Source organism: Cervus canadensis, chromosome X, assembly GCF_019320065.1.
Source record: "Cervus canadensis isolate Bull #8, Minnesota chromosome X, ASM1932006v1, whole genome shotgun sequence".
Taxonomy (NCBI): Eukaryota; Metazoa; Chordata; class Mammalia; order Artiodactyla; family Cervidae; genus Cervus; species Cervus canadensis.
In genome coordinates, this window is record NC_057419.1 from 2,168,124 (window position 1) to 2,240,212 (window position 72,089).

The 72,089-nt window shown below is 40.2% G+C and overlaps 1 pseudogene; it reads left to right on the top strand.

Moving 5' to 3' along the window:
* Positions 1–21,910: 21,910 nt before the first annotated feature.
* LOC122434693 lies at positions 21,911–53,353 on the top strand (annotated as a pseudogene).
* Positions 53,354–72,089: the final 18,736 nt, after the last annotated feature.

Consider the following 72,089-nt stretch of genomic DNA (forward strand, 5'->3'; position numbering starts at 1 on the left):
ACCAGAATGGTCTAGTGATTTTCCCCACTTTCTTCAATTTAAGTCTGAATTTGGCAATCAGGAGTTCATGATCTGAGCCACAGTCAGCTCCCAGTCTTATTTTTGCTGATTGTATAGAGCTTCTCCATCTTTGACTGCAAAGGATATAATCAATCTGATTTCGGTATTGACCATCTTGTGGTGTCCATGTATAGAGTCTTCTCTTGTGTTGTTGGAAGAGAGTGTTTGCTATGACCAGTGCGTTCTCTTGGCAAAACTCTATTAGCCTTTGCCCTTCTTCATTCCGTACTCCAAGGCCAAATTTGCCTGTTACTCCAGGTGTTTCTTGACTTCCTACTTTTACATTCCAGTCCCCTATAATTAAAATGACATGTTTTCTGGGTGTTAGTTCTAAAAGGTCTTGTAGGAGACACAGGTTTGATCCCCAGATTGGGAAGATCCCCTGCAGAAGAAAATGGCAATCCACTCCAGTATTCTTGCTTGTGGTATCCTGTGAATAGTGGAGCCTGGTGGGCTACAATCCATGGGGTTTCAAAAGAGTTGGGCACAACTTAGTGACTAAACAACAAGGTATTTTGTTCATTTTTAAATTGGGGTGTTCATTTTCTTATTGTCGAGTTTTAAGAGTTCTTTTCATATTTTGGATAACAATCCATTATAGTGATGTCTTTGCAAATATTTTCTCCCATTTTTTGGTATGTCTTTCAGAGGTCAGGAGCTTTTAGTTTTAATAAAGTTCAGTTATTAATCATTTCTTTCATGGTCATACCTTTGGTGTTTTATCTAGAAAGTCTTTGGCATACCCAAGGTCAATTAGATTTTTTCCTATGGTATCTTCCAGAAGTTTTGTAGATGTTCATTTGTTTAACATCTAGATCTATGATCCATTTTGATTCTATTTTTGTGAAGAGTGTAAGCTTTGTGCTCAGATTAATTTTTTTTTTGGCATGATTATCCAGTTGTACCAGTACCATTTGTTAAAGAGATTCTCTTTGAACCTTTGTATTGCCCTTGCTTCTTTGTCAGGCAGCAGTTTATTTCTGGGCTTTATTCTGCTCCATTGATCTATTTGCCTATTCTTTCATCAGTGCCACACTGTCTTAATTACTGTACCTTTAGAGTAACTTTTGAGGTCAGGTAATGTCAGTCCTCCAACTTTGCTCTTCTCCTGAAGTATTGTGTTGACTATTGTAGATGTTTTGCCTCTCCATATAATTTTTCCTATGATTTTACTTTTATTTTTTGTTCCAGTCTTATTGATATATAATTGACATACAGTACTGAATAAGTTTATGTACAGCATATTGACCTAACTTATACACACCAAGAACTGATTATCACAATAAGTTTAGTGAACATGCATCATTTCATATAGATGCAAAATTTAAGAATTAGAAAATAAAATATTTTCCTGAGTGAGGAGATCTTTTAGAATTTACTCTCGTAACAAATATAACTTAATAAATATAATTAATCTACTGCTATTAATTATATTTATCATGTTATACATTACATTTCTAGTATTTATAACTGGGAATTTGCACCTTTTGACTGTCTCTGTACAATACCCCTACCCCCACCTCTAGTAATTATAAATCTGATGTCTTATTCTATAATTGTTTGTTTGGCTGTTTTGAAGTATAATTGATACAGCACTATGTTGGTTCCTGTTACACATCATAGTGATTCAGTGTTTCTATACTTTCTGAAATGATCACCATGGTAGGTCTATTTATGCTAAATCACCATATATAGATATTACATAGTTATTAACTATATTCCTGTATATATTTATACAGGAATTTTATTTTATTTTTTTTATACTCATGACATTTATTTTGTAACTGGAAGTTTGTACCTCTTAATCATTATATCCTATTTATTTCCTCCCCTCACCTTCATCTTTTCTGACAATCATCTGTTTGTTCTCTGTATCTGTAACACTGTTTCTGTTTTGTTGTGCATATTAATTTGTTGTGTTTTTTAGATTTAACATATAAGTGAAATCATGCAGTATTTATATTTGTCTGTCTAACTTATTGTACTGATTAATACCCTCCAGTTATATCCATGTTTTTGCAAATGATAAGATTTCATTCTTTCTTTATGACTGAGTAATATTCCATTGTATGGAAAAATATATATATATAAAACTTGGTGTTTATCCACTTATCTATTTATGGTCACTTTGGATTCTCCAATATCTTGTAAATAAAATTGCAATGACCATAAGGATACATAAATCTTTTCAAACTACTCTTTTTGTTTTCTTGGGATAAATCTTTAGGAGTGGGATTGCTGGATCATATGGTAGTTCTATTTTTAATCTTTTGACAAATCTCCTTACTGTTTTTCATGGTGGCCACACCAATTCAATTTGCACACCCAAGCACAGCAGCACATGAAGATTCCCTTTTCTCCACATTCTCATCAACACTTGCTATTTGTTGTATTTTTAGTAACAGCCATTTGGAGAAGTTGAAGGTGACATCTTACTGTGGTTTTGATTTGCATTTCCATGATGATTAATGATGTTGAGTATCTTTTCATGTGTCTTTTGGTTGTATTTGTGTCTTTGGGAAAATATGTATTCAAGAGGTCTGCCCATTTTTAAATCATTTTTAAAATTTTGGATGCGTTCTTTGTATATTTTGGATATTAACCCTTTATCAGATATATTAACCATTCAGTATGTGACTTTTTATGTTTTTGTTGACAGTTTTCTTCACTGTGAAAAAGCTTTTTAGTTTGATATAGTCCAATTTGTTTATTTTTACTTTTGTTTTCTTTGTCTGAAGAGACATTTCCAAAATATATTGCTAAGACTAATGTTGATGAGCTCACTGCTCATGTTTTCTTCTAGAATTTTATGGCTACAGGTGTTACATTTGTCTTTAATACATTTGGAATTTATTTTTGTACATAGTGTGAGAGAGTAGCCCATTTTGATTCTTTTGCATATAGCGGTCCATTTCCCCCAACACTTTTTATTGAAGAGGCTGTCTCTTTCCTATTGTATATTCTTGCCTCCTTTGTCATAGTTTCATTGATCATATAAGCATGGGTTAATTTCTGGGTTCTCTATTCTCTTTCATTGATCTATGAGGCTGTTTTGGTGTCAGTACCATACTGTTTTGATTACTACAGCTTTATAGTATAATTTTAAATCAAGTCTCATGATACCTCCAGCTTCATTTTTCTTTCTTAAGATTGTTTGGTATACTCTGGGTGTTTTGTGTTTCCATAAATATTTTAGAATTATTTGTTCTAGTTCTGTGAAAAATGTCTCTGGTGTTTTGATAGACACTGCATTGAATTTTTAGATTGTCTTGGGTAGTATGGTGACTCTAACAATATTAATTACCCTAATCCATTAACATGTTATAGCTTTCCATCTGTTTGTGTCATCTTCAATTTCTTGGTGTCTTATAGTTTTCCTAGTATAGGTCTTTCACCTCCTTAGTTATTTTATTTCTAGGTATTTTATTCTTTTTCATGTAATTGTAATGGAATTGTTTTCTTACTTCTTTCTGATACTTTTTGTTAATGTATAAAAACTAAATAGATTTCTGTAATGATTTTGTATTCAACAACTTTACTGGATACAAAATTCATTGATGAATTATAGTAGTTTTTTTGGTGGCTTCTTTAGGATTTTCTATGTATGATGTCAAGTCAGTTTAGTCAGTTCTGTCACTCAGTCATGTCTGACTCTTTGTGACCCCATGGACTGCAGCACACCAGGCTTCCCTGTCCATCACCAACTCCCAGAGCTTGCTCAAATTCATGTCCATTGAGTCAGTGATGCTATCCAACCATCTCATCCTCTGTTGTCCCCTTCTCCTCCTGCCTTCAATCTTTTCCAACATCAGGGTGTTTTCAAATGAGTCAGTTCTTCACATTAGGTGGCCAAAGTATTGGAGCTTCAGCTTCAGAATCAGGCCTTCTAATGAATATTCAGGACTGATTCCTTTAGGATTGACTGGTTTGATCTCCTTGCTGTCTGAGGGATTCTCAAGAGTCTTCTCTGACACCACAGTTCAAAAGCATCAATTCTTCAGTGCTCAGCTTTCTTTATAGTCCAACTCTCACATCCATACATGACTATTGGAAAAATCATAGCTTTGACTAGATGGACCTTTGTTGGCAACGTAATATCTCTGCTTTTTAATATGCTGTCTAGGTTGGTCATAGCTTTTCTTCTAAAGAGCAAGCATCTTTTAATTTCATGACTGCCATCACCATCTGCAGTGATTTTGGAGGCCAAGAAAATAAAGTCTGTCAGTGTTTCCATTGCTTCCCCATCTATTTGCCATGAAGTGCTGGGGCCGGAAACCATGATCTTTGTTTTTTGAATGTTGAGTTTTAAGCCAGCTTTTTCTCTCTCCTCTTTCACTTTCATCAAGGGACTCTTCAATTTCTCTTCGCTTTCTGCCATAAGGGTGGTGTCATCTGCATATCTGGGGTTGTTGATATTTCTCCTGGCACTTGCTAACAAATGACAGTTTTGATTCTTCCTTTCCAATTTAGATGCTATCTTTTTATTTATTTTTGTTTGATTCTGGACTATTTTGGGGTAGTTGTTTTAATACTGATTTAATTTCATTACTAGTAATTGATCTGTTCATATTTTTCATTTCTCCCTAAGTTGAGTCTTGGGAGATTGTACATTTCTAGGAATTTGTTAATTTATTCTAGGTTGTCCATTTTATTGGTGTGTGATTTTTCATAGTGATCTCTTATGATTCTTTGTATTTATGTGAGATCCGTTTTACTTTGTCCTTTTTTATTTCTGATTTTATTGATTTTGTCTCTCTCTTTTTTTGATGTGTCTGTGTAGAGGTTTATTAATTTTATTTATAAATTCAAAGCATCAGCTCTTAGTTTCATTGATCTTTTCTATTTTTATTCTCTCTGTCAATTGTTTCTGCTCTAATCTTTATGATTTCTTTCCTTATACTAATTTGAGTTTTGTTTGTCTTTTTCCTAGTTATTTTAGATTTAATATTAAGTTGTTTATTTGAGGACTTTTTTGTTTGTTTCCTGAAGATAAGACTGTATCTCTATAAACTTCTCTTTTAGAATTGTTTGTTCTGCATCCCATAGATTTTGGATCATTGTATTTTCATTTTCTCTTGTCTCCAGAATTTTTTTTTTCTATTTCAGTAAGTGTCTTTCTTTTTGGTTGGAGATATTCAATAAAGTATAAAGTAGAAAGGCAAACACTTAAAATTTTGACTACTTACTTAAACATCTAAGGAAGACAGAGATGACTTTGGATTTCTATCTTTTTTTCTTTCTTTCCTTTGTTTTCAAGGCCCCTAATTCCATAAAGTGTCTTTCCAAGTAAGCATGCTGCAATCTTTCACAGATAATCTAGAATGAAAAGATGTTTGAAGCAGACCTGATATTATGGGTCATGAAATAAATCCCCTCCTCACCCCTTTCACATCCCAAGTAAAACAGAAACTCAATCCCATTACTCAAATTTAAACAGCTGAGTGGTTAAAAGCCAAATATTTTGACTGAGTAGCTTTTGAGTTTTATTTTTGGTCTTTTGTTTTGCTTTGTTTTTATGATTTATAGCTTAATTTTATTTTTTTTTAAATTTTTTTATTAGTTGGAGGCTAATTACTTCACAACATTTCAGTGGGTTTTGTCATACATTGATATGAATCAGCCATAGATTTACACTTATTCCCCATCCCGATCGCCCCTCCCACCTCCCTCTCCACCCGATTCCTCTGGGTCTTCCCAGTGTACCAGGCCCGAGCACTTGTCTCATGCATCCCACCTGGGCTGGTGATCTGTTTCACCATAGATAGTATACATGCTGTTCTTTTGAAACATCCCACCCTCACCTTCTCCCACAGAGTTCAAAAGTCTGTTCTGTATTTCTGTGTCTCTTTTTCTGTTTTGCATATAGGGTTATCGTTACCATCTTTCTAAATTCCATATATATGTGTTAGTATGCTGTAATGTTCTTTATCTTTCTGGCTTACTTCACTCTGTATAAGGGGCTCCAGTTTCATCCATCTCATTAGGACTGGTTCAAATGAATTCTTTTTGACGGCTGAGTAATATTCCATGGTGTATATGTACCACAGCTTCCTTATCCATTCATCTGCTGATGGGCATCTAGGTTGCTTCCATGTCCTGGCTGATTTATAGCTTAATTTTAAATGATCTTTACAAAGGACACCTACGGGGTGGCTGAGAAGGAATAAATCTTGGGATCAGATGCATTTTTTAAAATCATTAGGAAATGTTTCCTGAGCCCCCCACTTTTTAAAACTATTTTATATTGAAGTATATCCAATTAACAATGTTGTGATAGTTTCAGATGGACAGCAAAGGGACTCAGTCATACATATATATGTCTCCATTCTCCCCTAAACTCCTCTCCCATCCAGGTTGCCACATTGCTTTAAGCAGAGTTCCCTGTGTTATACAGTAGGCCCTTGTTGGTTATCCACTCTAGACATAGCAGAGTGTACATGTAAGATGGTAACAATGACTCTATATGTGAGACAGCAAAAGAGACACAGATGTGTGGAACAGTCTTTTGGACTCTGTGGGAGAAGGTGAGGGTGGGATTTGAGAGAATAGCATTGAAACATGTATATTATCATATGTGAAACAGATCGCTAGTCCAGGTTCGATGCATGAGGCAGGGTGCTCAGGGCTGGTGCACTGGGATGACCCTGAGGGATGGGATGGGGAGGGATGTGGGAGGGGTTTCAGGATGGTGGGATATATGTACACCCATGGCTGATTCATGTCGATGTATGGCAAAAACCACCACAATATAGTAAAGTATTTAGCCACCAATTAAAATAAATAAATAAATAAAAACAAAAAACCAAATTCTTATCTCTTTCCCCCATTCTCCTCCCTGTCAAACATAAGTAAACATAAGTTCATCCTCTAAGTCTGTGAGTCTGTTTCATAAATCAGTTAATTTGTATATTTTCTTTTTAGAGTCTGCATATAAGTGATATCATACTGTATTTCTCCTTCTCTGTCTGACTTACTTCACTCAGCATGTCAATCTCTAGGTCCATCCATGTTGCTGCAAATGGCATTAATTCATTCTTTTACTCTCTAAGTAATATTCCATTATAGATATGTACCACATCTTATTTATCCATTCCTCTGTAGATGGAAATTTAGGATGCTTCCATGTCTTGGGTATTATTGTCTCTAGATATTTTTAAAATTCCTCTTTCATTTTTCAGTGATCTATTGGTTGCTTAGTAGCATATTGACTTGCTTGCAGAAGTCTCTGTTTTTAATATTTTTTTCTTGTAATTAATTGCTGGTCTCATACCAGAATAGTTGGAAAAGATGTTTGATATGATATCAATTTTCTTTAATTTACCAAGACTTATTTTGTGACCCAGCATGTGAGCTATCCTGGAGAATGTCCCGTGAGCACTTGAAAAGAATGTGTATTCTTCTTTTGGATACAATGTCCTATATATGCCTATTAAAATCATTTGGTCTAATCTGTTTTTTAAGACCAGTGTTTCTTTTTTTTTCTATTTATTTTTATTAGTTGGAGGCTAATTACTTTACAATATTGTAGTGGTTTTTGCCATACATTGACATGAATCAGCCATGGATTTACATGTATTCCCCATCCCAATCCCCCCTCCTGCCTCCCTCCCCACCCCATCCCTCTGGGTCTTCCTAGTGCACCAGCCCCGAGCACTTGTCTCATGCATCCAACCTAGACCAGTGTTTCTTTACTGATCGTCTGTCTGGTTGATCTGTCCATTGAGGTAATTGGGGAGTTAAGTTATCCTACTATTATTGTATTAATGTAAATTTCTCCCCTTTATATCGTTTATTTTTTTATTAATTAATTTAAATTGGAGGCTAATTACTTTACTATATTGTGGTGGTTTTTGCCATACATCGACATGAATCAGCCATGGGTGTACATGTATCCCATCATCCTGAAACCCCTCCCACCTCCCTCCCCACCCCATACCTCTGGGTTGTCCCAGAGCACCAGCTTTGAGTGCCCTGCTTCATGTATTGAATTTGCACTGGTCATCTATTTTATTATGGTAATATACATGTTTCAATGCTATTCTCTCATATCACCCCACCCTTGCCTTCCCCCACATAGTCCAAAAGTCTGTTCTTTGCATCTGTGTCTCTTTTTCTGTCTTGCATATAGGGTCGTTTCTGTCTTTCTAAATCCCATATATATATGTTAATATACTGTATTGGTGTTTCTCTTTCTGGCTTACTTCACTCTGTGGCTCCAGTTTTATCCACCTCATTAGAACTGACTCAAATGTGTTTTCTAATAGCTGAGTAATATTCCATTGTGTATATGTACCACAACTTTCTTTCCATTCTGCCGACGGACATCTAGGTTGCTTCCATGTCCTGGCTATTGTAAACAGTGTGGCAATGAACAGTGAGGGTACATGTATCTCTTTCAATTTTGGTTTCCTCAGTGTGTATGCCTAGCAGTGGGATTGCTGGGTCATATGGCAGTTCTATTTCCAATTTTTTACCCTTTATATCTTTTAATATATGTTTTTTGTGTTCAGGTGCAGATATGTTGGATGCACTATATTTATAATTGTTATATCTTCTTGGATTGATACTTTGATTATTATATAATATGCTTCTCTGTCTCTTGTTAAAGTCTTTGTTTTAAAGTTTATTTTGTCTGATATAAGTATTGCCACCTCTGCTTTCTTTTCATGTTTTTTTTGCAATGGAATATATTTTCTACTTACATTTAAAGTAATTGTTTATCAGTATGTACTTATTGCAATTTTATTAGCTGAAGGTATCAATTATGTCCATCTGGTCTAATGTGTCATTTAAGGCTTGTGCTTCCTTATTAATTTTCTGTTTTGATGATCTGTCCATTCATGTAAATGGGGTGTTAAAGTTCCCTACTATTATTGTGTTACTGTCAATTTGTTGTGAAGCTGGTTTGGTGGTGCAAAATTCTCTTAACTTTTGCTTGACTGTAAGGTTTTGATTTGTCCATTAATTTTGAATGAGATCCTTGCCAGGTAGAGTAATCTTGGTTGTAGATTTTTCCCTTTAAGTACTTTAAATATATCCTCCCATTCCCTTCTGGTCTGCAGAGTTTATGCTGAAAGGTCAACTGTTAAGCTTATGGGGATTCCCTTGTATGTTATTTGTTTCTTTTCTCTTGCTGCTTTAGTCTTCAATTGTGTTTGATCTTTGTTTGTTTGATTAGTATGTGTCTCAGCACATTTCTCCTTGGGTTCATCCTGTATGGGACTCTCTGTGCTTCTTGGACTTGACTGACTATTTTCTTTACAATGTTAGAGAAGTTTTAGACTAGAGTCTCTTTAAAAATTTTCTCAGACCTTTTCTTTTTCTCTTCTTCTGTGAACTCTATAGTTTGAATGTTGGTGCATTTAATATTGTCCCAGAGGTCTCTGAGATTATCCTCAATTCTTTTTTCCTTTATTGTGCTTTTCATCAGTTATTTTCACCATTGTATCTTCCAGCTCACTTATCCATTCTTCTGCCTCAGTTATTCTGCTATTGATTCCTCCTAGAGTATTTTTAATTTTAGTTAATTGTGTTGCTCATCTCTGCTTATTTATTCTTTATTTCTTTTAGGTCCTTGTTAACTGTGTTAATTGATTCTTGCATTTTCTTCATTCTATTTTCAAGGTTTTGGATCATCTTTACTATCAGATTACTCTGAATTCTTTTTCAGGTAGTTTGTCTATTTCCTCTTTGTTTATTTGGTCTTATGAGTTTCTACTTTATTCCTTCATTTACATAATATTTCTGTCTTTTCATTTTTTCTGACTTATTGTGTTTGAAGTCTCCTTTACCCAGTCTTTGTGGTAGTATTCCTTCTTCCTTTTGGTTTCTGTCCTCAGTGGGTAAGGTTGGTCCAGTGGTTTGTGTAGGCTTCATGTTGGGAGGAACTTGTACCTGCATTCTGGTGGGAGGAGCTGAGTTTTTCCCCCTTTGATGTGTAGGTCTGTGTGAGCTGGTATGTTTTTTGGTATCTGTGGAAAGCCTGTCTGCTGATGATTAGGTTTGTGTTTTTGTCTTGCTTGTCGTTTGGGTGATCCATCTTACACTGGGTGCTGCCAGCTTTTTGGTAATGCCAGGTCTTGTATGCAGTTGGAGGCCTTCCTGGGAGTTCTCACTAACTAATACTCCCTGGGCTTAGGAATTCTCTGGCAGTCTAGGATCCTGGATTCAGCTCCCATTCCAAAGACTCAGGCCCAATCTCTGGCTGAGGAACTGAGATTTTACAATCTGTTTGTTATGGCATTACAGGGGATTAAAACAAACACTCAAAAACAAAGAAGAAAACAAAACAAGAAACAAAAGACCACCCCCAACAAATGGTAAATACAAAATCAGACAAATAATAAGAAAAACAAAGGAACACATACACACACACACACACTTTCACACACTCAAACAAAACCAAAACGGTCCAAAGGAAAGAAAGTACAAGACTGTTACCTGGTGAGCAAAGGAAACCACAAATGATACCGACCAGTTAAAAACAAAACTAACTAAAACATAAATTGGAAAACAAAACCAAAGCAGAGTGCTGACAGAGGAATACAGTGAAGAAAACAAAACAAAGTAACAAATATGGTGAAAAAAAGAAAGAAAAGGAAGAAAAGAAAAAACGGAAAAGCAAAGTTAAATAGACGTATATAAAAGAGATCAATATTTATTAATGAATAACTAAAGCAAGAAATTAAAAAGCAGAGACATTACTTTGCCAACAAAGGTCCTTCTAGTCAAGGCTATGGTTTTTCCAGTGGTCACATATGGATGTGAGAGTTGGACTGTGAAGAAAGCTGAGCGCCGAAGAATTGATGCTTTTGAATTGTGGTGTTGGAGAAGACCCTTGAGAGTCCCTTGGACTGCAAGGACATCCAACCAGTCCATCCTAAAGGAGATTAGTCCTGGGTGTTCATTGGAAGGACTGATGCTGAAGCTGAAACTCCAAATACTTTGGCCACCTCATGCGAAGAGTTGACTCATTGGAAAAGACCCTGATGCTGGGAGGGATTGGGGGCAGGAGGAGAAGGGGACGACAGAGGATGAGATGGCTGGATGGCATCACCGACTCGATGGACATGAGTTTGAGCAAACTCCGGGAGTTGGTGATGGACAGGGAGGCCTGGCATGCTGCGATTCATGGGGTCACAAAGAGTCAGACACGACTGAGCGACTGAACTGAACTGAACTGAACTGAAAGCAAGAAAAGAACAATAAGAAATACAAACAAAAAAAAAAAAAACCAAAAATTAAACATAATTTAAAAAAAGAAAAAAAAAGCCCCACAGAACCACAAAAAGTCAACAGAGAAGTAGAGTGTATAAAGGAAATAGTGTGATTAAAAAAAGTTTTCAAAAGCTTACAGTTAACAGTAATAATAAAATCAATAACCATAGAAAGAGAGGAAAAAGAAGAAAAAAATATCCAGAACCCACTACAGAACAAATCAAAATATAGTAATAATGATAAATATTTTTCTTAGACCTCAACTGTCAGCATAATTTCCTTTGCTGTGAGTCACAGTCCACTTCTACCTCCCTAGGAAGCCCTCCAACACTGGACTGGTCTCTGGACATGTTGTGGGGGTCACTCAGACTCTAATCTGGCCCTACTTCATAATCTTGCAACCAGTGTCCACAGCTGCCAGAGCTAGTGCATTTTCTTTTGTGGGAACTCTCACTGTCCTTTTATGAATTCCATAGACACACAGTCTGCCTAGTTGATTGTGTGGATTTGATCTACAGCTTGTATAGCTGGTGGGAAGGTTTCTGATCTTCTTCCTTAGCCACACTGCCCCTGGGGTTCAATTATGATTTTATCCCCACCTCTGCATGTTGTCATCCACAGAAGTTCGCTCCTGAGGCTGCCCTAGAGGACTTGGGTCTGCCCCAATGAGGAACTGGTGTGGAGGTGGCACAGCTGCTTGGATCACAGGAACCCTGGAAGAGCCAGATATGTAGGGGAGTTGACAGCCATTGGCACAGGACACATGGTGCTATTAGGGTTTTTCTAGCCTCTGGCATTTCTGTCTCAGTGAGGATTGAGTGTGGAGGTGGCAAAGCTGATTAGATATTGGGGACCCTGGTGGCACCAAGAGTGCAGGGACGCAGATGGCCCTATTAGAGCTATGGCTCTATTAGAGTCTTTTTCTAGCCTCTAGCATCTGGCATCGGAGAAGGCAATGGCAACCCACTCCAGTACTCTTGCCTGGAAAATCCCATGGGCAGAGGAGCCTGGTGTGCTGCAGTCCATGGGGTCGCGAAGTCCATGGGGACACGACTGAGTGACTTCATTTTCACTTTTCACTTTCATGCATTGGAGAAGGAAATGGCAGCCCACTCCAGTGTTCTTGCCTGGAGAATCCCAGGGATGGCAGAGCTTGGTGCACTGCCATCTATGTGGTCACACAGAGTCGGACACGACTGAAGCGACTTAGCAGCAGCAGCAGCAGCATCTGGCTTTCAAAGGGCCTCCCTAACTGGTCTTTCTCTGTTGCTTGGCGCAGCAGGTGCTCAAAGACCTCCTGGCTGGGGTCCTTCTCTATTTCTCAGTGCATTGGGCACTTAAAGGACCCCCTGGCTGAGGTCCTTCTCTATTGGTCAGCTGCTGGTCCTGGAGTATGGGGAGAAAGAGGGTACAGTGATGGCTCCACCCCTTTGCACGTGACTTAGCAATATTACCTTGCCTCCATGGCTTCCTAGTTTTCCTCCATAGGCATTTTCTACCATGCTCTCCTCCCTCACATCTCCTTAGGCTATTTCCCTGCAGTCAACAACAGACCTCACCCTGGGATTGCTCTCCAGTCCCTATACTCCAGCTCCTAGCTGCTGTGCATTCCAGGGGACATGCATCCCTGTCTAGGATACAGTAGGGCTGTGGCAAGGATTGTCTGTGTGGTTCTCACTCCATTCAGACTGTCACAGGTCAGCTACTACACTTTCCAACAGCCTCAAATGCTTTTCCTCTGTCCCAAACAATTGCCCTAGTGGGGATCTGACCCCAGCTTTAGTTCCCCCACCCCTGGGTGCAAGTCCAGTCCTGGGCACTCTCCTCTTTTTTCCCTTCCTTCCTTTGTCCTACTGAGTTTTGTGTGGATCTATATATTCCTTTCCAGTGGTCAGGGACTCCTGCCTGCCCTCAACTGGTGTCCTATGAGATCTTCTGCATCTGAAGGTGTATTTCTGATGTATCCATGGAAAGAAATCCACCTATTTCTTCGCCATTTTGTCTCTTCCTGATGTTTAGTTTTAGGCCAGCCTTTTCACTCTCCTCTTTCACCCTCATCAAGAGGTTCTTTAGTTCCTTTTCACTTTACACCGTTAGGGTGGCATCATCTGCACATCTAAGTTTGTTGATATTTCTCCTGGCAATCTTGATTCAAACTTGTGATTCATCCAGCCCAGCATTTTGCATGATGTATTCTGCATATAACTTAAATAAGCCTTTGTGCTGTACTTAGTCACTCAGTAGTGTCTGACTCTTTGCAACCCTATGGACTGTAGCCCTCCAGGCTCCTCTGTCCATGGCGATTCTCCAGTCAAGAATACCGGGAGTGGGTTGCCATGCTCTCCTCCAGGGGATCTCCCCAACCCAGGGATCTAACCCAGGTCTCCCACATTGCACAGTGGGTCTTTATCATCTGAGCCACCAGGGAAGCCCAAGAATACTGTAGTGGGTAGCTTATCCTTTCTCCAGGGGATATTCCCAATCCAGGAATTGAACCAGGGTCTCCTGCATTGCAGGCAGATTCTTTACCAGCTGAGCTACCAGGGGAGCCCAAATAAGCCTTTACCACTTTTTTTCTTTCTTTCTTTTTTTTTTACCAATTTTAATTTTACCAAAATAAACCTTTGCCAATTTTTTTTTTTTTTTACCATATTTGCCTTTACCAATGAGCTTTTTCCTCTCACATTTCTAATTGTGGACTTTTCTTTTATACTTTTAAGAAGTCTGTCTAACATTTCTTGTAAGGTTGGTTTATGAAGTGAGTGAAGTGAAAAGTCACTCAGTCGTGTTCAACTCTTTGAGACCCCATGGACTGTAGCCCACCAGGCTCCTTCATCCATGGAATTTTCTAGGCAAGAGTACTGGAGTGGGTTGCCATTTCCTTCTCCAGGGGATCTTCCTGACCCGGGGATCGAACCTGGGTCTCCTGCATTGAGGGCAGATGCTTTACCGTCTGAGCCAGTGGTGCTAAACTCTCTTAACTTTTCTTGTCTGTAAAACTTTTGATCTATCAAATCTTAATGAAAGTCTTCCTAGGTAGAGAATTTTTGCTTGTAGATCCCCCCTCCCATATTGTGCCACTCCCTTGTGATCTGTTAAAAAAAATCAGCTGATAGCCTCATGGGAGTGTCTTTTGTATATAACTTGTTGCTTTTCCCTTGCTCCTTTTATTTTTTTTAAATTAATTTATTTTCCCATGCTCCTTTTAGTGTCTTCTTTTTATCTTTAATTTTTTGTCATTTTAATTACAAGGTGTCTTGATATGATCCTCTTAGGGTTGACCCCATTTGGAATTCTCTGTGCTTCCTTGTCCTGGATATCTGTTTCCTTTCCCAGGTTTAGAGAAATTTTCAGCTATTATGTCTTCAGCTATGTCTTCTGAGAATTTCTCTTTTCTTTCTCCTTCTGGGATCCCCATAATTTGAATGTTCATATGCTTGATATACGGAGAAGGCAATGGCACCCCACTCCAGTACTCTTGGCTGGAAAATCTCATGGACGGAGGAGCCTGGTAGGCTGCAGTCCATGGGGTCGCGAAAAGTCGGACACTACTGAGCGACTTCACTTTCACTTTTCACTTTCATGCATTGGAGAAGGAAATTGCAACCCACTCCAGTGTTCTTGCCTGGAGAATCCCAGGGACGGGGGAGCCTGGTGGGCTGCCGTCTATGGGGTTGCACAGTGTCGGACACGACTGAAGTGACTTAGCAGCAGCAGCAGCATGCTTGATATAGTTCCAGAGGTCTCTTATACTGTCTTAATTTCTTTTTATTCTTTTTTCTATTCATCATCAGTGGTTTCCACCACTTTGTCTTCCAACTTGCTGATGTGTTCATCTCTACCACCTAATCTATTGGATGACTTCTGCTAGTGTGTTTTTAAATTTCTGTTACTATATTCTTCATTACAGTTTGGCTCTTTATGTTTTCTCTTTGTTAAAATCTTCTTACTCTATTCATCTAATCTTCTCCCTAATTGTTTGAACTCCTTGAGCTTTTTATTGAGTAAATTGTTGATCTCCCTTTCACTTAGGTCTTTTTCTGGGATTTTATCTTATTTCATCAGTTGGAACATATTCCTCTGTTGCCTAATTTTGCCGAATTTGTTCTTTTTATTTTTTATCTATTGGTTTATAATTCCTGATCTTGGAGAAGTGGCATTTTGTAGGTGACATCCTATGCATTCCAGCAGTGCATTCTCCTCTGGTCACCAGAGCTATATGCTTTAGGGGTGCTCTCTATGCAAGCTGCATGCTTCCCTGGTGGCTCAGACAGTAAAGTATCTGCCTGCAATGCAGGGTAGAGAATTTTTGGCTGTAGAGTTTGCAGGGGACCTGGGTTTGATCCCTGGGTTGGGAAGATCCCCTGGAAAAGGGAATGGCTACCCAGTCTAGTGTTCTTGCCTGGGAAATCCCATGGACAGAGGAGCCTAGTGGACTATAGCCCATGGGATTGCAAAGAGTCAGACACGACTGAGTCACTAACACTTTCACATTTTTCTATGTGGGTTGCATGGGTCCTTCTGTTGTGGCCAGCTGACTAGTGTTAGTGGTCTGGTAGGAGTGGATGATCCCCAGTCTGGCTGGTTGCCTGGACCTGTCTTTTGTGGAGGCTGCCAGCCCCTGATGAGTGGGGCCAAATTGCAAGTTGGCTCTTTGTGGGGCCCCAGGGTATCCCAGTGCTGTGGTTGACCTGCTAGTGGGTGGAGTCCTGTCCAAGGATTTCTGGCCCCTGGTGTTCCCAGAGCTACTGTTGGCCAACTGGTGGGTGTGGCTCATTCCTGACACAACAGTCTGCAGAGTCAAGTGTCCCAAAGCTGGTGTTGTCCTGCTGGAGGGTGGAGCCAGTTCCTGGGGTGGCTTGTTGAAGGACAATGGTGTCCTGGATCTGGCACTGGCTTGTTGGCAGGTGGGCTGGGTCATGACAAAATAAGTGGTGGGATTTGGTGGTTCTGGGGCTGGTGTCTGTCTACTGGTGGATGCAGCCAGGTCTTGGCATATCTGGCTGCAGGACCTGGGGCTCCCAGAGCTGGTGTCAGCTTGTTGATAGATGAGTCTGAGGCCTAGGAGGTCTCAGGGCTAGTGCTAGCTCATTGGTGGGAACAACCAGGGACTAGAATTTCTACTTGCAATGCCCTTGGAGTCTCAGAGGTGATGTGTCAGCCTGCTGATAGGTGAGGCTTGCGCCCAGTGGGTCCTGGAACTGGTACCTGCTCACTGATGGGATGAAGCTAGTCCTGGGGCTTGTACTGTCTTACTTGTGGATAGAACTGGGTCATAAGGTCTCTGGCTACAGTCCTTGGGGTCCCATTGCTAGTTCTAGCACTCTAGTTTGTGAGGTTGGATCCTGGTCCCTCTAGTGGACAGAGACATGTTTCAGGGTACCTGTGAGTTCAGGAGGTCTTAAGGCAGCTGAACTGATGGTGGGTAGAGTTGTGTCTCTGCTTGGCTAGTTGGTTGACCCGAGGCACCCCAGTTCTGGTGATAACAGGCTGGTGGGCAGGGCCAATTCCTTCCTTGACTAAGCAACAAAGAGGGTTCCAAAATGGCAATTGCTGATGCTTGTGTTCTTATAGTATCATGAGTCCCCCAAAATGGCTGTTGTCAATGTCTATGTACCCAGGATGGAAGTCCACTTGTCAACTCCTTCTTTGAGAGATTCTCCAAGATCAACAAGTGGGTCTGATACAGGTTCCCTTCAAAGTATTGCTTCTACCTTTGGTCCTGGAGCATGTGAGACTTTGTGTGCGCCCTTTAATAATGGAGTCTATTTCACACAGCTCTCTGACTCTCCTGAAAGTAAGCCCCACTGGCCTTCAAAGCCAAACATTCTGGGGGTTTGTCTTCCTGGTGCAAGACTTTCAGACTGGGGAATCCCCCTGGGCTCTGCAATTGTAATTATCTTCCCACTTGTGAGTCACCCATACCAAGGTATGGGTTTTGATAGTACCACATTTCCTCCCCTCCTACTGTCTTATCATGGTTCCTTCTTTTTATCTTTAGTTGTCAGTCAGTTCAGCTCAGTTGCTCAGTTGTGTCTGACTCTTTGTGACCCCATGGACTGCAGCATACCAGGCTTCCCTGTCCATCACCAACTCCTGGAGCTTGCTCAAACTCATGTCCATTGAGTTGATGATGCCATCCAACCATCTCATCCTCTGTTGTCCCCTTATCCTCCTGCCTTCAATCTTTCCCAGCATCAGGGTGTTTTCCAATGAGTCAAGTTCTTCGCATCAGGTGGCCAAAGTATCAGAGCTTCAGCTTCAGCATCAGTCCTTCCAATGAATATTCAGGACTGATTTCCCTTAGGATTGACTGGTTTGATCTCCTTGCAGCCCAAGGGACTCTCAAGAGTCTTCTCCAACACCACAGTTCAAAAGCATCTATTCTTTGGTTTCTGTATAGTCCAACTATAGCTTTCTTTACAGTCCAACTCTCACATCCATACATGACTATTGGAAAAACCGTAGCTTTGACTAGATGGACCTTTGTTGGCAAAATAATGTCGGCTTTTTATTATGCTGTCTAGGTTGGTCATAGCTTTTATTCCAAGAAGCAAGCATCTTTTAATTTCATGGCTGCAGTTACCATCCACAGTGATTTTGGAGCCTAAGAAAATAGTCTGTCACTGTTTCCATTGTTTCTCCATCTATTTGCCATGAAGTTATGGGACCAGATACCATGATCTTAGTTTTTTGAATGTTGAGTTTTAAGCCAGCTTTTTCACTGTCCTCTTTCACTTTCATCAGGAGGCTCTTTAGTTCCTCTTCACTTTTTGCCATAAGGGTAGTGTCATCTGCATATCTGGGGTTATTGATGTTTCTCCTGGTGATCCTGATTCCAGCTTGTGCTTCATTCAGCCTGGCATTTTGCATGATGCACTCTGCATATAAGTTAAATAAGCAGTGTGACAATATACAGCCTTGACATACTCCTTTCCCAATTTGGAACCAGTTGGTTGTTCCATGTCCAGTTCTAACTGTTGCTTCTTGACCTGCATACAGATTTCTCACGAGGCAGGTCAGGTAGTCTGGTATTCCCATCTCTTTCAGAATTTTCCACAATTCGTTGTGCTCTACACAGTCAAAGGCTTTGGTGTAATCAATAAAGCAGAATTAGATGTTTTTCTGGAAGTCTCTTGCTTTTTCAATGATCCAACGGATGTTGGCAATTTGATCTCTGGTTCCTCTGCCTTTCTAAATCCAACATGAACATCTGGAAGTTCATGGTTCATGTACTGTTGAAGCCTGGCTTGGAGAATTTTGAGCATTACTTTGCTAGCATGTGAGATGAGTGCAGTTGTGCAGTAGTTTGAACATTCTTTGTCTTTGCCTTCTTTGGGATTGGAGTGAAAACTGACCTTTTCCAGTCCTGTGGCCATGGCTGAGTTTTCCAAATTTGCTGGCATACTGAGTGCAGCACTTTAACAGAATTATCTTTTAGGATTTGACCTTTTCTACTAGTGTTCCAGTTTTCTCATCAATAGTTGCTGTTTAAATTTTTGACATTTTGGTGTGACTGTAGGAGGAAGTTAGCTCAGGGTCTTCCTCCTCTTCCATCTTAATCACACCTCTCCAGGTAATCTTTAGAATTAATCTGTCAACATCTATGAAATAACTTGCTGAGATTTTGATTGATACTGTATTAACATTATAATTACATTTGGAAAAACAGTATTGAGGTTTTCCTATCCATTACGATATTTTCCCAATTATTTAGTTCTTCTTTGTTTTCTTTCATCAGCATTTTATAGTTTTCCTCGTATAGATCTTGTATATATCTTTTGCTAGATTGTCATGTCCGATTATTTCATTCCTTTGGGTGTTAATATAAATGGTATTGTGTTTTTAATTTAAACTTCCACTTGATCATTGCTGATATATAGGAAAGCTATTGACTTTTATGTATTATTCTTGTTCTATGGATGAAATTGTGTCCCCTATCCCAAATTCATGTTGAGACCCTAAACCCCCATGTGACTACATTGGCGGGACCTTTAAAAAAGTGATTAAGGTTAAATGAGATCCTAACAGTACAACCCTAACCTGATAAAGCTGATGCCCATATACAAAGAGGAAGAGACACTAGAGTTCTCTCTCTACCATATGAGCAAACAGCCAGGAAAAAAGATTTATGTCAAAGAGTGTTCTGTATATGTTTTCCTCTAAGAGTTCTATAGTATTTGACCTTACATTTAGGTGTTTAATCCATTTCGACTTTATTTTTATGTATGGACTTTCAATGAGTGTTCTTATTTCATTCTTTTACATGTAGCTGTCCCAGCACCATTTATTGAAGAGGCTGTCATTTCTCCATTTGTCATAGATTAGGTGACCATAGGTCTATATTTCTGTTTTTGTGCCAGTATCATACTGCCTTAATTACTGTAGCTCTGTAGTATAGTCCAAAGTCAGGGAGCCTGATTACTTCAGCTCCATTTTTCTTTCTCAAGATTGCTTTGGCTATTCACACCCTTGTATTCTTAAAATTTGTGAAATACAGACTGTAAAATGGACCAGGAGACAACTTCTAAGGAAAGATTATGAGAAGTCTTTTAGCATTTTCCTCCTCACAGGCAAATGCTATGGTGAAACTGCCCAGCTGAGAGAGGTATAATGCCCTGAGTCAGGCCTTTCACTTCCTCTTTACCAGGTAATAGCAGTTTCTGGGGAGCTTCACCGTTTTGGGAAGTGATACAATTTAAAGGGCAAGGATGGTAAGGTTAACCTTGCATGCTTTAAAAGACACCACCTTCCCTGAATCTATAACTTTTCAAACTGCCTGTCCATACAGATTCATAAACAGTCAGAAAGCAGGCCCCCAGTCACATTAATTGTAGCACAGATTTTATGAGATTTGACCCAGAGCTCTGACCTAGCTCTTCACAGGAATACTCCGCCATGCTGGGTACATGAATTGCCTTGCTGTTAACCATGTTGGGAGAGGGTGGCTGTATCATCAGGAATGACATCTACAGCTCAGCATCTATAAAGCAAGTAAAGTGTTGCCATGATTAGTGGGAGGCCTGCTTTGGAGTGAGACAGACCTGTGTATGTATTCCAAGCTCTACCACTTATAAGGTACCAAACTACCATCAGCTGTGTCTGTATGTGTATAAAGAAGTTTAACCTACCCTTTGGAGGTCTTTGTAGAGTGGCAAATATAAAGGGTCCAGCACCAATTACAGATTTGATCAGGCTATGATGAAAATTGTCTGTCCATGTGTCTTCCCCTCAACACTGTGAACTTCTCAAGGGCAGGGACCCTGCCTGTATCATCTCTGTCCCTCATACATCCTAAACATCATCTAGAATACAGTGTCAGTAAAGGTTTGCAAAGTAAATCTGTGCCAGGTGTGTCACTTCATCTGAAAACTGAGAGAATTTAGTTGAATTGCAAAGAATGGTGATTCTTTGCAACTGTGACTTCTTGTATTTGTATGGAAACTGATCATGTGTATTGTAATCATTGTCATGATGTTTTAAATACGTGTCTTTGAGAAGCATGTGACTAGAGATATGACAGATGTTGTTCTTCACCCTCCACCAGATTGGATGAGGCAGACACCAAATTGTTTTACACACAGGAAATTTAGTACCATAGTAATATGATTGCTCATAATAAAGAGGATTCAATCATTTATAGAAACATACCTTGCATTAAAAATGCCTATATTCCTGGCAAAATATTTGCTAAATCCTATCACAAAGAGTGGTTTACCTCAGAGAGTTTGAGAAGTGTTGGCTAACAAGGGTTCAGTCCTATAGGTAGTAAGAAAAGTCTCTATCAGGCCTGGAATTTAGTAGAGTAGGGTACTCTGTGGAGAGAGAAATTCACAAGTTTATAGGTAGTGCAGATGAAATCTGATAGGGGTGAATTTCTTGGCTTTACTGCTGGGGTTCACATCATATGATTAATCCGTAGAGATTAAAAAGCAAGCTCTCTTTTACAAAGGGTGAATGATTTGCCTCACAGTGAATTAGGGTGAGAAAACAAATCTATTGACTTTCAGCATAGGGCCCTTTTAGTGACACAGAATTCTTCTCTCACCATCTCCCCTTATTTCTGGTAATTATTCATCTCTCAATTCCTTCAAATCTCTCCCTTCAATTATTATTCCCATCACCCCACATTAAGTCTGTTTTCTCTCCCTACCCCTTGCCTTCTAAACTTTGATCCATTGGACTCTGCTGTCTGCCAAGCAAGAAGGAGTCAGAGTGAGGGAGGAAAGGGGAAGTGTGAGAAAAAAATATCAAGACATCTTCCTGGGAGACAAGAGAAAGAATGGAAGAGAGAGACAGAAAGAGAGAGACTGAGAGATGCAGAGTAGAAGAGAGAGATGGAAAGGGAGAGAGAGATTTAGAGGAGAAGATACCTATAGACCTCAGACAAAGGAAAAATAAGAGAAAACTAGAGTGTCAGAGAGTGATGAAGTAAAGTGAGTGATCTTGTAAACTAACAAAGAAGAGGAAACAAGTGGGAAAAAAGACAAAAGGAAGCTAAAAACAGGGAAAGACAGGAAGAGACATAGGGGGCGGGAAAGAGTATGACAGAGGGATAGATTCTAAGAAACAAAGCCAGATCTAATCAGGTCAGAAAGTCAGCTTATACAGCCATGAGGTGGGCAAGCAAACCATGAAAGAAGGCACCACGCTGAAAGCAACACTTACCTGTTGCCCTGCACTGAGGACGAACGAACGACAGGTTGAGTGCTGTGAGTCAGGACCTGGTTTTTATCCCTTCTCCCTTGGCTCAGCTCCACCCACCCCGCCTTCTGCTGGCCTGGCCCTGCATTGGCCTCAAAGGTATCTCAGGCCCTTGCTAGAGATAAAACTCAATGTAGTTCCCTCTTGCCTCCCCCCTCACCCAGTACCAGCTCTTCCCTCTTTATTTTCTTTCTCTTCTCCCTCTGGAGTAGTAAAATGAGTTTGTTGGCTTTGGAATTAAACTATCCCTATATGGCTAGGGCACCTTGAACAAAACCATCTCTCTGACCCTTGATTTCCTCAACTATTAAAGGAGGGCAATAAAATTCCAAAGCAACTGTAGTACAAGAAAGAGGGGCTCTGTAACAGTCAGCTTCCATAGGTGATATCTAGGTCATTGGAACAATTCAATAACATCCTGTACAGAAAACACAACACACTGCCTGGTCCCAAGAAATAACAGCTAGTGTTGATTGAATGCTTACTATGCACCAAGCCTTTGTTAAGTGTTTTTGTTGTTGTTTTTTGTTTTACATGGTTAATTTAGCCCATCCTCATAAGGACCTTGGGGCTTCCTTGATGGCTCAGCTGGTAAAGAACTTGCCTGTCAGTGCAGAAGATGCAAGAGATGAGGGTTCAATACCTGGGTTGAGAAGATCTTCTGGAGGAAGAAATAGCAACCTGCTTCAGCATTCTTGCCTGAATAATTCCATGGACAGAGGAGACTCGTGGCCTACAGCCCATGGGGTCACAAAAAGTCAGACACGACTGAGCATGCATGCACACACAGACATGTAAGGGCCTTATGAGATAGGTACTATTATCCCCATGTTACAGATGAAGAAACCAGGGCTCAGAGAGGTGAGATAACAGACAATTGCCGAGCTACTAAGTTCAGGGCCCAACTATGAACTCAGGCAGTCTAGTTCCATAACCCATACTCTTTAAGCACTATTCTCCCTTTTAGGATATACAGTTAAAAATGTGAAGTTCTCTATTTCCTCTTTTTATTACACTTTCCTTATCACTTTGTAATTTTCTTCTCTTCACTATCGTCTCACTTTCTTCTCAATCCTAGGGCAGCAAGACTTTGTCATAACCAGGCAATTTTATCTGTGGGGCAGATTATCATCATTAATATAATATTTACACACATTGGATCATACTCAATATGAAAGTGAAAGTGAAGTCACTCAGTCGTGTCCAACTCTTTGTGACCCCATGGACTGTAGCCCACCAGGCTCCTCAGTCCATGGAATTTTCCAGGCAAGAGTACTGGAGTGGGTTGCCATTTCCTTCTCCAGGGGATCTTCCCAACCCAGGGATCGAACTCGGGTCTCCCACACTGCAGGCAGATGCTTTACCATTTGAGCCACCAGGGAAGCCCCCATACTCAATACACTGGCCTGCAATTTCCTTTTTTTTCCCATTTGACCACATACCAATATGTCATGTAGGTCTTTCCATATGAATGCTTCCTTTTTAATGGATTTACACTATTCCAGAATCTGAATGTTACCATAAATTATTTAAACACTCACTTATTAATGGAAATTTAGGTCACAGGGATTTCCCATTTCATTAAGAATAATCTTGCAATAGCTGTCTTTAGGCCTATGTGAGAATATTTTTTATATGGTAGCATCTTAAAAAAATTCCTGGGCCAAAGGATATACAGATATTTAAATTATTGATACTGCCAATATGCCCTATACATTTTCTATACATCCCCAATAATGGTGAGTGTGTGCATGCTTATCCTTTCAACTTGCCAATGCAATTTTTAAAATTTAATTAATTATTTAACTGAAGTATACTTGATTTACAATATTATAACTAAATTTTATTATTTCCTTCCTTCTGCTATCTCTGGGTTTAGTTTGCTATTTTAATATCTTATTTCTTTAAGGTGTAAAGTTGTATTATTGGTTTAAGATTTCCTTTTAAAGTATGTTTTTATAACTATAAATTTCTTTTTTAGCACTGCCTTGTTGCAGCCCATATATTTTGATAGGTTGTATTTTTTTTTTTAATTTTTTTTGATAGGTTGTATTTTTATTTTAATACATTTCTAAGTATTTTATAATGTTCCTTGTGATGTATTCTTTGACCTACTGATTGATTAATACTATGTTGTTCCATTTCCACATGTGAAAACTCCAGTTTCACTTGTTATTGACTTTCAGTTTCATTCCACTGTCACCATAGAAGATATTTTGTATGATTTTTTAATTTTTAAATTAGTTAAGACTTGGGGTGCAATTTATGGTGTATCCTGGAGAATACTCCGTGCACATTTGAGAAAAATATGTAATACTGCTATTGCCAGCAGAGCATCCTGTACATTCCATTAGTTCTAATTGGTTTTTAGTGTTTTGCAGGTTCTCTATTATTGATCTTCTTTTTCTCTTAGGCATTACTGACAGTGGAGTATTAAAATATAGAACTATTGAGAATGTTAATAGCCTCGGTAGGAAGGCCAGAGGTCCTGAAGTGGCAGGAGGAAATAAAACTGCAAGTGGCTGATGTATTTTTTTTTCTTTTCTCTTCTAATCCTGTGCTGTCATCCAATCCCAAAGAAAGGCAATGCCAAAGAATGTTCAAACTACCACACAATTGCACTCATCTCACATGCTAGTAGAGTAATGCTCAAAATTCTCCAAGCCAGGCTTCAGCAATATGTGAACTGTGAATTTCCAGATGTTCAAGCTGGATTTAGAAAAGGCAGAGGAACCAGAGATCAAATTGCCAACATCCACTGGATCATCGAGAAAACAAGATAATTCCAGAAAAACATCTACTTCTGCTTTATTGACTATGTCAAAATATTTCACTGTGTGGATCACAGCAAACTGTGGATAATTCTTCAAGAGAAGGGAATACCAGACCACCTAACCTGCCTCCTGAGAAATCTGTATGCAGGTCAAGAAGCAATAGTTAGAACCAGACATGGAACAATAGACTGGCTCCAAGTCGGGAAAGGAGTATATCAAGGCTGTATGTTGTCACCCTGCTTATTTAACTTCTATGCAGAGTACATCATGCTAAATGCCAGGCTGGATGAAGCAGAAGCTGGAATCAAGATGCCGGGAGAAATATCAATAACCTCAGATATGCAGATGACACCACCCTTATGGCAGAAATTGAAGAACTAAAGAACCTCTTGATGAAAGTGAAAGAGGAGAGTGAAAAAGCTGGCTTAAAACTCAACATTCAAAAAACTAAGATCATGGCATCTTGTCCCATCACTTCATGGGAAATAGATGGGGAAACAGTGGAAACAGTGGCAGACTTTATTTTCTTGGGCTCCAAAATCACTGCAGATGGTGACTGCAACCGTGGAATTAAAAGACACTTGCTCCTTGAAAGAACAGCTATGACCAACCTAGACAGCATATTAAGAAGCAGAGACATTACTTTGCCAACAAAGGTCCGTCTAGTCAAAGCTATGGTTTTTCCAGTAGTCATGGATGGATGTGAGAGTTGAACTATAAAGAAAGCTGAGCGCTGAAGAATTGATACTTTTGAATTGTGGTGTTGGCGAAGACTCTTGAGATTCCCTTGGATTGTGAGGAGAGCCAACCAAACAATCCTAAAGGAAATCAGTCCCGAATATTCATTGGAAGGACTGATGCTGAAGCTGAAACTCCAATATTTGGCCACCTGATGTGAAGAACTGACTCATTGCAAAAAAGCCTGATGCTGCAAAAGAATGAAGGTAGGCACAGAAGGGGATGACAGAGGAAAAGATTGTTGGATGGCACCAACGACTTGATGGACATGAGTTTGAGCAAGCTCCAGGAGTTGGTGATGGACAGGGAGGCCTGGCCTGCTGCAGTCCATGGGGTCACAAAGCGTTGGACATGACTGAGTGAACTGACTGAATTGAACTGAATCCTGTGTTGCATGGTGACTCCTGGTTCCACCTGAACTTAACTTTATCTTAAACCTTGAGCTAACCAATGCGTTTTTCTCATGAAAATGCCTTTCTTAAGCTGTGTTAATGAAGCATGTACTTGCTTGTAAATCTGCCTTTCATCAAGATTCATGTCAATTGTTTTATGGCCCAGGATGACTCACCTTGTGTCAGTGCTATCTCAAAATGCATGCTGTGAGTGAGGGGCCTGGTGCAACTCTCTCAGTTTTGAGGCTTTACCTTTCTCTAATTCAGTTCAATTCAGTTGCTCAGTTGTGTCCAACTCTTTGTGACCCCATGAATCTCAGCACGCCAGGCCTCCCTGTCCATCACAAACTCCCAGAATTTACTCAAACTCACATCCATCAAGTCCGTGATGACATCCAGCAATCTCATCCTCTGTCGTCGCCTTCTCCTCCTGCCCCCAATCCCTCCAAGCACCAGGGTCTTTTCCAATGAGTCAACTCTACGCATGTGGTGGCCAAAGTATTGGAGTTTCAGCCTCAGCATCAGTCCTTCTAATGAACACCCGGGACTGATCTCCTTTAGAAGGGACTGGTTGGATCTCCTCACAATCCAAGGGACTCTCAAGAGTCTTCTCCAACACCAGTGTTCAAAAGCATCAATTCTTTGGCGCTCAGGTTTCTTCACAGTTCAACTCTCACATCCATACATGACTACTGGAAAAACCATAGCATTGACTAGAAGGACCTTTGTTGGCAAAGTAATGTATCTGCTTTTTAATATGCTATCTAGGTTGGTCATAACTTTCCTTCCAAAGAGTAAGCATCTTTTAATTTCATGGCTGCAATCACCATCTGCAGTGATTTGGAGCCCCCCAAAATAAAGTCTCCCACGGTTTCCACTGTTTCCCCATCTATTTCCCATGAAGTGATGGGACCAGATCTTAGTTTTGTGAATGTTGATCTTTAGGCCAGCTTTTTCACTCTCCTCTTTCACTTTCATGAAGAGGCTTTTTAGTTCCTCTTCACTTTCTGCCATAAGAGTGGTGTCATCTGCATATCTGAGGTTATTGATATTTCTCCCGGCAGTCTTGATTCCAGCTTGTGCTTCATCCAGCCCAGCATTTCTCATGATGTACTCTGCATAGAAGTTAAATAAGCAGGATGACAATGTACAGCCTTGATGTACTCCTTTTCCTATTTGGAACCAGTCTGTTGTTCCATGTCCAGTTCTAACTGTTCCTTCTTGACCTGCATATAGGTTTCTCAAGAGGCAGGTCAGGTGGTCTGTTACTCCCATCTCTTTCAGAATTTTCTACAGTTTATCGTGATCCACACAGTCAAAGGCTTTGGCATAGTCAGTAAAGCAGAAATAGATGTTTTTCAGGAACTCTCTTGAGTTTTTGATGATCCAGCAGATGTTGGCAATTTGATCTCTGGTTCCTCTGCCTTTTCTAAATTCAGCTTGAATATCTGGAAGTTCACGGTTCACATATTGCTGAAGCCTGGCTTGGAGAATTTTGAGCATTACTTTACTAGCGTGGGAGATGAGTGTAATTTTGCGGTAGTTTGAACACTCTTTGGCATTGCCTTTCTTAGGGATTGGAATGAAAACTGACCTTTTTCTAGTCCTGTGGCCACTGCTGAGTTTTCCAAATTTGCTGCCATACTGAGTGTAGCACTTTCACAGCATCATCTTTCAGAATTTGAAATAGCTCAACTGGAATTCCATCACCTCCACTAGCTTTGTTCATAGTGATGCTTTCTAAGGCCCACTTGCCTTCACATTCCAGGATGTCTGGCTCTAGGTGAGTGATCACACCATCGTGATTATCTGGGTCGTGAAGGTCTTTTTTGTACAGTTCTTCTGTGTATTCTTGCCACCTCTTCTTAATATCTTCTGCTTCTGTTAGGTCCGTACCATTTCTGTCCTTTATTGTGCCCTTCTTTCATGAAATGTTCCCTTGGTATCTCTAATTTTCTTGAAGAGATCTCTAGTCTTTTCCATTCTGTTGTTTTCCTCTATTTCTTTGCATTGATCACTGAGGAAGGCTTTTTTAAATCTCTCCTTGCTATTCTTTGGAACTCTGCATTCAAATGGGAATATCTTTCCTTTTCTCCTTTGCTTTTTGCTTCTTTTCTTTTCACAGCTATTTGTAAGGCCTCCTCAGACAGCCATTTTTCTTTTTTGCATTTCTTTTCCATGAGGATGGTCTTGATCCCTGTCTCCTGTACAATGTCACGAACCTCCATCCATAGTTTATCAGGAACTCTATCAGATCTAGTCCCTTAAATCTATTTCTCACATCCACTGTACAATCATAAGGGATTTGATTTTGGTCATACCTGAATGGTCTAGTGGTTTTCCCTACTTTCTTCAATTTAAGTCTGAATTTGGCAATCAGGAGTTCATGATCTGAGCCACAGTCAGCTCCTGGTCTTGTTTTTGCTTACTGTATAGAGCTTCTCCATCTTTGGCTGCAAAGAATATAATCAATCTGATATTGGTGTTGACCATCTGGTGATGTCCATGTGTAGAGTCTTCTCTTGTGTTGTTGGAAGAGGGTGTTTGCTATGACCAGTGCATTCTCTTGGCAAAGCTCTATTAGCCTTTGCCCTGCTTCATTCCATACTCCAAGGCCAAATTTGCCTGTTACTCCAGGTGTTTCTTGACTTCCTACTTTTGTATTCCAGTCCCCTATAATGAAAAGGACATCTTTTTTTGGGTGTTAGTTTTAAAAGGTCTTGTAGGTCTTCACAGAACCGTTCAACTTCAGCATCTTCAGCATTACTGGTTGGGGCATAGGCTTGGATTACTGTGATATTGAATGGTTTGCCTTGGAAACGAACAGAGATCAGTCTGTCATTTTTGAGATTGCATCCAAGTATTGCATTTCAGACTCTTTTGTTGACCATGATGGCTACTCCATTTCTTCTAATGTATTCCTGCCCACAGTAGATAATGGTCGTCTGAGTTAAATTTACCCATTTCCAGTCCATTTTATTTCACTGATTCCTAGAATGTCGACGCTCACTCTTGCCATCTCCTGTTTGACCACTTCCATTTTGCCTTGATTCAGGGATCTAACATTCCAGGTTCTTATGCAATATTGCTCTTTACAGCATCAGACCTTGCAACCCCATGTCCAAGGAGCGGCAGCTGCATGGGTGCAGGAGGGCCGAGAGGAGCTACTCCACGTTCAAAGTCAGGAGGTGTGGCCGTGAGGAGATACCCCTCGTCCAAGGTAAGGAGCAGTGGCTGTGCTTTGCTGGAGCAGCCGTGAAGAGATACCCCACGTCCAAGGTAAGAGAAACCCAAGTAAGACGGTATTGCGAGGTGTTGGGAGGGAATCAGAGGGCAGACACACTGAAACCATAATCACAGAAAACTAGCCAATCTGATCACACGAACCACAGCCTTGTCTAACTCAATGAAACTAAGCCATGCCGTGTGGGGCCACCCAAGATAGACGGGTCATGGTGGAGAGGTCTGACAGAATGTGGTCCACTGGAGAAGGGAATGGCAAGCCACTTCAGTATTCTTGCCGTGAGAACCCCATGAACAATATTTCTCTAATTAGCAGCTTGTTAATAGGTATATAGTGAAAGTGAAAGTCACTCAGTCGTGTCTGACTCTTTGCGTCCATGGAATTCTCCAGGCCAGAATACTGGAGTTGGTAGCCATTCCCTTCTCCAGGGAATCTTCCCAACCCAGGGATCGATCCCAGGTCTCCCGCAATGCGGGCAGATTCTTTACCAGCTGAGCCACAAGAGAAGCCCAAGAATACTGGAGTGGGTAGCCTTTCCCTTCTCCAGCAGATCTTCCTGACCCAGGAGTTGAACTGGGGTCTCCTGAATTGCAAGTGGATTATTTACCAACTGAGCTATCAGGGAAGCCCATAGGTATATTATCCCTTGCTAAGAACTAGCAAGGGGGCACTCTTTCTGTCCACCCTTCTGATGTCTATGTTAGAAGCTTCCTCTATCATTTTTATACTTTAATGAAACTAAAAAGCTCTGAGCGATCAAGCCTAATCACTGGCCATGGATCAAATTCCTCTCCTCCAGAGGCCAAGAATCCTGGCATTGTTCATGGTAGCAGCAACCTTTCATCTTGGGGGCTCATCCAGAATCCTTCAGGACAAGATGGGGACACTCAGAGCTCTAGTTCTTTGTTCTCCAATACACATGTTTTCTGCTTTACTTTACTACAGTGTGCCTGTGTGAGTGATTGATTGAAAGAGATGCACAAACACATGCAAAACAAGAGTTCTGTCCTAATCTGTGGTTCTATGGTGACCTCATACTGCTTATGGCAGAAACCCTGTCAGGGGATTATATCGACTGGCTAATGTCAAGAGGCATCCAATGTCTCCTCCAAGGGAGTGGCCAGAGTTGGACAATGTGTGTGGACCACTCTCCTTTCTCAGTCAAACTTTCCAGTCTCTTTGCCCTTTTCATAACTGCCTGGGAATTAGAACTACTAACCTAATATGTCAGATTTAGACTTTCAAGGAACTTGTGGTTCATGCTGTTACTATGTACTTTTACTTAGACCCCAAGTTTGGAAGCGCCTAGCCTTGCTAGGAGCCTAAAGTTACAAGAGCACGTTCAGGAGCAAGGTGGAGCTCTAGCTCCAGGAACTTCTCTCAGGCTAGAGGTCACTCTCTTGGCTGCCTGTCTCAGGGGCCAGCAACCTGAAAGTAAGTCTTTGTCATGCCTCTACCTCCAATCTATGTGGATAGAAGCATTGCTGGTGACCATGAGGTCTTAAGGACACAGATTGGGAATTCCAGTATCTGGTCAGATTGGAAGTGCTATGGGCTTCTTCCTTTGGCTACAGTAGTTCTTAATGGACCAGAGGAGGCTATCTGGTGGCTTTTATCTCAACTCCTTAGACATTCTTTCTGTGGAATCTGTGGGAATGAGCTGGAGGGATTGGCCCTAATAGCTCAAGGACAAAAATCACTTTTTCCTCACTGGCTGGCCCTTCACCACCTCTTTTGCTATCACACATACTGGTGTGGTGACACTCAGAACGGGCATCTTGTGTTTTATGTTCATCCCTTTATGACTCAATGCTTCTACTGTGGTCAAGACTGTACTCAGGAATGTGCACAGGCACACAGAAGATGGATACTTCCCTTAATAGTCCTAGTTTGGGAGTCATTCTGGAAGGCTACTCTGTTGTACTCCAAGTGGCATCAGAGGGGGAACAGAAATCAGACAAATGTCTTGATGGGGAGGAGCTGGACATCAATCTGGGATGCCATTGGGTCTACCCCTGGTGCAACTCCACCTTGCCTTGTTGGTAGAACTGGGAGGGATGGGTAAGGCACCTGCGTAGGTAAGGGACAGACTAAGTCTGACCAGGGAAGGAAAGCTTCGGTGGAAAGTCTATCTCCACCCCCATCTAGAGCAGGGAGGGATGCCTCCAGTAGGAAAAAGCTACAGCTGTAAATGTCACTTTTCCCGTCTCTTACAGATGGGAGCTAGCAGTTCCAGAACCAACCCCTTTAAAGTGGGAATTAATTTTTTTAATAAAATACTGTGACAATTTTGATCCCCAGAGTTGAAAAAAGGCACACCTGATCTTCTTCTGTGATACTGAATGGCCACAGTATCCTTTGGAAGATGGGGAACGCTGGCCAGTTGAAGGGTCTCCTAATTATAATACTGTTTTACAATTAGACTGTTTCTGTAGAAAGCAAGGGAAATGGAAAGAAGTGCTATATGTGTTGTGCTTTTTCTCTCTGCAAGACATGCCAGCCTTATGTCCTAAGGGTACAGATTTGGGTATGAAAGCTTCAGTTCCCTCCTGTCCTCTTATTTTGCCCCTGTATCCAGGGCTCCCAACTAAGCAGGCTGAGAGTCAGGACACCCTTCCAGGAGGGGTTGCCTTAGTTTCAGTAGAAATTCAAACAGTCCCAATTGCAGTTGAGACTATATATATATATAAGTCTTTAAGGGACTAACTTTACTTTATGACCTTACTTGGAAAGATGTAATGTATGTCTTGGGACAGACGCTAACTCCTGACTCAAAAGCTCGAATTTTGCCATACATTGACATGACTCAGCCATGTATGGTAAAAACCACTACAATATTGTAAAGTAATTAACCTCCAAGTAATAAAAATAAATGAAGGAAAAAAAAAGAAAAACAAAACAAAACAAAAACACTTCCAACCAAAAGTGATGAACTAAAAAAAAAAAAAAAAAAAAAAAAAGGCTTGAATTTTGGGGAAAAGCAGTTACCTATGGATATGAATGGCTTGGTAATGAATCAGCAGAAAGTGCGGAGGGTGAGATACCTGCCTTCCTTACTCGGAATCAGGAAGTCTCCACAACAGTTAGACTGGGACTATAACACAACTAAAGGAACATGGGGACCAGAGTTACTTTTTCAGATGTGTTCTTGTCAGGACTCAAGTGAGCACACACCAAGACTTTAAACTATGCCAAACTGACAAGCATAGAACAGAGAGAGAGGGAAGCTTCTGGTAAATTCCTAGATAGACTACAGGAAGCCCTTTCACAGATTCACTGAAATTGATCCCAAAAGTACAGAGGGAGAAATGATCTTAAAAGATAGATTTCTCACTCAGTTGGCTCTAGATATCCACTGTAAGCTACAAAAACAGGTGTATGGACCAAATCATCCTTAGATAACCTGTTGCAAGTGACTCAGTTTATTATGACAGGTAGAAAGAAGAGAAGAGACAGAAAAAGACCAGGGAAAGACTGAGGCCCTAACAACGCCTTTCAGATTAGCTCTGAAACAGCTGGAGAAAGATGCCCAGAGAGGCCCAGGTGAAAAGGGATGGACATGCTGTTACTGTGGAAAAGAGGGGCACCTCAATGCCCACTCTCACAACTACTATTCAACATAGTCTTGGAAGTTTTGGCCACAGCAATCAGAGCAGAAAAAGAAGTAAAAGGAATCCAGATAGGAAAAGAAGAAGTGAAACTCTCGCTGTTTGCAGATGGCATGATCCTCTACATAGAAAACCCTAAAGACTCTACCAGAAAATTACTAGAGCTAATCAACGAATATAGTAAAGTTGCAGGATATAAAATTAACACACAGAAATCCCTTGCATTCCTATACACTCACAGTGAGAAAACAGAAAGAGAAATTAAGGAAACAATACCATTCACCATTGCAAAAAAAGAATAAGATACTTAGGAGTATATCTACCTAAAGAAACAAAAGACCTATACGTAGAAAACTATAAAGAAAGAAATCAAAGAGGACACAAACAGATGGAGAAACATACCGTGTTCATGGATTGGAAGAATCAATATTGTCAAAATGGCTATACTACCCAAAGCAATCTATAGAGTCAATGCAATCCCTATCAAGCTACCAACGGTATTTTTCACAGAACTAGAACAAATAATTTCACAATTTGTATGGAAATACAAAAAACCTCGAATAGCCAAAGTAATCTTGAGAAAGAAGAATGTAACTGGAGGAATCAACCTACCTGACTTCAGACTATACTACAAAGCCACAGTCATCAAGACAGTATGGTACTGGCACAAAGACAGAAATATAGATCAATGGAACAGAATTGAAAGCCCAGAGATAAATCCACGAACCTATGGACACCTTATCTTTGACAAAGGAGGCAAGGATATACAATGGAAAAAAGACAACCTCGTTAACAAGTGGTGCTGGGAAAACTGGTCAACCACTTGCAAAAGAATGAAACTAGAACACTTTCTAACACCATACACAAAAATAAACTCAAAATGGATTAAAGATCTAAATGTAAGACCAGAAACTATAAAACTCCTAGAGGAGAACATAGGCAAAACACTCTCCGACATAACTCACAGCAGGATCCTCTATGACCCACCTCCCAGAATATTGGAAATACAAGCAAAACTAAACAAATGGGACCTAATGAAACTTAAAAGCTTTTGCACAACGAAGGAAAGTATATGCAAGGTGAAAAGACAGCCCTCAGATTGGGAGAAAATAATAGCAAATGAAGCAACAGACAAAGGATTAATCTCAAAAATATACAAGCAACTCCTCCAGCTCAATTCCAGAAAAATAAATGACCCAATCAAAAAATGGGCCAAAGATCTAAACAGACATTTCTCCAAAGAAGACGTACAGATGGCTCACAAACACACGAAGAGATGCTCAACATCACTCATTATCAGAGAAATGCAAATCAGAACCTCAATGAGGTACCACTACACGCCAGTCAGGATGGCTGCTATCCAAAAGTCTACAAGCAATAAATGCTGGAGAGGGTGTGGAGATAAAGGAAACCTCTTACACTGTTGGTGGGAGTGCAAACTAGTACAGCCACTATGGAGAACAGTGTGGAGATTCCTTTAAAAACTTGAAATAGAATTGCCATATGACCCAGCAATACCACTCCTGGGCATACACACCGAGGAAACCAGATCTGAAAGAGACACGTGTACCCCAATGTTCATCGCAGCACTGCTTATAATAGCCAGGACATGGAAGCAACCTAGATGCCCATCAGCAGACGAATGGATAAGGAAGCTGTGGTACATATACACCATGGAATATTACTCAGTCTTTAAAAAGAATTCATTTGAATCAGTTCTAATGAGATGGATGAAACTGGAGCCCCTTATACAGAGTGAAGTAAGCAGAAAGATAAAGACCAATACAGTATACTAACACATATATAGAATTTAGAAAGATGGTAACGATAACCCATATGTAAAACATAAAAAGAGACACAGATGTACAGAACAGACTTTTAGACTCTGTGGGAGAAGGCGAGGGTGGGATGTTTCTAGAGAACAGCATGTATATTATCTAAAGTGAAACAGATCAACCAGCCCAGGTGGGATGCATGAGCCAAGTGCTCGGGCCTGGTGCACTGGGAAGACCCAGAGGAATCGGGGGAGAGGAGGTGGGAGGGGATCGGGATGGGAATACATGTAACTCCATGGCTGATTCATGTCAATGTATGACAAAACCCACTGCAATGTTGTGAAGTAATTAGCATCCAACTAATAAAAATAAATTAAAAAAAAGAGAGGGAGAAAAAAATAAAAAATAAATAAAAAATTAAGAAAAGCAAATAGCAAAATGACAAACTTAAAAAAAAAAAAAAAAAAGAGGGGCACCTCAAGTAGAATTGCTCTGGCTCCATGTTCAGTCTGCAAAGGACCACATTAGAGAGGAGACTGCCCTATGAGCTGTAGGTCTCAGGGGTCAGACTCTACTGCCAGAGTCTCCTTCACCTCTTTGGGGAGGGATATCCTGATCAATGTCCAGGCCTCTTTATGAATATGGAGCCTGCTCTTTCTCTCCTACTAATTGAACAAAATGTAAATCTTAGAGCGTGGGCTGATGGAAAAGCTGTCGGTAGAGCACAAAATGCTATCCATGTCATTGTCAGTCTCAAAGACCCTCACCTATTGCCACATCAAAAGCAGTATCCACTGAAGCCTGAGGTTAAGAAAGGGTTGAAACCCACCACTGAGAACTTATAGGAGCAGGGACTATTAATTCCCTGTAACAGTCCATGCAACACTCCTATTTTGCATGTAAAAAACTAAATGATAAGTGGAGATTAGTTCAAGATTTACAAATAATAAATGAAGCTGTGGTTCCTTTACACTCTGTGGTGCCTGATCCTTATACTCTATTGTCTAAGTCATCCCCTGCCTATGATTTTAAGACAACTGAGAGGATTTTGGATTGCAGGCTATTGCTGCATTTGGATTATGGGTTATAGGGAATTTGCCTGACCTTTATATAAACATATATAACTGAAACTTGACAAGCCCAAACCACAAGCTGGTTTGGTCTCCAGATACTCAAAGCTTGTAACCTCTTCAAACTTCTCTCCAGCAGGCTCCTGCTTTGACCTTGCCCACAGAATGAGAGTTTAGTTTGTTACTGGAAACAACAGCAACAACAAAAAAATCTGCCACTTGCACTTTTATTTCTTCCTGCCACTTGGGGACCTCTGGCCTGCCTACGGAGGCTTACACTCTCGGTCAAAAGAATCAGACTTGACTTAGCAACAGCACATAAGCAAGAGGTTTTCCTGTAAAGAGCTGTCTTTACTCATGGATAGCTGTTCAATCATTGAACTTTTTTGGGGGGTGTTGGGGAAGCAGATTTCACTTGTATTTTAATTTTTCCCCAAAACTAACAGCTGATTTCTCATCAAAAACCATGGAGGCCAGAAGACATATTTAAAACATGAAAAGAAAAAAAATCAACTAAGAATTCTATATCTGCAGAAGTATTCACCAAAATTGAAGGAGAACTCAAGATAGTCTCAAACAAACAAAAGTAGAATTTGTCACCAGTAGACTTGTCCTACAAGAAATGCAAAAGGGAATCAGGCTAAAAGGAAAGGAAGCTAGATAGCCAAACAAAGAAATAAAGAACACTGGTAAAACTTTTTAAACTGGTAAATATAAAATTCAGTATTATTTTATCATTGTTTGTAACTTGTCTATTGTATGAGTTGAAAGACAAATTCATAAAACAATAATTGTAAGTCAGTGCTAGTGGAGGCACATTGACTAAAGATGTAAGTTATGGCAATAATATCATAAAGGGGAAAGAACAAAGGTATATAGGAGTATAAGAGCAGAGTTCTGCATGCTATTGAAGCTGTTATTATTAATTAAAACTAAAATGTTACAAATTCAATATGGTTCTTGTAATTCCCAGGATAAACACTAAGAAAATAAATAAAAAACATACAAAAAGGAAAATAAGAAGGGTATAAAAACAGTACACAATGATAAAAGATCAATTAAACACAAATGAAGGCAGTAGTGGAGGTAACGGGGAAGGAGAAGCTATAAGACACAAGAAAAAAAAAAGTGAAATGTTTGAGCAAATTCTTCATTATTAGTAATAAGTTTAAATGTAAATAGAGTAAACTCTCTAATCAAAAGGCATAGATTGGCAGAAGGGGTGAAAAAATATGATCAAACTATATGCTGCCTACAAAATACTCATTTTAATTAAAAGAAACTGGTAGGTTGAAAGTGAAACTATATAGGGAATACTCCATACAAAGAGCAACCAAAAGAGAACTTGGGTGGTTATATAAATATCATATAAAACAGACTTTAAGTCAAAATGTGTTTTAAGGCACAAAGAAGGCTATTTCACATTGATTAAAGGGTCAATTCAACAAGAAGCTATAATTATAAACATACACACAACTAACAAGACTGTCACAATATATGTGAAGCAAAAAACAGACAGAAGAGAAGAGAGAAACAGACAGTTCTGCAATATTACAGAAAGGTTGCTGCTATAAGCCGACTGGGATTCTTGGCCTCGGGAGGAGAGGTATTCGAGCTAGGGCCAGTGATGAGGCTTGATTGCTCAGAGTTTTTGTGTAATAAAGCTTTATTAAGGTATAAAAGAGATAGAGAAAGCTTCTGAAATAGGCATCAGAAGGGGAAAGAAAGAGTGCCCCCTTGCTAGTTTATAGCAAGGAGTTTTATACCTATTAGCAAGCTGCTAATTAGAGAAAGGATTTCCTTTAGGATTGACTAGTTTCCTTTAGGATTGAATGATTTGATATTATGATTGACAGGTTTGATTTCCTTTAGGATTGACTGATTTCCTTTAGGATTGACTAGTTTGAGCTCCTTGAAATCCTAGGGACTCTCAAGAGTGTCCTCCAACACCACAGTTTAAAACCATACCTTTGACTAGATGGACATTTGTGAGCTAAGTATTGTCTCTGCTTTTTAATATGCTGTCTAGGTTGGTCATAGCTGTTCTTTTGAGGAACAAGTGTCTTTTAATTTCATGGCTGCAGTCACCATCTGCAGTGATTTTGGAGCCCAAGAAAATAAAGTCTGTTACTGTTTCCATTGTTTCCCCATCTATTTGCCATGAAGTGATTGGGCCGATGCCATTATCTTCGTTTCTTGAATGTTGAGTTTTAAGCCAATTTTTTCACTCTCCTCTTTCACTTTCATCAAGAGGCTTTTTAGTTCCTCTTCACTTTCTGCCATAAGGGTGGTGTCATCTGCATATCTGAGGTTATTGATATTTCTCCCGGCAATCTTGATTCCAGCTTCTGCTTCATCCAGCCTGGCATTTCGCATAATGCACTCTGCATAGAAGTTAAATAAGCAGGGTGACAACATACAGCCTTGACATACTCCTTTCCCGATTTGGAGCCAGTCTATTGTTCCATGTCTGGTTCTAACTATTGCTTCTTGACCTGCATACAGATTTCTCAGGAGGCAGGTAAGGTGGTCTGGTACTGCCATCTCTTGAAGAATTTTCCACAGTTTGTTGTCATCCACACAGTCAAAAGCTTTGGCATAGTCAATAAAGCAGAAGTAGATGTTTTTCTGGAACTCTCTTGGCTTTTTGATGATCCAACGGATGTTGGCAGTTTGACCTCTGGTTCCTCTGCTTTTTCTAAATCCAGCTTGAACATCTGGAAGTTCACAGTTCATGTACTGTTGAAGCCTGGCTTGGAGAATTTTGAGAATTAGCTTGCTAGCCTGTGAGATGAGGCAATTGTGTGGTAGTCTGAAAATTCTTTGGCATTGCCTTTCTTTGGGATTGGAATGAAAATTGACCTTTTCCAGTTCCGTGGCCACTGCTGAGTTTTCCAAATTTGCTGAATTTGGAAGGCATACTGAATGCAGCACATTAACAGCATCATCTTTTGGGATTTGAAATAGCTCAACTGGAATTCCATCACCTCCACTAACTTTGTTCATAATGATGCCTCCTAAGGCCCACTTGACTTCACAATCTAGGATGTCTGGTTCTAGGTGAGTGATCACACCATCATGGTTATCTGAATCATGAAGATCTTTTTTTGTATAATTCGTCTGTGTATTCTTGCCACCTTTTCCTTTTCTCCTTCACCTTTAGCTTGTCTTCTTTTCTCAGCTATTTGTAAGGCCTCCTCAGACAATCATTTTGCCTTTTTGAATTTCTTTTTTCTTGGGTATGGCCTTGATCACTGCCTCCTGTACCGTGTCATGAACCTCTGTCCATAGTTATTCAGGCCCTCTGTTTACCAGATCTAATCCCTTGAATCTATTTGTCACTTCCACTGTATAATCATAAGGGATTTGATTTAGGTTATACCTGAATGGTCTAGTGACTTAGAAATATTAATAAGGATTGCATTGAATGTGTAGGTGGATTTGGGTAGTGATGCCTTATGGAGAACAATGTTGGATTCGTGATCTCTAAAGAAGATTTAGCTTTGGGACAAGGAACCAGCCTTGATCACTCAAGAGCGTTTGTGTAGCAGAGTTTTATTAAAGTATGAAAAGGGACAGAGAAAGCTTCTGACATAGACATTAGAAGGGGGATGAAGAATTCCCCCACGGGCTAGTCTTATCAAGAGCTTATATACTTTTACCAGACCCATTCCCACAACATACTTCTTAAATTAACAAGATTAGAACTAACAATAGAAAGGTCTCACCAGACCCACTCCCACAATATACAAAATATCTTAAGATCTCAAGATTAGTCAGAAGGTTTTTGTTGAGGAGAAACATGTCCTCAAGCAAGATACATTGTTATGTAGACTAAGACAAAGAAATATAGAAAAAAAGTCTGTCTTTTTCTCATCCTTGAGAACTCCAGACCCCCATCTCCTCCTTGAGAGACCCAGACCCCTTTCTCCCAGCCAGGGACCCTGGACTTCTTATCAACTTGCCTAGGAATTGACTCTCTCAGTAGTTCAGTTCAGTTCAGTTCAGTTCACTCACTCAGTCGTGTCTGACTCTTTGCGACCCCATGAATTGCAGCATGCCAGGCCTCCCTGTCCATCACCAACTCCTGGAGTTTACTCAAACTCATATCCATTGATTGGTGATGCCATCCAGCCATCTCAAACTCTGCCGTCCCCTTCTCCTGCCCCCAATCCCTCTGAGCATCAGAGTCTTTTCCAATGAGTCAACTCTTCACATGAGGTGGCCAAAGTATTGGAGTTTCAGCCTCAGCATCAGTCCTTCCAACGAACACCCAGGACAAATCTCCTTTAGGAGGGACCGGTTGGATCTCCTTGCAGTCCAAGGGACTCTCAAGAGTCTTCTCCAACACCACAGTTCAAAAGCATTAATTTTTCAGCGCTCAGCTTTCTTCACAGTCCAACTCTCACATCCATACATGACCACTGGAAAAATCATAGCCTTGACTAGATGGACCTTTGTTGGCAAAGTAACGTCTCTGCTTTTTAATATGCTATCTAGGTTTGTCATAACTTTCCTTCCAAGGAGTAAGTGTCTTTTAATTTCATGGCTGCAATCACCGTCTGCAGTGATTTTGGAGCCCCCCAAAAAATAAAGTCTGACACTGTTTCTACTGTTTCCCCATATATTTCCCAAAAAGGCAAAATGGTTGTCTGAGGAGGCCTTACAAATAGCTGTGAAAAGAAAAGAAGCGAAAAGCAAAGGAGAAAAGGAAAGATATTCCCATTTGAATGCAGAGTTCCAAAGAATAGCCAGGAGAGATAAGAAAGCCTTCCTCAGCGATCAATGCAAAGAAATAGAGGAAAAAAATAGAATGGAAAAGACTAGAGATCTCTTCAAGAAAATTAGAGATACCAAGGGAACATTTCATGCAAAGATGGGATCGATAAAGGACAGAAATTGTATGGACCTAACAGAAGTAGAAGATATTAAGAAGAGGTGGCAAGAATACACAGGAGAGCTGTACAAAAAAGATCTTCACGACCTAGATAATCATGATGATGTGATCACTCACCTAGAGCCAGACATCCTGGAATGTGAAGTCAAGTGGGCCTTAGAAAGCATCACTACAAACAAAGCTAGTGGAGGTGATGGAATTCCAGTTGAGCTATTTCAAATTCTGAAAAATGATGCTGTGAAAGTGCTACACTCAATATGCCAGCAAATTTGGAAAACTCAGCAGTGGCCACAGAACTGGAAAAGGTCAATTTTCTTCCCTCCCCCCCCCATTTCCCAGCACTTATTTTATTTTATTTTCATTTATTTATATTAGTTGGAGGCTAATTACTTTACAATATTGTAGTGGCTTTTGTCATACATTGATATGAATTAGCCATGGATTTACATGTGTTCCCCATCCGAATCTTCCCTCCCACCTCCCTCCCCATCCCATCCCTCTGGGTCTTCCCAGTGCACCAGCCCTGAGCACTTGTCTCATGCATCCAACCTGGGCTGGAGAATTGTTTCACCCTTGATAGTATACTTGTTTCAATGCTATTCTCTCAGAACATCCCGCCCTCGCCTTCTCCCACAGAGTTCCAAAGTCTGTTCTGTACATCTGTGTCTCTTTTCTGTTTTGCATATAGGGTTATTGTTACCATCTTTCTAAATTCCATATATATGCATTAGTATAGTGTATTGGTCTTTATCTTTCTGGCTTACTTCACTCTGTATAATGGGCTCCAGTTTCATCCATCTCATTAGAAATGATTCAAATGAATTCTTTTTAATGGCTGAGTAATATTCCATTGTGTATATGTACCACAGCTTCCTTATCCATTCGTCTGCTGATGGGCATCTAGGTTGCTTCCATGTCCTGGCTGTTATAAACAGTGCTAGGATGAACATTGGGGTGCACGTGTCTCTTTCAGATCTAGTTTCCTCGGTGTGTATGCCCAGGAGTGGTATTGCTGGGTCATATGGCAATTCTATTTCAAGTTTTTAAAGGAATCTCCACACTGTTCTCCATAGTGGCTGTACTAGTTTGCATTCCCACCAACAGTGTAAGAGGGTTCCTTTATCTCCACACCCTCTCCAGCATTTATTGCTTATAGACTTTTGGATAGCAGCCATCCTGACTGGCGTGTAATGGTACCTCATTGAGGTTTTGATTTGCATTTCTCTGATAATGAGTGATGTTGAGCATCTTTTCATGTGTTTGTTAGCCATCTGTACCTCTTCTTTGGAGAAATGTCTGTTTAGATCTTTGGCCCATTTTTTGATTGGGTCATTTATTTTTCTGGAATTGAGCTGGAGGAGTTGCTTGTATATTTTTGAGATTAATCCTTTGTCTGTTGCTTCATTTGCTATTATTTTCTCCCATTCTGAAGGCTGTCTTTTCACCTTGCTTATAGTTTCCTTTGTTGTGCAGAAATTTTTACGTTTATTTAGGTCCCATTTGTTTATTTTTGCTTTTATTTCCAATATTCTGGGAGGTGGGTCATAGAGAATCTTGCTGTGATTTATGTCAGAGAGTGTTTTGCCTATGTTCTCCTCTAGGACTTTTATGGTTTCTGTTCTTCCATTTAGATCTTTAATCCATTTTGAGTTTATTTTTGTGTATGGTGTTAGAAAGTGTTCTAGTTTCATTCTTTTACAAGTGGTTGACGAGTTTTCCCAGCACCACTTGTTAAAGAGGTTGTAAAAGGTCAGTTTTCGTTGCAATCCCAAAGAAAGGCAATCCCAAAGAATGCTCAAACTACTGCACAATTGCACTGTCAGTAGTCCAGGCATGCGAACAATATTAATTCTTCCAATCCATGAAAACAAAATGTCTTTCCATTTACTGTGTTTGTTTTAATTTCTTTCATCAGTGTTTAAAGTATTTACTGGTGTCCTAAGGCTTTTCCCTAAATAAGATCTTGACATCAGCAAATAGAATATTTTACATTTTCATTTCTGATTTGGATTATTTTTTAAATTAATTTTTATTGGAGTATAATTGCTTTACAATATTGTGTTAGTTTCTATTGTACAGCAAAATTAATCAGCCATACATGTGATATATGTGGTCCCTTTTGGACTTCCTTCCCATCCTGGTTACCACTGTACATTAAATAGAATTCCCTGTGCTATACAGTATACTCTCATCAGTTATCTGTTTTATACATAGTATCAATAGTGTAAATGTATCAATTCCAATATCCAAATTTTTCCCACCCTGATTTTCCCTTTGGTATTCTCATTTTTTTATTCTCTACCTCCATGTCTTTATTTCTGCTTTGCAAATAAGATCATCTACCATTTTTCTAGATTCCGCATATATATACTAATATGTGATATTTGTTTTTCTCTTTCTGACTTACTTCACTTTATGTGACACTCTCTAGATCCTACCGTCTCTTTACAAATGACCCAATTTCATTCCTTTTTATGACTGAATAATATTCCATTATATGTATATATGCACACCACATCTTTATCCATTCCTCTGTTGATGGACATCTAGGTTGGTTCCATGTTCTGGCTATTGTAAATAGTGTTGTTATAAACATTGGGGTACATGTATCATTTTGAATTATGGTTTTCTTTGGTACTGGCACCACCCCCGCCCCACCCACCCCCCTGGAAATATAGATCAATGGATATACACACACAGACACACACACACACACACATATACAACTGAATCACTTTGCTGTATACCTTAAGCTAACACAACATTGTAAGTCAACTATATTTCAATAAAATATAGATCAACAAACACATGAAAAGGTGCTCAACATCACTAATTATTGCTTCGTTGTGCTTAGTCACTCTGTCGTGTCCAACTCTTTGTGACCCCATGGACTGAAGCCCACCAGGCTCCTCTGTCCATGGGAATTCTCCAGGTTAGAACACTGATGTGGGTTGTCATGCTCTCCTCTAGGGGATCTTCCCAATCCAGGGATCGAACCTTGGTCTCCAGGGCTTCAGGTGGATTCTTTACCTTCTGAGCCACCAGGCAAGTCTCACTAATTATTAGAAAAATGCAAATGAAAACTTCAATGAGGTATGACCTCACACTGGTTAGAATGGCCGTCATCAAAAAGTCTACAAACAATAAATGCTGGAGAGGTTTTGGAGAATAAAAACTCTTACACTATAAATAGTAATGTAAATTTGTGCAAGAACATGGTATATCTGTCCATCTGCTAATGTAGTCTTTGATTTCTTTCATCAGTGTTGTCAAGTTTTCTGTTACAGGTCTTTTTTCTCCTTAGGTAGGTTTATTCATCAGTATTTTATTCTTTTTGATGTGATGGTAAATGAGATTGTTTTCCAAATTTATCTTTCTGACTTTCATAACAGTGTATAGGAATGTAAGAGATTTCTGTGTATTAATTTGTATCCTCTAACTTCACCAAATTCATTGATGAGTTCTAGTAGTTTTCTGGTAGCATCTTTAGGATTTTCTATGCATAGTATCATGTCATTTGCAAACAGTGACAATTTTACTTCTTTTTCAATTTTGGTCCCTTTTAGTTTTTCTTCTCTGCTTGCCATGGCTAGGACTTCTAAAATCATGTTGAATAAAAGTGGCAAGAGTGTATATCCATATCTTGTTTCTGATCTTGGAGGAAATGCTTTCAGTTTTTCACCACACAAAGAAATAGGGAAAAAAGAGAACCAACAAAGAATTCAAAATAAGAATAGTCATTAAGAAATAAACTTAGTAAAACAAACAAACAAAAAAAGAAAACTAGAGTACAAACAAAAAGCAAACAGATAACAAAAAAGTGAAGAAAACAAAATACACACATAAAAATCAATTTAAAAAATAAAGAATGAAAGCAAGAAAAAAATCTCCAAAACAACAAAAGATAAAAATAGAAAAACAAAAAATAAATAAAAATAGAAGATGAAAAAAATTAAAAGCAACAATACCAACAACTGAAGAAAATGAAACATGGAAACAAAACAAAATAATAGTAATAAGAATATTTTTCTGGGGCATTGGCTTTCAGTGTGCTTGTTCCCACAGTGAGCCAGAGCCAAACCCTGCCTCTCAAGGAGGCCTTCCAATAACTCTAGGAAGGTCTCTAGGCCTGTTGTGGGCACTGTGGGGCCAGCTCAGACGCTGACCTGGCCCAATTCCTGCATGTATTTGTCTGGTAAGTCCACTGGTGCAAACGTTAGACTGGTCTCAATTGTGGCAACATTTATTGTCTATTCAGGTATCTCACAGATTCAGGATTTACCAGGTAGATCTCAAGGCTTTAATCTGCATCTTGTGCAAATGCATAGGAAATTTCTATCCCTTTCCCATAGTTGTACTACCTGAGGCTCAGGTTTGGGTTTGACCCTACCTCAGTGTCAGATTTTATTTTTGGGGGGCTCCAAAATCACTGCAGATGGTGATTGCAGCCATGAAATTAAAAGACACTTACTCCTTGGAAGGAAAGTTATGACAAACCTAGATAGCATATTAAAAAGCAGAGACATTACATTGCTAACAAAGGTCCGTCTAGTCATGGCTATGATTTTTCCAATGGTCACGTGTGGATGTGAGAGTTGGACTGTGAAGAAAGCTGAGCGCCGAAACATTGGCGCTTTTGAACTGTGGTGTTGGAGAAGACTCTTGAGAGTCCCTTGGACTGCAAGGAGATCCAACCAGTCCCTCCTAAAGGAGATTTGTCCTGGGTGTTCGTTGGAAGGACTGATGCTGAGGCTGAAACTCCAATACTTTGGCCACCTCATGTGAAGAGTTGACTCATTGGATAAGACCCTGATGCTGGGAGGGATTGAGGGCAGGAGGAGAAGGGGACAACAGAGGATGAGATGACTGGATGGCATCACCAACTCGATGGACATGAGTTTGAGTAAACTCCAGGAGTTTGTGATGGACAGGGAGGCCTGGCATGCTGTGATTCATGGAGTCACAAAGAGTTGGACCCGACTGAGCGACTGAACTGAACTGAACTCTGTGTGCTCTACCTGTGCTCTAACCTGCCTAGGTTAGAGGGAGCAATAGGAAAGCAGTTTTGCCACAATTTTGGTTTTCTGTTCACCAATGCCAAACAGAAATTTGGAGACAGAGTTATAATGAGAAGGAAAGAGTAACTTTATTACTTTGCCAGGCAAAGAGGGAACACAGTAGGCTAGCTCCTCAAGAACTGTGACCCTCTCATTGGTGAGTCCAGTTTAGTTCGGTTCAGTTGCTCAGTTGTGTCCAATTCCTTGCAACTCCAAGGAACAAGCATGCCAGGCTTTCCTGTCCATCATCAACTCCCAGAGCTTGCTCAAACTCATGTCCATCGAGCTGGTGATGCCATCCAACCATCTCATCCTCCGTTTTTCCATTTTCCTCCAACTGTCAATCTTTCCCAGCATCAGGGTTTTTTTCCACCATGTGGCCAAAGGGTCTTTTCGCATCAGGTGGCCAAAGTATTCAAGCTTCAGCTTCAGCATCAGTCCTTCCAATGATTATTCAGGACTGATTTCCTTTAGGATTGTCTGGGTGGATCTCCTTGCAGTCCAAGGGACTCTCAAGAGTCTTCTCCAACAACACAGTTCAAAAGCATCAATTTTTTTTGGCAAAACTCTGTTAGCCTTTGCCCTGCTTCATTCTGTCCTTGAAGGCTAAATTTGCCTGTTACTCCAGGTATCTCTTGACTTCCTACTTTTGCATTCAGGTTCCCAATAATGAAAAAGACATCGTTTGTGGGTGTTTGTTCTAGAAGGTCTTCATAGACCTATTCAACTTCAGATTCTTCAGCATTTCTGGTTGGGGCCTAGACTTGGATTACTGTGATATTGAATGGTTTGCCTTGGAAACGAACAGAGATCATTTTGTTGTTTTTGAGATTGCATTCAAGTACTGCATTTCAGACTCTTTTGTTGACTATGAGGGCTACTCCATTTCTTCAAAAAGATTCTTGTCCACAGTAGTAGATATAATGGTCACCTGAGTTAAATTCACCCATTCCAGTCCATTTTAGCTCACTGATTCCTAGTATGTTGATGCTTACTCTTGTCATCTCCTGTTTGAACACTTCCAATTTACCTTGATTCATGAACCAAACATTCCAGGTTCCTATGTAATATTGTTCTTACAGCACTGGACTTTACTTCCTTCACCAGTCATATCCACAAGCGAGTGTTTTTGCTTTGGCTCCATCTCTTTGTTCTTTCTGGAGTTGTTTCTCCACTCTTCTCCAGTAGCATATTGGGCACCTACCAACATGGGGAGTTCATCTTTCAGTGTCCTATCTTTTTGCCTTTTCATACTATTCATGGGGTTTTCAAGGCAAGAATACTGAAGTGGTTTGTCATTCCCTTCTCCAGTGGACCATGTTTTATCAGAACTCTCTACCATGACCCATCTGTCTTGGGTGGCCCCACATGGCATGGCTCATAATTTCACTGAGTTAGACAAGGCTGTGGTCCATGTAATCAGTTTTCCTTGATTGTGGTTTTCATTCTTTCTGCCCTCTGATGGATAAGGATAAGAGGCTCATGGAAGCTTCCTGATGGCAGAGACCAGAGGGAAACTGGATCTTGTCTGATGGGCAGGGCCATCTTTAATCCATTTTTCTGTTGATGGGTGGGGCTGTGTTTCCTCCCTGTTATTTGACCTGAGGCCAAACTAATGTGGAGGTAATGAAGATAGTGGTGACCTCCTTCAAAAGGTCCAGTGCACTCACTGCACTCAGTGCTCCTGACCATGCAGCAGGCCACCACTGACCCATGCTCCACCAGAGACTCCTGAACACTCATGAGCAAGTCTGGGTCAGGCTCTTGTGGGGTCACTGCTCCTTTCTCCTGGGTCCTGGTGCACAAAAGATTTTGTTTGTAGCCTCCAAGAGTCTGTTTTCCCAGTCCTGTGTAAATTCTGGTGGCTCTATGGTGGGTTGAGGGCAACCTCCTCCAAGAGGGATTATGCCATAACCAGATCTGCTGCACCCAGAGCCCCTGCCCCTGTGGCAGGCCACTATTGATCTGTATCTCCGCAGGAGACACTCAAACACTCAAAGGCAAGACTGGCTCAGTCTCTGTGGGGTCTCCTGCTGTGCACGAGGTTTTGTCTGAGCCCTCCAAGTACCTCTGGCTGATATGGGGTTTAATTCTAAACTTGATTTCGCCCCTCCTACCATCTTGCTGGGGCTTCTCCTTTGCCCTTGAATGTGGGGTATCTTTTTTTGGTGGGATCCAACATTCTCCTCAAGTTCCCATGGAACATTCACCAACATAGGCCTTTATCCAGGGCCATGACACAAATCTCAAGAAGTTGAAGAGAAGTGATTTCATACAGAGTGTGTCCTCTGACCATAATGGAACAAAATGGAAAATAAATAATGGAAAGACAACATTAACTTCTCTGAGCACATTGAAATGAAACAACATATTTATAAATAATCCATGGGTCAAGTTGATCACAAAGGAAATAAAATGCACATAAATAGAATAAAAATGAAGCCTCTGAAGCAGTGCTGACATAGAAATTTATAGCATTGAATTGCCTACACTAGAAGAAAAAAAAGTTCTCAGGTAAATATTTCTATCCTAAGACACTAGGAAAAAAAGAGAAAAATAAACCAAAAGGAATCACAAGAAAGAGATTATAAACACCAGAATGTAAATCAAATTGAAAATAAGAAAGCAACAGAGATAAGCAAATAAACTCTTATTTTTTCAGAACTATCACTGAAATTGAAAACCCTCTAGCAAGACTGACAAAAATATGAGAGATGAATAATACAAATCACCAGTATTAGGAGTTAAACAGAGGATACGGTTCCAGTTGTTATTTTTCAGTCACTCAGTTATGTCCGACACTTTGCGACCCCATGGACTGCAGCACGCCAGACTTCCCTACCCTTCACCTTCTCCTGGAGCTTGCTCAAACTCATGTTCATTGAGTCAGCAATGCTATCCAGCTGCAGAGTCATGGTTCCAGTGCTAGTGTGTGCTTAGTCAATCAGTCGTGTCTGACTCTTTGCGACCCCATGGACATGTAGCCAGGCTCCTCTGTCCATGGGGATTCTCCAGGCAAAAATACTGGAGTGGGCTGCCATGCCCTCCTCCAGCAGTCTGCAGCTATTACAATGTATAATATGGAAATACTATTAACAACTATGGGCTTCCCAGGTGGCGCTAGTGGTAAAGAAGTAGCCTGCCTTGGAGGAGATACAAGAGACACAGGTTGGATCCCTGGGTTGCAAAGATCCCCTGGAGAAGGGAATCTTCTTCACACTTCAGTATTTTTCCCTGGAGACTCTCATGGACAGAGGAGACTGGCTGGCTACAATCCATAGGATTGCAAAGTGTCAGACATGACTGAAGTTACTTAGCATGCATGCATGCATTAATAGTTATATGATTATAAACTCAACAATTTAGAAGATAAGGACTAATTCCTGAAAAATAAAAAACTATCAAAACTCAAATAACATTAAATAAATAGACATTTGAATATCACTATTAAAGAACTTGAATTTTTAATTTAAAAAAGTCTTCCAAAAAGAAATTTCTAAGCTCAGATGATTTAAATAGAAAATTATAATAATTTCACAGTTTGTATGGAAATACAAGAAAACCTCGAATAGTCAAAGCAATCTTGAGAAAGAAGAATGGAACTGGAGGAATCAACCTGCCTGACTTCAGGCTCTACTATAAAGCCACAGTCATCAAGACAGTATGGTACTGGCACAAAGACAGAAATATAGATCAATGGAACAGAATTGAAAGCCCAGAGATAAATCCACGAACCTATGGACACCTTATCTTTGACAAAGGAGGCAAGGATATACAATGGAAAAAAGACAACCTCTTTAACAAGTGGTGCTGGGAAAACTGATCAACCACTTGTAAAAGAATGAAACTAGAACACCTTCTAACACCATACACAAAAATAAACTCAAAATGGATTAAAGATCTAAATGTAAGACCAGAAACTATAAAACTCCTAGAGGAGAACATAGGCAAAACACTCTCCGACATAACTCACAGCAGGATCCTCTATGACCCACCTCCCAGAATATTGGAAATAAAAGCAAAAATTAACAAATGGGACCTAATGAAACTTAAAAGCTTTTGCACAACAAAGGAAAGTATAAGCAAGGTGAAAAGACAGCCCTCAGAATGGGAGAAAATAATAGCAAATGAAGAAACAGACAAAGGATTAATCTCAAAAATATACAAGCAACTCCTCCAGCTCAATTCCAGAAAAATAAATGACCCAATCAAAAAATGGGCCAAAGATCTAAACAGACATTTCTCCAAAGAAGACGTACAGATGGCTCACAAACACACGAAAAGATGCTCAACATCACTCATTATCAGAGAAATGCAAATCAAAACCACTACAATATTGTAAAGTAATTAGCCTCCAACTAATAGAAATAAATGGAAAAAAAAGCAAAAAACAAAAAACCACAATGAGGTACCATTACATGTCAGTCAGGATGGCTGCTATCCAAAAGTCTACAAGCAATAAATGCTGGAGAGGGTGTGGAGAAAAGGGAACCCTCTTACACTGTTGGTGGGAATGCAAACTAGTACATCCGCTATGGAGAACAGTGTGGAGATTTCTTAAAAAACTTGAAATAGAATTGCCATATGACCCAGCAATCCCACTCCTGGGCATACACATCAAGGAAACCAGATCTGAAAGAGACACGTGTACCCCAGTGTTCATCACAGCACTGTTTACAATTTGCAGGACATGGAAGCAACCTAGATGCCCATCAGCAGACGAATGGATAAGGAAGCTGTGGTACGTATACGCAATGGAATATTACTCAGCCATTAAAAAGAATACATTTGAATCAGTTCTAATGAGATGGATGAAACTGGAGCCCATTATACAGAGTGAAATAAGCCAGAAAGATAAAGACCAATCCAGTATACTAATGCATATATATGGAATTTAGAAAGATGGTAACGGTAACCCTATGTGCAAGACAGAAAAAGAGACACAGATGTACAGAACAGACTTCTGGATTCTATGGGAGAAGGCGAGGGTGGGATGATCTGAGAGGACAGCATCAAAACATGTATATTATCAAGTGTGAAACAGATTGCCAGTCCAGGTTGGATGCATGAGACAAGTGCTCAGGGCTGGTGCACTGGGATGACCCAGAGGGATGGGATGGGGAGGGAGGTGGGAGGGGGTTCAGGATAGGGAACACATGTAAATCCATGGCTGATTCATGTCAATGTATGGCAAAACCCACTACAATTTTGTAAAGTAATTAGCCTCCAACTAGTAAAAATAAATGGGAAAAAAATTAAAGAAGTCTCACCAATCCAGACAATCTTTTTCAAAAATTAAACGAAAGAAAACCTTCCCAATTCACTTGATAAGGCCAATATTAGCCTGACAGCAAAACCAGACAAAGACAATGCTGAAAAAAAAGCCATTACATATCACATCTCTTATGAACATGAACACAATTATCATTAACAAAATGTTAGAAAGAGAAATCTATGACTGTATGAAAACAAATTATACATCGTGATCAAGTGAGAGTTTTTCCAGCTATGAAGTGTTGTTTCAAAATTAAAAAAAATCAATTAATGTAATCCACAAAGGCTAAAGAACAAAAGTAATATGATTACATCTAGGAACACAGAAGATTATTTACAAACTCTAACACCAATTCATGATAACTTTTCATAAAGTTAGGAATAGGGATGAATTACCTGTAAAGAACATCTACATAAATCCTACAGCTAACTTCATACTTAATAGTGAGAGACTGAATGGTTACCACTAAGATTGGGAACAAGGAAAGGATGTCCAACCTCTACTCTCTTATTTAAAAACAGGAAGTTTTAGCCCCTAAAATAAGAATAAATGAAAAGCATGTAGATGAGAAATGAAGAAACGAAATGCCCATATCTGCAGATGACACTCTACATAGAAAATACTAAGAAATCTACACAAAAAAACCCCTAAACAAGCCCCTTAGCACCCCTTAGCACCCATAAACTCCCAAAGCAAAAAGCCAAAATTGAGTTAAATCAAGTCTGTGGATACTAAATCAGCACTCAAAAGTCAATTGTGGCTTGGAGCCTAGGCCTGAACTTCCTGGTCAAGAGCCCTCAGAACATGGACAGGACTGCAGCTATTTCCAGTTGTCCTGCTCCCTGCCCCTACTTTTCTCTCCGCTCAGGGGGAGTGCACAGAGTGGGCAGGGCAGAGCCAAGAGGATATGAGGAGTACCTGCCCCTCCCTGGTGCAGTTGCCTGTGCCCAGGTCTATATGCCCTTATGGCATATCTGGTCAGGCCCCTAGTGCCTGGGAAGTCCAACACCAGCCAGAGCAGCCGTGTCTGGGGTGGTGTCCAGAAGTGGTTGCAGGGCCATTCCTCTGCATTCAGGTGGATGCCACCAGGTGGAGCTGGCCTGCTAGGAAAAATATAGCTAAGAGGAAATGCACTACCTTCCCCAATACTTGTGCAAGTGACTCAGAACTTATTTACTAGGCATTGTGGTATAGCAAAATGAAATACAAGAAATCAAAAGTAAGATAATTTAAGGCAGTAAAAGTGAAATAAAACATAAACATTGTCAGAAAGACCCACTGGAGACAACAAAGGATGGGAAATAAAATGAAACAGTGTTTTATCATATGAATTTCAGCAAGCTTTTTGAAATTTAAAAACATGACTACTTTTCCTTTAGAGGACTGCTCTTTGCAGTGCCAGTTCCATCAAACCAACAAGTCCCTAGATATCAGCTGTTTTATATTCTTGATTATACTAGGGAACATAAGATTAAATATCCTCCAGCTAGGAATGAGAAGACAAAAGCACCTATCAGACTTTTATAGGTTTTTTTTTTTTTTTTGCATTTCACTAACATTTGTCTTTTATTTTTGGTAAACATTTCCATTATATCCTACTTCACAGACTCTTGTACCTTTAGGCACTAGGTTTACTAAATATCACATCTGACTGTTTACTCAAATTATTTCCTTTACTTATGGCTTAACTTATGGCTATACAGTTTTCCCGATTGTTGTTTTAGCTGCTAAGACGTGTCTGATGCTTTTTTTGTGACTCTGTGGACTGTAACCCCCAGGCTCCTCTGTCCATCAAATTTCCCAGGCAAGAATATTGGAGTGGGTTGCCATTTCCTTTTCCAGGGGATCTTCCCAACCCAGGCATAGAACCCGGGTCTCCTGCAATGCAGGCAGATTCTTTACCATACCATCTGAGCCACTAGGAGTCCAGCTATCTACCAAAGCCTGAAGGCTCAAAATGTTTATTTTTTCCATGTGCCTTCTACTTAAGTGTTCATAGTTACTCTCTGTCATTTTCCATGGTGATGGTGATGATTTTATCTCTTGGTCAGAAGTCATTACTTTGGTACTGGCTCTTAGGAAAACTTCTAATATGAATGAGACTACCCTGTATTTTGTCTTTCATTCTGATAGTTACACTACGAATTCTAAAAAATGTATTCCTGACCAAGATAGCATCTGTTTTCTTGATACCTGGTTGCCATCTGTACTACTTCAAGCAACCATCCTTTTATTTAAAGTACACATTCCAGTCTATATTGAGATGAACATTCCCTGGTTTTATTTTCCCAATAGTTTTCTCATTGCTGCAATTTATTGGTTTAAATGCCACAAACTTAATTTGGGAGACACAACGTTACCTGTAGATGCACTTATGAGCTGGAAATGCTGCTTCACCCCACCTTTGATTCATAATCTTGAGCAAACTGAAAAGCCTACACTGAAAATAATTTGTCATATGTCATTAATATTTCAATAAAGCTGGGGAAAAGTAATTTGTTGTCATGTCGGAACTAAGCAAAACTTACAACTACAAGAATCATAGTTTTACAAACAAGAAGGAATGATGACTATAACATGTGAAAAAATGCTACCGAAGCTTCTTATCCCCTAATTTTCATAACTTTCCTGAATGTTTCTTTTGGGGCTGTGCTATTATTTATTAAATGGTGATTTTAAAACAAAATAATTCCAGTGTTGTACCTTCTCAGTAACACTGTATATTATAAATATCAATTTGTTATTAATATCAAGACAAAAGACAACATTTTGGTCATATTGATGTTTCTGATACACAAAACACTGCTTGATGCAAACTGTTCTGTACATCTGAAATACACTGCCAACTTTAATATATGACTTAAACATTTTTATCAAGATTTAAAGATATTTGCATTTCTGTACACTAAAAATGATAGTGAAAACCAAAGTTAAACCCACTTTATCACTTAAAAGTCACCCTCCAAAATGAAACATCTATACATTGATAAAACATATATAGGATTCACAAGAAGACAATAATAGGATACTGATGCATGATCCTAAAGAATACCCCAACAAATCGAGAGACCTATCATGTTCACAAGTTGGAAGATTCCACAAAAATGAGGCCAATGCTCTCCAAACAGTTTTACAGATTTAATATGATTCCTATCAAAATCCCAGGAAGGTTGTTTTGTAGATATAGATGAACATATTCTAAAATTTATATGGACATTCAGAGGCCCAAGGACAGTTGAAACAATCTTGATTAAGAGTAAAGTAGCAGGGGTCCAGTCAAGATGGCAGAGGAATAGGTGGCATGGAATGCATCTGTCTCCGCAGATGCAACAAGAATAGATCTACAGTTGCAACAGTTCTCACAGAACACCAGCTGAATACTGGCAGGAGTTGTTGACAACTGGAAAAGATTATACAAATCTACACATGACTGGGTAGGACGAAAGAAAGGAGGGAGAAGGAGGAGGCAAGCAAGAAGGACCAGACCTGCACCCAGGGGTGGGGGAGCTGAAGCAGAGGAGAGACTTCCACATCTGAGGAAATTGGTTGAGGTGGAAGGGAAACATTTGAAGGTGTCACAGGAGGGTGAAGTAAATGATCTATGACAGTCTGAATAGAGTGAGAGACACACAGACAGCCTGTGCTACAGCTTTATATACCCCAGACAGAGATGCATGTCCAGCTGCACATGGGACCTAGGAGCTGGAACATGGGGAGTGGAGAGAAAGCCTGGGGGTGAGGACTGCTGTTGACTGTGAGAGATGTCCTGAGGGAATGGGAGGGAGGAAATCTGCAATATGTATTGCCTTTGGAGGTAAACCAGGCAGCCATAGAAGCAGGGTGCTATTGCTGAGACACACACAGGGGATGGAGCCAACACTGTAGCATCTCTCTCCCGCATACTGGTCCCAGTAGCTGAGCTATAGAGAAGGACTAGTGAGGACTGCCATTTGAGCACCTGGTGCAATGAGCAATAGAGAAGGGCAGGCCAGAGTGGCCCTTTGAGTGTCTGCTGCTGGAGATAGAAAAGGCTCCTAACAGAGCCATATCTCTTCCACTCGTGGTTGCTGGCTTCTCTGAGCACCTGGTGCTGCCTGGGTCCCCATTATACAAGGAGTTGCACCATTTCCAGGCCCTGTCCTCACTAAGGCAGACCCAAGTCCTCCAGGGCAGCCTCAAGAGCAGACTCCTTCAAGTAGCCCACATGCAGAGCTGAGGATAAGACCACAATTGAGTTCCAGGGACAGGGCAACTAAGGAATAGGATTAAAAACCAAAAACGTTTTCATCAGCTGTATAAGCTGCAAATTAAACCCACACAATCAACTAGGTAGACTCTGTCTGGGGAATATAAAAAAGGACAATGAGTTTTCCCACAAAAGAAAATGCTCTACCCCTGGTAGCTGTGGATATGGAGACAAGCACATGTGAGAGTAGGGCTGGATTAGAATCTGAGCTATCCTTACAACAGGTCAAGAGACCAATCCTCCATAGAATTGGAGGGCCTCCTGGGAAGGTGGAGGTGGGCTGTGTCTCACAGAAAGGTCAAAGATGCTGGAAACTGAGACCCCAGGAAAACATTCATTATTATTTTTATGTTTTGATTCATTCTGTTGCTGGTTCTGTTTTTTTCTCCCTGTTTTTTCTCCGTTTTTTTTTTTTTTTTTTTTTTTTTTTTGGTTGTTATTATTTATACTTAGGCTTTGGGGATTTTTTTAAAAGCACACTCTTTATTTCTTTTATATGTTTCTGCTATTTCAGCTTTCTGCTGTTCTGTGGTTTTTGACTCTTTTGTTGATTTTTTTATATACTTCTTTTTAAACTTTGCTTTTCTTTTTTCCCATGTTTCTCTGTTCTGTTTTCTTTGCTTAGTGCCTCATTTGGCACACAGCTTTGGTTTTGTTTTCTTTTTTGTGTTTTAGTTGGTTTTGTTTTTAATTGGTTGATTTCATTTTTGGTTTTGTTGGGTTTTGTTTGGTTTTGTCTGGTGGGTCATTCTCCCTTTCTTTGTGTTCATTGGTCTGATTTGGTTTCTTGTGTATGTGTGTTCCTTTTTTGGGGGGGGGTGGTTTCTGTTTGTCTGATTTATTTTATCATTTGCTTGGATTTTGTTTTTTGTTTTCTGGGTTTCTTTTGTTTCTTTTTTAAGCCTTTTTCTGTTACCAAGCCAAATGGCTCATGGGGTCTCAGTTCCCTGAGCAAAAGTTGGGCTTGCGCCTCTGGGGTGAGAGTACCGAGTATAGGATGCTAGAATACAAGAGAACTTATGATCCTAGGGAGTATTAATTGTGAGAACTCTCACAATGTCCTCCATCTACATCCAATACCCAGTACCACTCAACTTCCTGCAGCACCCAGTGCTGGATACTTCAATCAAAAAAGCAAGAAAGAAAAACAAACCCATATATGAGCACACTGTCTGCCCACAGACACCCCAAAGCACACCACCTCACATAGTACTGCCCATCAGAGGGGAACAAAACTCACCTCCATCCACTAGAATGTAGAGACAAGTCCTTCCCAAAATGAAGCCCACACAAACCACTGGACCAACCTCAAGCACCGGGGGCATAGACTAGAAGCAAGAACTATGACTCTGTAGCCTAAGAAAAGGAGACTTCAAATATAGTAATTAGACAAAATAACAGAAAATTATTTTGCATATGAAGGAGCAAGTTAAAAACTTACAAGATCAAAAAAATGAAGAGGAAATAGGCAAACAGTCTGAAAAAAAATCAATGTAAAGATATTAAAGATGATCCAAAATCTTGAAATTAAAATGCAAGAATCATTTGACACATTTAACAAAGACCTATAAGAGATAAAGAATAAACAGTAGTGAACAACACAATTAGTGAAACCAAAGATACTCTAGAAGGAATGTATAGCTGAATAACTGAAGCAGAAGAATGGTTAAGTGAGATGTTAGATAGAATGGTGAAAATAACTGGGAGAGAGAAAAGAAAAAAAGAATGAAAAGAATCAAAGACAACCTCAGACACCTCTGGGACAATATTAAGTGCACCAAATTTGAATTATAACAATCCCAGAAGAAGAGGGAGAGAGAGAAAGGGTCTATGAAAATCCTTGAAGAGATAATAGACAAAAACTTTCCTGACATAGGCAAGGAAATAGTCAATCCCAAGAGGTGCAGAGAGTCCCATATACGATAACCCAAGGAGAAACATGCCAAGACATATACTAATCAAATGACCAAAAAATAAACATGAAAAATATTAAAAGTAATAAATAAAAGCAAAAGAAATGCAACAAATAACATACAAGTGAATCCACACAAGGCTAACAGCTGATCTTTCAAGAGCAACTCTGCAGACCAGAAGAGAGTGGCAGGATACAATTAAAGTAATATAAGAAAAACCTACAACCAAGAAAAGGAAAAATATTCCCATTTGAATGCAGAGCTCCAAAGAATAGCCAGGAGAGATAAGAAAGCCTTCCTCAGCGATCAATGCAAAGAAATAGAGGAAAACAATAGAATGGGAAAGACTAGAGATCTCTTCAAGAAAATTAGAGATACCAAGGGAACATTTCATGCAACAATGGGTTCAATAAAGGACAGAAATGGTATGGACCTAACAGAAGCAGAAGATATTAAGAAGAGGAGGCAATAATATACAGAAGAACTGTACAAAAAAGATCTTCATGACCCAGATAATCACAATGGTGTGATCACTCACCTAGACCCAGACATCCTGGAATGTGAAGTCAAGTGGGCCTTAGAAAGCATCACTACAAACAAAGCTAGTGGATGTGATGGAATTCCAGTTGAGCTATTTCAAATCCTGAAAGATGATGCTGTGAAGGTGCTGCACTCAATATGCCAGCAAATTTGGAAAACTCAGCAGTGGCCACAGGACTGGAAAAGGTCAGTTTTCATTCCAATCCCTAAGAAAGGCAGTGCCAAAGAATGCTCAAACTACCGCATAATTGCAATCATCTCCCACGCTAGTAAAGTAATGCTCAAAATTCTCCAAGACAGGCTTCAGCAATACGTGAATGGAGAACTTCCAGATGTTCAAGCTGGTTTTAGAAAAGGCAGAGGAACCAGAGATCAAATTGCCAATATCCACTGGATCATCAAAAAACAAGAGAGTTCCAAAAAAACATCTATTTCTGCTTTATTGACTATGCCAAAGTCTTCGACTGTGTGGATCTCAATAAACTGTGGAAAATTCTGAAGGAGATGGGAATACCAGACCATCTGACCTGCCTCTTGAGAAACCTATATGCAGGTCAGGAAGGAACAGTTAGAACAGGACATGGAACAACAGACTGGTTCCAAATAGGAAAAGCAGTATGTCAAGGCTGTGTATTGTCATCCTGCTTATTTAACTTATATGCAGAGTACATCATGAGAAATGCTGGGCTGGATGAAGCACAAGCTGGAATCAAGATTGCCGGGAAAAATATCAATCACCTCAGATATGCAGATGACACCACCCTTATGGCAGAAAGTGAAGAGGAACTAAAAAGCCTCTTCATGAAAGTGAAAGAGGAGAGTGAAAAAGTTGGCTTAAAGCTCAACATTCAGAAAACTAAGACCATGGCATCTGGTCCCATCACCTCATGGGAAATAGATGGGGAGACAGTGGAAACTGTGTCAGACTTTATTTTTTTGGGCTCCAAAATCACTGCAGATGGTGACTGCAACCATGAAATTAAAAGACACTTACTCCTTGGAAGGAAAGTTATGACCAACCTAGATAGCATATTAAAAAGCAGAGACATTACTTTGCCAACAAAGGTCCATCTGGTTAAGGCTATGGTTTTTCCAGTGGTCATGTATGGATGTGAGAGTTGGACTGTGAAGAAAGCTGAGCACCGAAAAATTGATGCTTTTGAACTATGGTGTTGGAGAAGACTCTTGAGAGTCCCTTGGACTGCAAGGAGATCCAACCAGTCCATCCTGAAGGAGATCAGTCCTGGGTGTTCATTGGAAGGACTGATGCTGAAGCTGAAACTCCAATACTTTGGCCACCTCATGCAAAGAGTTGACTCATTGGAAAAGGCCCTGATGCTGGGAGGGATTGGGGGCGGGAGGAGAAGGGGATGACGGAGGATGAGATGGCTGGATGGCATCACTGACTTGATGGGCATGAGTTTGAGTAAACTCCAGGAGTTTGTGATGGACAGGGAGGCCTGGCATGCTGCGATTCATGGGGTCGCAAAGAGTCAGACACGACTGAGCGACTAAACTGACTGACTGACAACCAAGATTACTCTACCCAGCAAGGATCTCTCTGAAATCAAGGAGAAATAAAAAACTTTACAGATAAGCAAAAATTTAGAGAATTCAGCACTACCAAACAAGCTTTACAACAAATGCTAAAGGGCCTTATCTAGGCAAGAAACAAAATAAAAAGATAAGAGCTACTGAAATAAACCTGTAACAATTGAGAAAATGCCAGTAGGAATACATATCCTAACAATTTCTTTAAATGCAAGTGGATTAAATGCTCCAACTAAAAAACACAGACTGGCTAATGGATACAAAAACAAGTCCTGTATGTGCTGTTTAGAATAGACCCACTTCAGACCTAGGAACATATTCAGACTGAATGTGAGGGGATGGAAAAAGATATTCCTTTTAAAGGGAAAATTTTTTAAAAAGCTGGAGCAGCATTTCTCATATCACTCAAAGTAGAGTTTAAGGAAATTACAAGAGACAAGGAAAGACACTATATAATGATCACAGGATTAATGCAAGACAAAGACCTAACAACTGGGAAAATTCACATACCCAGCATAGGAACATATCAATACATAAGGCAAATGCTAACAAACATAAAAGGGGAAATCAACTATAACACAATGATGCCATTGATTAGTTGCTAACTTGTGTCTGACTCTTTTGCGACTCTATGGATTGTAGCCCACTTGGCTCCTATGTCCATGGGATTTACCAGGCAAGAACACTGCAGTGGGTTACCATTTCCTTCTCCAGGGGATCTTCCCAACCCAAGGACTGAACTTGCGTCTTCTGAATTGGCAGGTGAATTCTCTACCACAGGGCAAACAGGAGCCCAACACAATGATAGTGGGGGAATTTATACCTCACTTACACCAACAGACAGGTCATTCAGGCAGAAAATTAATAAGGATATGAAAGCCTTAAATTATACATTAGATCAGATGGACCTAACTGGTATCTACAGGACATTCCATCCAACACCAGCAGCATACGCTTTTTTCTCATGTTCACTAGGAATATTTTCCAGAATAGACCATATTTTGGGTCACAAGTCAAGACTTGGTAGGTTTAAGAAAACTGAAATTGTATCCAGATGGAGGAAGGTTGCTAGTGTGTAGTGCAGTAATGTAGGTAGGTAAGAGTGAAAATGAACAGCAATTCTCCTCTGGTCTTGAATTTAAGATAAAACACTTCTGTAAGGTTGAAAAGTTTTCTCCTCAATGCTCAGGAGCTCAGATACAGGCAGGGAGTGAGTAAGCAGGAAGGTGCAAGGAGCACAAGAGGTGTGTTTATTGGGGACAGCTTCCAGCCCCGGCTCAGTGGAGTGAGGAGGGGCCTGGTAGATGGTGTAAATGGATGTGTGGTTGGTGAGCTGGAGGTCTCCAGGAGGTTGAGACTATCAATGCACTGGCACTAGAGCTAGGGAGCTGGAGGACAGGACATCACATTGAGGGTGATGAGAGGGAGGAAAGCTAGAAACGGACACCATGAGAGGCATGGTCTTTGCTGATGTCCGGAGTGGGACCATGGGCAGGGAGATGCTCGGATAGGGAGGAAGAGAACATCTCTGAGGATGGAGGGACCCCTCCTGCCTCACCCCCACTCCCACTCCCCCAACCAGGATTTCCGGCCCCTGTTGCTATGGTTACAGGGGCAGGGCTAGGGAAGCCTACCATGCGGGGATGGTCTGTCAAGGTTACTTTGGCCTGTACCCGTCCATCCTCTGGTCCTCACTGTTATCCTGCTTGATTTCTTCTCCCAATATGTCCAGGGCCACTTCGGATGGTACTAGTGTATTCTCTGGTCCTAATATGAAGAATGTTCAAGCTGGCTTTAGAAAAGGCAGAGGAACCAGAGATCAAATTGCCAATATCCACTGGATCATCAAAAAAGCAAGAGAGTTCCAGAAAAACATCTATTTCTGCTTTACTGACTATGTCAAAGTCTGACTGTGTGGATCACAATAAACTGTGGAAAATTCTGAAGGAGATGGGAATACCAGACCATCTGACCTGCCTCTTGAGAAACCTATATGCAGGTCAGGAAGGAACAGTTAGAACAGGACATGGAACAACAGACTGGTTCCAAATAGGAAAAGGAGTACATCAAGGCTGTGTATTGTCATCCTGCTTATTTAATTTATATGCGGAGTACATCATGAGAAATGCTGGGCTGGAAGAAGCACAAGCTGGAATCAAGATTGCCAGGAGAAATATCAATCACCTCAGATATGCAGATGACACCACCCTTATGGCAGAAAGTGGATAGGAACTAAAAAGCCTCTTCATGAAAGTGAAAGAGGAGAGTGAAAAAGTTGGCTTAAAGCTCAACATTCAGAAAACTAAGACCATGGCATCTGGTCCCATCACCTCATGGGAAATAGATGGGGAGACAGTGGAAACTGTGTCAGACTTTATTTTTTGGGGCTCCAAAATCACTGCAGATGGTGACTGCAACCATGAAATTAAAAGACACTTACTCCTTGGAAGGAAAGTTATGACCAACCTAGATAGCATATTAAAAAGCAGAGACATTACTTTGCCAACAAAGGTCCATCTGGTTAAGGCTATGGTTTTTCCAGTGGTCATGTATGGATGTGAGAGTTGGACTGTGAAGAAAGCTGAGTGCTGAAAAATTGATGCTTTTGAACTATGGTGTTGGAGAAGACTCTTGAGAGTCCCTTGGACTGCAAGGAGATCCAACCAGTCCATCCTGAAGGAGATCAGTCCTGGGTGTTCATTGGAAGGACTACTGCTGAGGCTGAAACTCCAATACTTTGGCCACCTCATGTGAAGAGTTGACTCATTGGAAAAGACCCTGATGCTGGGAGGGATTGGGGGTAGGAGGAGAAGGGGCGACAGAGGATGAGATGGCTGGATGGCATCACTGACTCGATGGATATGAGTTTGCGTAAACTCCAGGAGTTTGTGATGGACAGGGAGGCCTGGCATACTGTGATTCATGGGGTCTCAAAGAATCGGACACGACTGAGCGACTGAACTGAACTGAACTGAATATGAAGATATTTTACTGGAATTAGGAACACAGTCACTGGAGGATAAGTGGTATGTAGGAATGAAGTCTGAATGGATTGCAATGGTCTTTCTCTTCCCAAGTCCAGCTAACATTTTTGAAGTTTCCTTGGCATACTCACACATCTGAAAACATACCATGTATTTTCTACCAAAAATTTTTCTTTTAACAGCACTGCACACAAATTATCTGAATTAATTTATACTGATAACTTATTTCATCAAGGCATTGTATCATAAAGACATGATTTGATTGGACGTGCAGTTCTTCACTGAAGTTTTCCTCTTGTAGGACTTTGTGAAGGGCTTTTGGCTAGGGCTCAAGAGAACTTCCCTTCCAGTTCCAGCTCTACCAGCCTTACTTATCTTACTCGGAATCACTTTTTTTTTTTTTTTTTTTTTTTTAAGGCCTGCTCTTTTGCTCAGTTTTAAAAAAAATCAGACTGAGGCAAGAGGCAGATGACTCCTCATCAGTTCAGTTCAATTCAGTCGCTCAGTCATGTCCAACTCTTTGTGACCCCATGAATTGCAGCACGCCAGGCCTCCCTGTCCATCACAAACTCCTGGAGTTTACTCAAACTCATGCCCATACAGTCGGTGATGCCATCCACCCATCTCATCCTCTGTCGTCCCCTTCTCCTCCTGCCCCCAATCCCTCCCAGCATCAGGGTCTTTTCCAATGAGTCAACTCTTCACATGAGGTGGCCAAAGTATTGGAGTTTCAGCCTCAGCAGTAGTCCTTCCAATGAACACCCAGGACTGATCTCCTTTAGGATGGACTGGTTGGATCTCCTTGCAGTCCAAGGGACTCTCAAGAGTCTTCCCAACACCACAGTTCAAAAGCATCAATTTTCAGTGCTCAGCTTTCTTCACAGTCCAACTCTCACATCCATACATGACCACTGGAAAAACCATAGCCTTGACCAGATGGACCTTTGTTGGCAAAGTAATGTCTCTGCTTTTTAATATGCTATCTAGGTTGGTCATAACTTTCCTTCCAAGGAGTAAGTGTCTTTTAATTTCATGGTTGCAGTCACCATCTGCAGTGATTTTGGAGCCCCAAAAAATAAAGTCTGACACAGTTTCCACTGTCTCCCCATCTATTTCCCATGAGGTGATGGGACCAGATGCCATGGTCTTAGTTTTCTGAATGATAAGCTTTAAGCCAACTTTTTCACTCTCCTCTTTCACTTTCATGAAGAGGCTTTTTAGTTCCTACCCACTTTCTGCCATAAGGGTGGTGTCATCTGCATATCTGAGGTGATTGATATTTCTCCTGGCAATCTTGATTCCAGCTTGTGCTTCTTCCAGCCCAGCGTTTCTCATGATGTACTCCGCATATAAATTAAATAAGCAGGGTGACAATATACAGCCTTGACATACTGCTTTTCCTATTTGGAACCAGTCTGTTGTTCCATGTCCTGTTCTAACTGTTCTTTCCTGACCTGCATATAGGTTTCTCAAGAGGCAGGTCAAGTGGTCTGGTATTCCCATCTCCTTCAGGATTTTCCACAGTTTATTGTGATCCGCACAGTTGAAGGCTTTGGCATAGTCAATAAAGCAGAAATAGATGTTTTTTTGGAACTCTCTTGCTTTTTTGATGATCCAGTGGATATTGGCAATTTGATCTCTGGTTCCTCTGCCTTTTCTAAAACCAGCTTGAACATCTTCAGCATGACTCCTCATAGGGTAAAGCAATTGGAGATTCATTCCCAGTTGACTGAAACTCTACGATGAGAATGGCAGGACAATTAAGGGAGAAGGCTGGCCCCTGCCCAGACCACATATTTCTTATTCTTGAAGTCAGGAGACCTCCCTGGCCACATGTGTGCAGAAAAGACTTCTTGGAGGCCAAAGGGGAGTTGCATCAAGGGATGTTCCTTACCCAGACATCTTTTTGGTAATACCCATCTTGGCTAAGTTATGTGTGCACACATGGTAGGTTCCTAATATATACCAAATATGGACTGTGAAACAGGCAAGTCAAAATGATTGGCCAAAGGAGACTCAGGAATGCCCTTTAAAAGTAATTCAAACTGCCATAAGGGCTCAACTCACCACCTCTCTCTCTCCCTGAGTTGCCTGTTTGCCTATAAACATGTACTATATTTTTTCCCTCTTAATAAATAATTTACTACCTTCACTACTTCCCATCTTTGTTGAAATTCTTTTCCTCAAAGCTATAGGGCCAGGGCCCTTGTCAGTGACCACTGGTCTACTGGCTAGGATCTGGTGCTTTAACCACTGCGACCCAGCCCAATCTCTGACTGGGAACCCAAGCCATACTCCAAGCTATTGCAGGCCAAGGCCACCCAAGATCAAGCCTAAGCTAATGGGTGGCACAGGGAGAGAGATCCAGAGAAAGGTGCTGCTAAAGTGCCTGTGTTCTCAGTACAGTGACTTCTCTTTTTTCTCTGATTTATTGATTTTTTTTTCTTTTTTGGTTAAGAAAAGTCACTGGTTTATAGGATCAGTACTCAGTCTCCCAGAGATGGGAGGAAGATTGAAGAGAAATTAAATTAAATTATAAAAATGAATAAACTCAGCCATCCTCTGTCTGTGGGATTTCCCAGGCAAAAGTACCAGAGTGGGTTGCCATTTCCCTCTCCAGGGTATCTTACCAACTCAGGGATCAAACCCATGTCTCCTGCAGTGCAGGTGGATACTTTACAAATTGAGCCACCAGGAAAGCCTGTTATGATGTGGAAGGAGTTAAAAATCACTCAACCTGGAATTATAACTTCAGGGAATGACAACAGTGAAGCTAATTAGGTAGATTTTGGAAATGTAGCTGTTAAATTCTTCCTGTCCTTATTTTATTCCCAAGAGTCATTTAAAATTATGAAGCTAATGTTCAGAAGTGGAATTTACAGCTTTACTTCTCCTAGAGTTCGCGTCTCATATTTTCGTTTTTTGTGCCTGGTGATGTATGCTTCCAACTTAAAATGACTGGAGTAGCAGATGATGACTTGTCTTTTCTCTGACAAGATTTCAAATATGTTTGTGACACTGGTTCACAGTTTAGGTGTCCAATTGTTGTGTGATATTTTTTCATCCCTTTCCTTTTCTGAGCAAAGGATGAAATGATTATTGATTCCTGTCATCCTCCTGTAACCTGTACACAAGAGGTGATAGTCCCAGATCCTGGGCAGCTTGGGCTCCAAAATTGCTGCTGACAGTGACAGCTGCCATGAAATTAAAAGATGCTAACTCCTTGGAAGAAAAGTTATGACAAACCTAGACAGTGTATTAAAAAGCAGAGACATCATTTTTCCAACAAAGGTTTGAGTAGTCAAAGCTGTGGTTTTTCCAGTAGTCATGTAAGGTGTGAGACTTGGACTAAAGAAGACTGTGTGCTGAAGAATTATTGCTTTCAAACTGTGGTGCTGGAAGACTCTTGAGAGTCCCTTGGACTGCAAGGAGAGTCAATCCTGAAGAAAATCAACCCTGAGTATTCATTGGAAGGACTGATGCTGAAACTAAAGCTCCAGTACTTTGGCCACCTGATGAGAAGGACTGACTCATTAGAAAAGTCTCTGATGCTGGAAAAGATTGAAAACAACAGGAGAAGCAGACGACAGAGGATGAGGTGGTTGGATGGCATCACTGATTCAATGGGAATGAGTTTGGGCAAACTCTGGGAGACAGGACAGGGAAGTTTTGTGTGCTGCAGTTCATGGGATCACAAAGAGTTGGACATGACTTAGTGACTGAATAACAACAATAAATATAATTTTTGAACTTGGAAATAACAACTCAATGTTTAGTCCAATTTCATTTTATGAGGGAAACTGAGCTACAGTAAGTTCGATGATTAACTTGACAGAAAATGAAGTTAACACATCAATACCATCGCTTTGATAAATTTGAAAATTGATTGTAATTCAGAAGCTAGAGTGACTTGGTATCCTATGGTTCCTAACTGTTTCATTGGTATTAGCGAATAGGAATGAGCCTTTCATATCAAATGTGTTGAAAGTTTGGGAGCATATACTTTAAGTGCTTGGATGGACTAGCTTGGTTTCTGCAGCTCCCTTAGAATAAACATCATATTATGATTCCAGGTATAGAATATGTAATGGGGTGAAAAATTTTGTTGTTTCTGAGGTTGACATGAATGAGAAGCTCTGAGGCATGGAGGGATGTAGTTGAGAGGGAAGCTAGGGCTTAGGAGAAAATAAAATACCAGCTTAATCTGCCTTTACAGTTAAGGAGAATTACATAATTCTCTGTTGTAAATATATACATGCATTCCCATTCTGTTTTGATGAAGATGCTCTGTAATTAATATTCCTCCTCATATCTTTAGATTTTATTTATCCACTGGTTCTTTCATTAGCCTACTAAGGTGTTCTTTCTTGCTCCTAATATTTTGTCTACCTCATTTTTCTCTCAAGTTAATGGATTGTTTCTCCCCCCCTTTACCTCCCAGCTGTATTCTGCTTTCACTGCCTGTCATGTCTCATCCCCTTCATGCAACTACTCATTAAAACTTGGCTTCTCAAACCCCACCTACTGTTCTTCTATAACATATCAGAGGTCACCTAAAATCTTGGTAATTTTTTTCAGCAAACATTTACCTAGCACCTACTACTGGCCAAGCATTGTCCTGGGTGTGTGGGGAGAATCAAGATGTTCCTGTCATTTCCTCACTGACTCTCCTATCCTACGGCTGATGTGTATCATATATGTGCCTCCCTTTACATTTCCATCATCCTAATTCAGGCCTGCATTGCCCTTTGTTAGATGTATTGTAAAAATTTCCTACATGGTCTATGTGCTCATTCTCCTCCTACACCATTCATCCACTAGAATCTTTTTCTTAAATGTAGATCCAAGCATGTCTCTTAGGCTCAAGTACTTATTCCAACAAATTTCTCAGCACGGCATCCAAAGTCTTTGATAACCTAGCCCTATCTTCCCATGGATATTTCGTCTCCCGCGAACTCCTCTCTGAGAGGCCCCAGCCACACCATATTATTAGCTTTGTCTCCTAGAAAATTCCTCTTCATCCTGCTTGTCCTCTTGTTGTTCCCTCTTTTTGTTACACCCATCCTATTAATATTCTCCCCATCCTCCAAAGCCCAGTTCAGATGCCATTCATTTTAAGGAGTCTCTTCTATTTCCCTTGTCAGCATTCATTGCTACTTTTATGTCATTGCAATAGCTTGATGCTATCATCCTCAAAGACAATAGGCTCTTGATTTGGCTCAGGAAATACCTGCTGGTTGAGTCTCTAAGAATCCCTGGCAAAGTACCTGCTTGTACATGGTTTGTTGTTCAGTTGCTAAGTCGTGTCTGACTCTTTGTGACCCTATGGACTGCAGCACTCCAGGCTTCCCTGTCCTTCACTATCTCCTGGAGTTTGCTCAAGCTCTTGTTCATTGAGTCGGTGATGCTATCTAACCATCTTGTCCTCTGCCGCCCCCTTCACCTTTTGCCTTCAATTTTCCCAGCATTAGGGTCTTTTCCAACTAGTCAGCTCTTCACATCAGGATGCAGTCACCATCCACAGTGATTTTGGAGCCCAAGAAAATAAAATCGGTCACTGTTTTCACTTTTTGCCCATCTATTTATTTTGAAGTGATGAGACCAGATGCCATGATACTCGTTTTTTGAATGTTAAGTTTTAAGCCAGCTTTTTTACTCTCCTCTTTCATCCTCTTCAAGAGGCTCATTGGTTCCTCTTCACTTTCTGCCATTAGAGTGGTATCATCTGCCTATTTGAGGTTGTTGATATTTCTCCCAGCAATCTTGATTCGAGTTGTGAGCCATCCAGCCTGGCATTTCATATGATGTACTCTGCATACAAGTTAGCAGGGTGACAATATACAGCCTTGATGCACTATTTTTCCAATTTTGAACCAATCCATTGTTCCGTATCTGGTTCTAACTGTTGCTTTTTGACCTGAATACAGGTTTCTCAGGAGGCAGGTAAGGTGGTCTGGTATTCCTATCTCTTGAAGAATTTTCAACAGTTTGTAATGGTCCACACAGTCAGAGGCTTTAGTGTAGTTATTGAAGCAAAAGTAGATGTTCTGGAACTCTCTTGCTTTCTTCTTTTTTTTTTTTTTTTTTTTTTTATTAGTTCTCGATGATCCAATTTGATCTCTGGCTCCTCTGCCTTTTCTAAATCCAGCTTGAACATCTGGACATTCTCGGTTCACATACTGTTGAAGCTTAGCTTGAAGGATTTGGAGCATTACCTTGCTAGCATGTGAAATGAGAGCAATTGTACAGCTTTTTGAACATTCTTTGGCATTGCCCTTCTTTGGTATTGGAATGAAAACTGACCTTTTCCAGTCCTGTGGCCACTGCTGAGTTTTTTAAATTTGCCGGCATATTGAGTGCAGCACTTTCACAGCATCATCTTTCAGGATTTGAAATAGCTCAGCTGGAATTCCATCACATCCACTAGCTTTATTCGTAGTGATGCTTTCTAAGTCCTACCTGACTTCACATTCCAGGATGTCTGGCTCCAGGTGAGTGATCACACCGTCGTGATTATCTGGGTCGTGAAGATCTTTTTTGTACAGTTCTTCTGTGTATTCTTGCCTCCTCTTCTTAATATCTTCTGCTTCTGTTAGGTCCATACCATTTCTGTCCTTTATCGAACCCATCTTTGCATGACATGTTCCCTTGGTACCTCTAATTTTCTTGAAGAGATCTCTAGTCTTTCCCATTCTATTGTTTTCCTCTATTTCTTTGCATTGACCACTGAGGAAGGCTTTCTTATCTCTCCTGGCTATTCTTTGGAGCTCTGCATTCAAATGGGAATAGCTTTTCTTTTCTCTTTTGCTCTTCGCTTCTCTTCTTTTCATAGCTATTTGTAAGGCCTCCTCAGACAACCATTTTGCCTTTTTGCATTTCTTTTCCATGGGGATGGTCTTGATGGTGCTGAATTCTCCTAACTTTTGCTTATCTGGAAATCTTTTGATTTCTCCATCAAAACTGAACCAGAGTCTTGCTGGGTAGAATATTCTTGATTGTAACTTCTTTCCTTTCATGCATTTCACTCCAAATGCATCATACCATTCCCTTCTGGGTTGTAGAGTTTCTGTTGAGAAATCAGCTGAAAACGTGATGGGACTTCCCTTGTATGTTATTTGTTGTTTTCCCCTTGTTGCTTTTGATATTTTATCTTTGTCTTTAGTTTTTGTCAGCTTGATTACTATGTATCTTGGTGTGTTCCTCCTTGGGTTTATCCTGCCTGGGACTCTGTGCTTCCTGGACTTGGTTGACTATTTCCTTTCCCATGTTAGGGAAGTTTTCAACTATTGTCTCTTCAAATATCTTCTCAGGTCCTTTCTTTCTTCTTCTGAAAACCCTTATAATGGGAATGTTGGTGTATTTAATGTTGTCCCAGAGGTCTCTTAGGCTGTCTTCAATTTTTTTTTTCATTCTTTTTCAATATTCTGTTCTGTGGCAGTAATTTCCACCATTCTGTCCTCCAGGTCATATACCCATTCTTCTGCCTTAGTTATTCAGCTATTAATTCCTTCTAGTTCACCTCTGTTTGTTTGTTCTTTAGTTCTTCTAGGTCTTTGGTAAACATTTCTTGTATCTTCTCCATCATTTTCTTGAGATCCTGGATCATCTTCACTATCACTGTTCTGAATCCTTTTTCTGGAAGTTTGCCTGTCTCCACTTCATTCATTTGTTTTTCTGGGGTATTATCTTGTCCCTTCATCTGGGATATAAATTTCTGCTTTTTCATCTTAATCAACTTTATGTGATGTGGTTTTTGTTCTGGCTGCTGTGGGATTATGGTTCTTTTTGCTTCTTCTGTCTGCCTTCTAATGGGGGAAGCTAAGAGACTTGTGTAAGCTTCCTAATGATGGGTACTGGAGGTGGGAAAAATCAGGTCTTGTTCTGGTGGGCAGCGCAGTGCTCAGTAAAGCTTTAATCCAATTATCTGCTGATGGGTGGGATTGTGCTCCATCCCCGTTAGTTGTTTGGCCTGAGATGACCTAGCCCTGGGGTCTACTGGGCTCTATGGTAGGGTTCATGGTGACTCCCAAGAGGACTTACGCCAAGGAGCACCTTCCAGGACTGCTGCTGCCAGTGCCCTTGTCTCTGTGGTGAGAACCTGCCAACCCATGCCTCCACAGGAGACCCGCCAACACTAATGCGTAGTTTTGGTTCAGTGTCTCAGTGGTAAAGAATCCACCTGGAATGTAGGAGACTGCCTGCAGTACAGGAGATCTGAGTTACGATCCCTGTTTTGGGAAGTTCCCTTGGAGAAGGAAATGACAATCCATTCCAATATTCTTGCCTGGAAAATCCCATGGACAGAAGACCCTGGCAGGCTGTAGTCCATAGGTTTGCAAAGAGTCAGACATGACTGAGTGACTAAATCACACCTGTGCTGTCACTGCTCCTTTCCCCTGGGTCTTGGTTCACACAAAGATTGTTTGTGCCCTCAAAGAGTGAAGTATCTGTTTCTCCCAGTCCTGTGCAAGTCTCATAATCAAATCCCACTGGTCTTCAGTCAGATTCCCTGGGTGTTTCTAGTCTGTTTATTGGGTCCCCAGACTGGGAAGCCTGATGTGGGGCTCAGAACCTTCATAACAGTGGGAGAATTTCTTTGGTATTATTATTCTCCAGGTTGTGGGTTACCCACTAAGGGATATGGGATTTGATTTTATTATGATTATGCCCCTCTTAGCATAGCACTGCAGCTTCTTCTTTGTTTTGGGGTGTGGGGTATCTTTTTTTGATCGGTTCCAGAGCATTCTTGCCAATGATTGTTCAACAGCTAATTCCAATTTTTGTGCTCTCACAGGAGGAGACAAGTGCACATCCTTCTATTCTTCCCTCTTAAACCAATCCCCCAGTATGTACATTTTAACAATATTACTTTCTCAAATCTGTGACTATGAAATATTTTTCCATTATTTGTATCTTCTTTGATTTCTTTCATCATTGGCTATAGTTATCAGAGTAGAAGATACCTTCTACCTCCTTGGTAAAGTGTATTCCTAAATATGTTATTGTATTTGATGCTATTGTAAACAGGATCATTTTTAATTTTCTTTTTCAGATTATCTGTTGTCAGTGTTTAGAAACACTATTAATTTAATATGTTAATCTTGTATTTGGTCACTTTACTAAATTTGATAATTAGATCTAAGGTTTTTGGGGAGTAGAGTCTTTAGGTTTCTCTACATATAAAATTCATGTCATGAGCAAATAAAGATTATTTTTCTTCTTACTTTCCAATTCCAATGACTTTTATTTTTCATCTTACCCAATCCCTCTGGCAAGATCTTCCAGTACTAGGTTGAGTAGCTTTCAGAGTTTTGCTTGTTCCTGAACTTAGAGAAAAATCTTTCAACCTTTTAACATTGAGTATATTGCCTCTGGGCTTAACATATATGGTCTTTATTATGTTGCTTTACATTCCTCCTATACTTAATTTGTAAAGAATTTTTATCACAAAAAACATGTTTATTTTTTGTCAAATGGTATTTCTGCTTCTACTGAGATGCTCATATGGTTTTTGCTTTTTCTCTATTAATTCAATACATCACATTGATCAGTTGTCATATATTAAATCATTCTTGCATCCCAGGTATAAAACCCACTTGATCAAGGTAAATTGTCTTTTTAATGTGTTGCTGAATAAAAATTGCTAGTATTTATTGCAGTTTTTGCATCTATATTCATCGAGGATATTGGTCTATAGTCTTCAGTTCATGTCCATTTTCTTGCTTTGGTATAAAGGTAATCCTGGTCCCTTAAAAAGACTTTGGGAGTATTCCCCTATCTGATTTTTTGGAAGACTTTAAAAAGATTTCCATTAATTCTTCTTTTTTTCATTTTTGAATATATATTTTTAATACTTCTTTTAAATTTTTTATTGGAGTATAGCTGATTTACAATGTTGTGTTAGTTTCTGCTGTACAGCAAAGTGAATCAATTATATGTGTACATATATATACCCTTTTTTAAAAATAACTTCCCCATATTGACCATCAAAATATATTGAGTAGAGTTCCCTATGCTACATAGAAGGTTCTTAATATTTATTTA